Source organism: Bidens hawaiensis, unplaced genomic scaffold (genome assembly GCF_021521415.1).
Source record: "Bidens hawaiensis isolate Kalapana, Puna unplaced genomic scaffold, B.hawaiensis_p1.1 tig00001842_1, whole genome shotgun sequence".
NCBI classification, from domain to species: Eukaryota; Viridiplantae; Streptophyta; class Magnoliopsida; order Asterales; family Asteraceae; genus Bidens; species Bidens hawaiensis.
Window position 1 is genome coordinate 1,808,704 of NW_027491102.1, and position 72,089 is coordinate 1,880,792.

General features: G+C 39.6%; 2 protein-coding genes across 2 annotated transcripts in view; both read right to left on the minus strand.

Moving 5' to 3' along the window:
* Nucleotides 1–1,883, minus strand: part of LOC143597999 (BOI-related E3 ubiquitin-protein ligase 1-like) — a 7,067-nt gene extending 5,184 nt beyond the window's left edge. The window contains exon 1 of the mRNA XM_077076339.1: nucleotides 1,601–1,883. Coding sequence (XP_076932454.1) covers nucleotides 1,601–1,883 — 283 coding nt within the window. The remainder of the gene's footprint in view (nucleotides 1–1,600) is intronic.
* A 2,991-nt stretch (nucleotides 1,884–4,874) lies between these two features.
* On the minus strand, nucleotides 4,875–18,312 carry LOC143598008 (putative BOI-related E3 ubiquitin-protein ligase 3). The gene is made up of 3 exons (XM_077076347.1): nucleotides 18,292–18,312; nucleotides 5,429–5,473; nucleotides 4,875–5,361 (listed from the first exon to the last, which is right to left on the minus strand). Exons 1-3 carry the CDS (start codon nucleotides 18,310–18,312, stop codon nucleotides 4,888–4,890), a joined length of 540 nt encoding a protein of 179 aa, XP_076932462.1. The 3' UTR covers nucleotides 4,875–4,887.
* Nucleotides 18,313–72,089: the final 53,777 nt, after the last annotated feature.

Below are 72,089 nucleotides of genomic sequence, written 5' to 3' on the forward strand. Positions count from 1 at the left end.
CATATATACTAATATAGAAATAACCTCCATGAGTTATACGTCCATGTACATGGAATCACCATGGGATATACGCACTCGATAACCCTTTCTATTGGAATACGTGTAGCACTGATTTTAAATAAGAGATGCATTAAACATAACCCTTATTTATTTTTTTTGACAGATGTACTTTCATTCCTACTAAATTACTCATATCGTCTCTCTAATTTACTTGATAGATATACTTTTAATATATATAATACATATTACCAATTCGTTAATTAATTTTTTTTTGAATGACGGAGATTTAATAAGAAACCACACTAGCAGAGCTAGAAACAAAGGAAAAAAACAACAAAGAGAAGGAAATAGAATAGGTATAAGAAAAGTTGAAATTACACCAATTGCTTCACTCTAAATCCTGAACCTTTGCCATATTTTTCACTCTATCCAATAGACTTTTATCTCTTCAATTACTGTAAAGACTAGTTTTTCTTGTTTGTGAAGACCCTTGGCTTTCATTCCCCGTCTTCCAAATAACTCAACATGATAATATGACCACGGGATGAATCGTTTTTTTCAGTAAAATTGTTTTACCCGAACATGTGTATGCATAACCAAAAGATCTTTAAACAAGAATGCAAAGATGGGTGGGTGTTGACTTACACCAACTGCTCACCATGTGCTATATATGCGTTGCTGCAATGATGCAAGGAGTGAAAATATGATCTACTGTCTTCTCTGCATCCCCACCAAGGGGGGGATGTTAAAGTTCCTAAATTGATATTCCTTTTTTACAATCACACCAACTCCTTTTAATTAATTATCAGTCCCAACTATACCAGAGATACTAATCATTTAATTAACTAATTATAAGACAACCTCTGATGTTTCCTAGTGCTGATCTCGTGATCACCAGACAAATAATATAATCAATGCTCACCCATTTCATCACCTTTGCAGTAAATTTATTTCTTTTATGGTACTTGTAAGATTCTATTTTGCATAGTTCAATTATATAGACTTCCTTCACATAAACTATAAAAAACTTGACACGTTATTAAAAGATAAAATCATAAAATTGTATTAAAGTTTTAATATCAAGTTAGCTAAATACAGCATGATTCTATTAGGAAGGTCTAGGTAATGCGAAAAAATATAAATGGAAAAAATTACAGAATTTTATTATATTAGAGCATTCTCAACCCGGTTTCCATTCCTATCTCTAAAATTACACTAAAAAACACTACATTTCTCATGTTCAATTAAATAATATTTTTTATACCTTTATCTTTACAGTTTTCTCTCTCCTCTACTCACAACCAATCCAACAAATATTAAAAAATAAATAGGGGAAACAATATTTCCCCAAATTTACAAAAAAATAACTACATTTCTCTCTCCACCCTATAATTTACACTCACAATCCTGTAATTTGCAAACCTCTCTCACATAAATATAGGGAATGAGATGAGAATGCTCTTAGAAGGATTCTGTTTGAACACTCTTCATCTGATTTTTTTTCACAGTTCCATTAGACCATGAGTAGTCATAAAGCCCCACTACCAGACGTTATGGGTCACGTGACGCTCAGTCAAAGTTATGGTTTTTTTACAAAAACTGGGTGTAGTCATAATGGCCCACCCCCAGGCGTTATGCGCCACGTAACACCCAGTCACATTCACTTTTTGCACCCACCACCGGATCCAATTATTCCGGCCACCACGAAACCCACCGGATCCAATTATTCCGGCCAACATGAAAACCCACCACCGAATCCAATCATCCGAATAATTAGAAAACTCTGAATCATTACCATCATCTTCTCTCACAATCGAATCAGTATTATCTTCATCCTCATCACTCTCAATGTAAAACACTTGCTCTGACTCCGAATTCCTCATATTATCTCAAAACCTTCTTTTCAAACACAAAAAGATGATGATAAATGTCACAATTAAACCTACACGAGTTTTAAATCAAATTAATTATTGTGTGTAATTACGTAAATTAAGCCGTACACAAACACAATCAAACACATGAAACCCACCACCGGATCCATTCATTTCGGCCACAATGAAACCCATAGGATCCAATTATTCCGGCCACCATGAAACCCACTGGATCCATTATTCCGACCACCATGAAAACCCACCACTGGATTCCATCATTCCGACCACCTTGAAATCCACTGGCCACCATGAAACCCACCATGAAAATCAACGGATCTTACTGGATTAACGAAGAAGAATTTGTTTTTCTTAATTCTCGTGCCTTCACCCGCGTTATATATAAAACGCCGGAAAAAAAAAGGAAACCCAACACGCCGGGGGGGGGGGGGGGGCGGTGTGCCCCTGACGTTATTGCTCAAAACGCCGTAAAAATGGGCCGACTACGGATGGTCTTAGTAGAGATTAATTTATTGGAAAAGTATTTAGGGTTTTAGTGTCGAGTCCACTCGTCCAGCTTATCCCTATACATTGTAACTTTCTCAAATGGAATAAAATCAATTCGGTCTTTACCATAAAGGAATAAAAATAATTCAACAAGATTCAGTTTACCCTATAAAGAATTAACTTTCCGGATTAAACAAGGATTACTCTATAGTTCTAAGAGAATGTATCGTGAACATAGTTGAATTGTTGCCCAAATCATTGTCTTCACATAAAAAAATAGAATAAAAAGAGAGATGGTTGTATGGCATCTATGAAAGCATTGACTACATTTCTCCTTCGATATCGCGAAGGCAAAACACTCTATTGGCGTAGGTTTATCCGGTACTCCTGTTCTACATGGGAAGAAGTTTGATTGACTCTTAATTATTTGGTATATGAAATGCGGAGAAAGTAGAACTCATTCATGAACTTACATTATATAAAAATCTTAATTAAGAACTCAACCTATAACTATAGCAACCCCCCCCCCCATTGAGAATTGTTGCATTTATTCGAGCGACCCACAAACGATGAAAACACTAAGAGAACCGAAAAAGCAAAGAAACCATAGAAAGAGATCCATGGTCAGAGGAGAATCCAAATATCACCACAATGGCTAAACTCCTGAATCTCTAGATCACACCAATTATCAATATAAAAGAACCTTGAAACAATAAAATCAATCCAAAGAAAGTTCAAGAAGCTGTAATCTTTGAAGAGAAATAGGAGATCTTTATAGAAGATGGAAGCTTCACAAAGTTGCTAGACTAAACCACTTGATGTCAAGATTAAAAGAACTATAAGAACTACTTCTATAGTGTAATGTATGATGTATTTGTTGATATATAGGCAAGAAATGTCTTCAAGTATAACCAAAAGCTCTATTACCTAAAGCTTTGATAATACACAAGACTTTTGCACCTTTTCTCACTCTTAGAGAGCAATATTGTATCCCCCCTTCTATATCAATGCCTTTAGCGTGTCAAATCATGGTCTTGGATTGTCAACATGTCACTTAATCAACCAATGGGAGGGTTATATTTTATCAATCTTTGACTAAGTTGAATGTAGCTTTCCAAAGTGTTCACAACCACAATCTCATGGATGTCTCCGGAAACATAAACTTTGCCTTGCAAAATGCAAATGGATAAATTTCTTGGTTGTCTCCCTTGATACCATCCTTCAACAACCTCTTCAAAGTTCAAATGATCTTTCACCGAATCATAAGTAAGGCTTTTTTGTATCAACTGATTATTGATGGCCAAGAGTCTTATCTTCTTGTTTGGAACTTAATTGTTAATAACCTTTTATCTATTCTTGTCATGCCTCGCAATTGTCTACGTGGTTTTGGTTCCACTGCTTTCAATCATGTTCGATTTGTCAGTCACAAGTATTATGTCACTAACCCTAGAAATTAATGTTACAAATTTGAAGTTGTAACATAAAATGGTAATCAAGTTTCTTAGATATTGAAAACGGTATTATATCACTGAATTAATTGTTTCATTAAATAGTAATCAAGAGTTTTAAATATAATAAACATCATAATGAGAAATGACAAAGAAACTTATACTATTAGGTGACATACATGTCACAACTCACAATCACAACCAACGAGATCAAAAGACCTAACATTCAAATCCAATTTGTTTTCATCTTTGTTAAACATGAATGACACGATATCAAACTGAATAACTATGCCTTGTTTGTCTCCAACCACACATGCTTCCCTTATTAATAAAATTTCAGATTAATAAAACCTAAAAACAAAACAAGTAGAGAATAGAATTTATATCAAAATATTTAATCTTTTTAGATCACTGAATCGCTTACTCTCTTTGTCATCCCTTCTCATAGAGCTTCCCATCATCCTACTTGGACGAGTTACATAGATAAACCTCGATCCTAAATGATCTCCCTCTATTTCGAATTGTCGCCTCTCTATTACACCTCAACGCATTACCATTAGAGAGTTAATTTCTAAGAGCATTGAGACCTAAGTTCACAAACATGTTAGTATGTCACAAAACCAACGTGCTCACATATCTCTCACGAACCCACCTCTCCTATATCACGACACGGCCCGCTTCCTCCACGGATTCCCACACCCCTCTACCCTACACCTCATCCTACATGTGATCTTAACATATCTCCACGATATGTGCACATCCATCCAATAAAAAAACGTACAAATCATATAATATAATATAATATACCCACTCAACTAACAACTAACGTGCTCTCATTCCCCTAACTTTTTTCCTCATAGTAAAACACCATAAAAAAGAGAGACACACAAACACTCCGTGCGAGATACGTAATAAAGCCACAAAATACGCTCCTGTCTTGATTCATTAAAAGCCGTGACTATTGACCAAAAATAAATAAATAAACAATTAATTCTTCCTTTTTTTTTTAAGATATAATTACATTTGTTTTCTCCATAAGATATTAATTAATGAGCTGTCAAAAACTAAGTCATGTTAACCTGTACGCCGGCAGACTTTGTAGAGTTGCAGACTGGACAAGTGCTAATGGCGGACACACACAGCCTACACACGCATAGATGCCTGCACGGAAGCAACAACACGCTTGACTCCTCCTTCCCACATCTCCGGCAACACCTCTCTCCTCCGCAGTGTGACTCAGCGTCATCAGCCATATCCACACGCTGCTGCTGTTGAAGGTGAGCCTGTTCTAGCACTTGTTGCAGATTGTTACGTAACGCGTTGGCTGTTGCCTCATTAGTTTGAGCCAATTCTCGCCATATTTGATTCTCTATCGTCATTGATTTCACTTTTTCCTCTAGCGATTGGTTCACTAGTCTGACTTTCATGATCTCGTCTTCTTTTGTTTTTAATCTGTTCATTAATCCTTCGTATAATGATAATAATCTCATCGAGTTTTGCTTTCGTATCTCTTCCATCTCTGTTTTCACCTTCTCATTCTATAGTTTGTAAAAAAAACTTAATATACAGAACACATTTAAAATGGTATAGAAGAATGTTACTTACAAGATTAGTAATGAACCGATCGATCTCGAACTGCTGTTGATAAATCTGCGAACCGACAATGAAGAGGTATGTACCCGCCTTAACATCGAGCGGGGCGGGTCAACCCACAAGATATAGACAAGAGGCTTGAAATCAAGATATCATGAAGGCACAAAGCCAAAACCTATGCGCATGGCGCATATCACATATGCTCACGCATATCACATATGCTCACGCATCACATATGCTCACGCGTATCACATGCTCACGCACCATATATGCTCACGCATATCACATCTGCGCGTGGCGCATATCACATGCTCACGCATCATATATGCTCACGCATATCACATCTGCGCGTGGCGCATATTACATATGCTTGCGCATATCACATCTGCGCATGAAACATCTGCGCGTGAGAATAAAGAGAAGACCTCGCGCATCCTCAGGATAGGCGCATATCACACATGCACATAATCAACCTCGTCCTTATCCAAATCAGGATAAGGACAACCTTGATTGTGCTCGTCAGACAACCTTCCAGAAGTTATCCTTTAAGGAATAAGAATATGCTGATGTTGACAGCTGCCAATGAAAGGTGGACAACTCAGCAAAACCTATGTGCTACCACGTGATTGCACATGGGTCAGGTGAAATACCTGGGTCAGAGAATAATCAATGAAAAAGCACCAGGTGTCCTAAGGACACGTGGCACAAAGCAATAGGAGGAGGCCAAAAAGGCCCTAATGGGATCTGAGCCCAATCATTGGAAACCCTAACACTATAAATACCACACCACCTCCACAAGGGGAGGTAAGCAAGAAAATACATTCCAATTCCTTACTCACTCTCAGATTATTATTATTTTCTCCTACAATCTCTTATTCTCACACCGGAGGGTTACCCCAAAGAGGACCCCTCTGTCCCTTTCTGAGGGGTAAGTTCACGGTGCTGCTCGTTTTGTAGGTGGAAGAATTCATACTCCGGAGAACCATCGGTGAAATAGCATACTCATACCCGAGGAAAGTTGATCGTCTACCAGTGAGTCGATCCACGTTTCTTCATTGGCGCCATCACCTGTTACAACGGCAACAAAATCACCATCTCATCAGTTCTCTCTGAAAAACTTCACCATGGTTTCTGGTGTTCGAAACAGCGATCAAGTTCTGGAGGATATTGAGTTTGAGGATGTTAATGAGGGACAGCAGTTTCTGAGGGTGCCGCGTGATTCTGCGCGCACCACCAGTAACCATCCCTTCACAACTCCTCATAGCCAGACTGAAACTCCTCCAGACGATCTCACGTTCCAAAATCTGACTGGCGCGAAACAAAAAGGACCAATGGGTCCAGAAGTTGAAACCAATGACCCTAAAGAATGGCTCATAAACGAACAACGACGTTTAATGGACAAATACAATGAGCTGGTCAAACACAAAAAGTTAGCCGACTTAACACAAAGGCTCGCGTTTGATAAGCAAACCATTCAAGGAACAACAAAAAGGGCGCGCGCGCCGGAAGATAGTCACTCTGTTCACACTGAACACGCTGATTTTAGTGATGAAGAAGTGCACAGCATGAGGAAGACGCGAGATACTCATGCAGGAGGCTCACAGCTCCGCGCGCATATGAACATAGCGCCTGGAGCCAAAGCCGATATGGATCTGTACACACCGTACAACCCACCAGCGAGAGGGCAAGTGGACGTAACCACACCATACAGGCCAGCCATCTTGGTGAAGCATTCAAAATTCACTGAGCGCATCGCGAAGGCTCCCATTCAGCACAAAACCAAGATGCCAAGTGGTTTGGGCAAGTACGACGGCACAACAGATCTAGACGATTTCTTACAAGGTTTTTACAACACTGGAAACCTAGAAAGCTGGACGATGCCAACATGGTGTCACATGTTTGCTCGCTGCCTCACGGGCGCAGCGCGTGTCTGGTTCGAAAGCTTGCCGACTGGACAAATCGATGGGTTCGAAGAGCTATTGGAGAAGTTCCAGGCTCACTTCGTACAGCAGCGCAGACACACGCGCGACCCCGATGACATCATGCACTGCGTGCGCAGGAATGATGAAACCATTGAAGACTACATAACCCGTTTCAATCAGGAATCTCTTGCAATTGGAGGTATCACTGAGCAACTCTTGCGCGTGGCCTTTATACAAGGTGCGCGCAGTGATCAACTCCGCAGAGCTCTCGTGAGCAGAGATGGCATGCCAACCACTTGGGCCAAGCTAATGGAAGCATCGCGAGTCTTCGCGCGAAATGAAAAACAAATTGCCCAAGATAGAGCAAGAGATAGAGGGCATCAAACAGAAGCACCGCGCAACAATGAAAGGAGGGGCAAACAGAACTCCGTATGGTCCAGGTTGCAACAAACCAGTTTTTCTCCCGCAGAAAAGCAGGCGCAACCAAGCTCACCCCAGCCGCAAAAAGACATTCGTAATCGCGGAGAAAGTGACAAGAGGGAAGGCGGCAGAGAGCCTAACAGACCCCTACCAAGAATATGGACTCCCCTCACTAAAACGCCTTCACAAGTGTTAAGCACAGAGAATGTCCAGTTTAAAAGCCCCAAGCCATTACTCCACAAGGGACCATCAAACAGTGGCAAGTATTGTGAGTTTCATAAGTCCACAGGGCACAACACCGATGCATGCCACCATTTGAAGGATGCGATTGAAAGAGATGTGAAATCAGGCAAGTTGGCTCACCTGGTGAAAAACCCAAGACCAGAGAATGAACAACCAGATGGAGCCTCAGCCAGCAAAAAGTTCAAAAGAATCTGTGTAGCCGAGGGAGGAAGGCAAGGGCAAAGATCGAGAAAGAGAAGCGCGCAAGTCCAAGGAGATTGGCGCGAGCAACAAGTAATCTTCCCAAGAATCAGGGGAGGCCCGTCTATCAGCAGTCCTCTAGTCATCACTACACACATTGCTCATTATGAAGTGTCAAAAGTCCTGGCGGACACTGGCAGTGAATCAGACATCATGTATGAGCAATGTTTCAGGAAGTTGGATCCAGCAGACCAAGCAAGGCTCGAAATTGTGAATGCACCAATCTCGGGTGTTTCAAATGAAATCATTCACCCCCTAGGTCAGATACAATTTGAACTAACTATGGGGGATGAGAAACACAAGCGAGCCGAAATTGTCAACTTCTTGGTCTTGCCCACCACTTCATGCCACAATATGATCTTGGGTAGAGGAACGATTGCTCAATTCAACGCCATACCGTCACCAGCGCACAGCGCGCTGGGGTTCCCAACACCAACAGGTGTAACATTTGTATACCGAGATCATTTGTGCGCAGTGACAAGTATACCGAGGGAAGGGAGAATGAAACTTCCAATGGCAAACAACGCGCCAGAGGAATGGATTCTCAACCCAAAATTCCCAGAGCAAACAATCACAATTGGAGCTACGATATCAGACGACACAAGGTTGAGAATGAAAAGATTGCTCACAACGTATATGTCGGTCTTCGCGTGGCAACATTCTGATATGACTGGGGTTCCGCGAGACCTGGCGCAACATTCTCTCAACACCTTCAAGTCTGTAGAGCCAATTGCTCAAAAGAAGAGAGTCATAGGGGATGAGAAGGCAAAGGCCATGAATGAGCAAGTAGAAGATCTACTGCGCGCAAATATCATCTGCCCAATACGATACCAAACATGGGTAGCCAATCCTGTGATGGTAAAGAAGAGCAACGGGTCATGGAGGATGTGCATTGATTTCAAGGACCTCAACAAAGCATGTCCAAAAGATTGTTACCCCCTCCCAAACATTGACGCGAAGGTGGACTCTGTGGCGCCATTTAAGCTCAAATGTTTCCTGGACGCCTACAAGGGCTATCACCAAATTCAAATGGCACCACAAGACGAGGACAAGACTGCCTTCAGAACTGACAAGGGTGTTTTTTGTTACACAAAAATGCCCTTTAGTTTGAAGAATGCAGGAGCCACCTACCAAAGACTCATGGATGCGGTTTTCAACGAGCAAATTGGAAGAAACCTAGAAGTCTACGTGGATGATTTGGTGATTAAAAGCAGGGAGGAAAAACAAATGCTCAAAGACATCGAAGAAACCCTTTGGCGCCTAAAGGAAGTAAACATGAAGCTCAACCCGAGCAAATGCACATTCGGCGTAGAAGAAGGGAAATTTCTAGGTGTAATGGTCACCAAGGATGGTTTCAAGGTGAACCCAGAGAAGGTGGAGGCTATCCTTGACATGCCCTCACCATCCACCATGAAGGAAGTTCAAAAGTTGAATGGTAGATTGGTATCAATTAACAGGTTCCTAGCGAACCATGCAAGCAAATCTACCCCATTTGTTAACACATTGAGAAATTGCCTAAAGAAAAGCCAATTCAAGTGGACGCCTGAGGCCGAGCAAGCTTTCAGTGAGATAAAAGAATGTCTGATAAATCTCCCTGCGCTCACAGCTCCACTTCCTGGCGAAACTCTAACATTGTACCTGTCAGCAGGAAAGCGCGCCATCGGCGCAGTGTTGTTGGTGGATCGCAAGGGAATCCAAACACCAATCTATTATGTGAGTCGGGTGCTGACAGATCCTGAGACGCGCTACTCCATCATGGAAAAGTTAGTTTTGTCACTAACACACGCGTCGCGCAAGCTTCATAGATATTTCAATGGTCATCCTATTGAAGTTCTGACTGGTTACAACATCCAGCAAGTCTTGCGGCGTCCCGCGCTCTCAGGAAGGCTGACAAAATGGGCGCTGGAATTAGGAGAGCACACGATCGCCTATAAGCCCCGTCCAGCAATAAAGGGACAAGTCTTAGCTGATTTCATCGCAGAAATCCCTGAAGGAAAAATTGAAGAGGCTCAGCGCGAGGTAGACCCTCCGCAAGCCAATAATGAAAAAAATGTTTGGAGATTATTCACTGATGGAGCTTCAAACAATGAAGGGTCCGGCGCAGGCCTCAAGCTGGTGGATCCAGAAAGTCATGAGTATACTTACGCAATCAGGTTGGATTTCAAGAGCACCAACAATGAAGCTGAGTATGAAGCCCTGCTGGCTGGTCTGCGCATCGCGCACAAGTTCGGAGTTAAAAAGCTAGAGGCCCATGTTGATTCATACTTGGTAGCAGCACAGGTCAATGGCCTTTATGATGCCAAGGAGAACACCATGCCTCTGTATCTAGAGCAGGCGAGAAAACTCATCGAGCAATTTGACTTCTTCAGAATCATACATATTCCGCGCAGTGAAAACAAGTCTGCCGACGCGCTGAGTAAGATGGCATCAACCAGCTTCGATCACTTTGGCAAAGATGTCAGGGTGGAAGTAATGAGCAACCCGTCGGTGGGAGCGAAGTCTGTCCTTGTAATTCATACAACACCTTCATCATGGATAAATCCATTAATGGAATTCTTGAAAGAGGGAAAGATACCGGACGATCGCGCACAGGCGAGGAAGATAAGACACAAGTCGCAGAACTACGAACTGCTTGATGGTACGTTATATCGACGCTCTTATCTTGGACCGCTCATAAAATGCCTAGATGCTGAGGAAGCAAGCTATGTGATCAGAGAGATACACGAAGGAATCTGTGGAATACATGCTGGCCCGCGCATGGTGGTTGCCAAGGCAATGAGCGCAGGTTACTATTGGCCAGGCATGTACTTGGACGCGTTAAAAGAGATCCAAAAATGCAAAGCGTGTCAGAGCTATGCGCCAAACACCATGCGGCCAAAGAACAACTTGATTCCGGTGACCTCCGCATGGCCTTTCCACAAATGGGCAATCGATATTGTGGGTCCCCTACCGCAAGCGCAAGGGCGAGTAAAATTTTTGGTAGTGGCAGTAGACTATTTCACAAAATGGGTTGAAGCCAAGCCACTAGCAAAAATCACAGCCGAGGCGATGAAGCAATTTATTTGGAGCCACACCATATGCCGTTTTAGCCTGCCCATGGAAATTGTGAGCGACAATGGCAAACAATTCACCGACAGGAAGATATCCAGTTGGCTCAAGGAATTGCGCATCAACCAAATCTTCACTTCAGTATACCACCCTCAGGGGAATGGCCAAGTGGAGCGCGCGAACCAAAGCTTGCTGAATGGGCTGAAGAAAAGGTTGGAGGGATAATCCCATTCATGGGTCGAGGAGCTACCTAATGTCCTGTGGGCGCACAGGACATTAAGCAAAACCAGCAATGGCGAATCCCCGTTCAGCCTAACCTATGGAACGGAGGCTATGATTCCAGCAGAAATTGGATGCCCATCCCATAGAGTGCTCATGATGAGTAAGATTGATAACGAGCGCGAAAGGAGGTTGGATCTCAACTTACTTGAAGGGCGCAGAGAGGCGGCTATCATCAGTGAAGCCAAATACAAGAAAAAACTAGAAAAATATTACAATCAACGCGTGAAAGAATGCCACTTCAAGAAGAACGATTTTGTCCTTCGGAACAATGAAGCTAGCCGCGCAATACCTCCGGGAAAAATGTCCCCCAACTGGGAGGGACCTTTTCAAGTCTTGGAAGAATTGGGAAAAGGCGCATACACTTTAAAAGATTTGAATGGAAAGAAGATCCCGCGCGCATGGAACGCAGCACAGCTTAGAAAATGTTTCATGTAAAAATTGTCAAGTTTGTAATCAAGGCTTTTTAAGCCATTATGAATAATGATAAGCGCTATTTTCTCTTAATGTGTGTTCTATTACCTTTTGCATACATGTTTCACACTTCCCTTTATTAATTTTGAGCAATATGACAACATTGTATTGACATCAAAACAAAAAATAAAACGAAGTAAAACATACATGCGCGAGCTTCAAGCTCAAACGCGTTAACGAGTTTTAACTCTAAAACGTCAGGGCCTTAGCCCAATAATATGAGCCTTAGCTCAGGGCCTTAGCCCAATAATACGAGCCTTAGCTCAAATCGCTCACAAGATCCATCCTACATGCTGCGCAGCTAGACCATAAAAATACCTAAGCACAACTAAGGCAAAGCACATGCCAAAACATAGTTGTTAAGGTCTCAGGTCGAGGTCGCGCATGGAATTGTAATGGATATCAGAGTAACACATACTGACACGTAAAGGCTAAAAAACTCATAATTCCCTATAATAAATGCGCGATAACGTCGCGCAAAAGAGAAATAATGAAACGCCAAGGCACGTGTCAGCATAGTCAGGATATTGCAAAATCACTTAAAATATGACAAGGATTAAGTAAAATAATTTCCTTACAACCTTGTTCAAATTTCAACGTGCAAGCATATCTTATATTCAACAAGCAAACATGCAATATAAAGAGATGAATGGGGAATGCGCAAGATGCGAATAAGGGAAAAACAAAATTTCATTCCAAAACATAGAAGTTTACAAATTTACAAAATGATGAGATACAAACTGCAAATAAAAAAAAAAACATGAAGGGCTTCTCAAGTCTCTATATCAACGTCAGCCTCTTCATCGCCCTCATCATTACCTCCCTCAGCATCTGGCGCAGCCCGCTCCTCGTCATCTCCAAACTTGCCATAGTCAAGCTGTTCGTCTTGAATGGAGTCGTCTTCTATCACAATAGTGTTAGGAGCGGGTCCTTTGGTCACGCCAGAGCCGCTAGCAGAGGCAGCATTGCCCGCGCCATCATCGCCGCCACCAGCCCCTTCACACTCGTCAAGTAATTTCTTTAGAGCGCCGAGATCGGGCTGATCAGCAAGCGAGGCTATCTGCAAATCATAAGGAAAAGTATGAGTACAAAAAGACTAGGAAAATAAGTCAAGGTAAACTCATTAAGGTTAAAATACCTGCTCAAGGATGGGAATGGGAGTATTCAAATACTTCTCCCTCACCTCGGCCATGTCAGCGCAGACAACGTCGAGCTGATAAGGGTAGTCGGATGGGTTCTTCTTCAGCATGCTATATTCACAGCCATCCTTAAACCCTTCAGCTCGGCCCACCAAGCGCGAGGCAGCGTTGCAATCCATCACAAGGGTCTGAAACTCGTCTGAGTATTTCATCGCATAAGCGCAACGAGTCATACCCTGTGAGACTAGCCATTGGCGATCCTGCGCGAGGGAAGAAACAGACGTCTCAAGAGCAGGAATCTGAGAATTTAACAACTCAACAGTTTCCTTGGTCTGTTTTAGCTCTTCTCTGTCGGACGCTGCTGCCACCAAGGCCTCATTCCTTTCCGCTCGCGCAGCATCGAGCTCTTCTTGGCCAGACGCTGCCGTCGCCAGGGCTTCATCCTTCTCTGCCCGCGCGGCCTCAAGCTCTTTCTTCAGGCGTGCAACCTCACTCTCTAATAAAGATTTGTCAGTGATAGCCTGCACAAGAGTTTGATCACGCGCCTCTGCATCTAGCTCCAAATCGCGCACTCGCCGCGCGTACTTGGTTGCATCCGCCTCTGCTGCCTGCAGCTTCTCCCGCGCAGCCTGCAGCTCATGCCCGCGCTTCACGAAGGCAGCGTTGGCACTTGCTCGGTTCTCGCTGAGTTCTGCTTGGAGTTTCTCAGCTCTCTCTCGAGCGTCAGAAAGATTCCAAGCAGATACCTTAGCCTCTTGCTTGGCCTCCGCAAGAGCATCACGCACCTTCACATAATCATAGCGAAGCTCTTGGGAGGCAGCAAAGAACGCAGACCCAGCAAAAAGATGGTCATTGAGCAAGTCCACGCGAGCGCGGTCCTCCTGAAACCTCCTTTCAGCGGGAGGCACAGAGTGAGCCCAGAAGTCTTCACACACACCCATGGACTGAAATGAGCTATCCTCAGTAATATTCCATCTCGGGCGGTATATGTGATCGGCTTCCTGCAAACACAAAGCAACGTTCTAGTCATCTAAACACTAATATGGAAGTCCGCGCAGCGGAGCAAAACGAACTTATACCTGCGGAGAGCAAGCAGAAAAGTCAGCGCCAGCCCCACGAGAAGGCTGCGCCACGAAATCTCGTGGCGCTACAGGGCTTGCGCGGCCACCATCGGAGTCTTCAAAATTGACCTCCTCATCATCCTCTGTAACAGGTCTTTTCTCCTGCGACTTGGAAAAATCAAAACCAGTCTCGCGAGGGCTGCGCGCAGGAGAAGGTGAGGGAGGTCTCGACGCCGCTAGATCAGCGCGTAAAACAGTCTCCTGCTCCTTAGTAATCCCAATGAGAGGAGATTCAGTGCTTGCAGGAGCAGGAGCAGAACCAACGGCGCTGGCGCCGGCGCCAGCAGTGCCGCCAGCAGCTTGTGTGCCAGCTATAATTCCTATGAAAAAACCAACAAAGAGAAATGATTCATGACTTGATCTAAAAGAAAAAAGTCAGAAAATAAAAGCGCAATATATACCTTGGCGCACCGCCGTTTGCGAGTTAAACATCGCCATGAAGTCCATTTTCCCCCTTTTCGAGGGTAAAACAGGGGACTTCAAAGCAACCTTCGGCGCGGCCTCGGTACCTTGTTGCGCCTGAGGTTGATCCACCAAGGTCGCCGGCTCTACAAACATTTGAGTGAGCAAAGATTCATTAATAACTCTATCGGAATCACGCTCATAAAACCAAAAAGTATAAACAAAGTATACCTGTTGGAGAAGAGGAAACAGCAGGCGCAGCGCCGCTTCCCTTTTCCGCCGCGCGAAGGGAGGAGGTGGCGGCACCATACCTTGAGGCAAAGAAGACAAGGAAAACTTGGAGGTAAACCCCTTGGTTTTCTCAAGTCCCTTCGCTTGAGTAGGAGGATCCTGAGCAACAGGGGCATCATTTTTCTTCTGTTTTTTACTGGCCCCTGCGCCAGTTTTCCCTTTAGCTTTACGCTTGAGTTGTGGCACCTCAGCTTCCTCCTCCACCTCCTCTTCCGCAAGCTCTAGCTCATAATTCTCGAGCGCATCTACAATACGTGCAACAGAAATGTTAACCAAATTTGGTATTCTAAAGGCATAAGCATAAGTACAAAGGCCTACCAGGCGCATCGCTGTCAAAGCAAAATCCCAAATCAACAGGGATGAACATATCATCGAAGCGATCGGGGAAACCAACTTCCCCAGCGCCTAGCGCGACAGAGCCACCCTCCATATGCTCATCATAGGCGGCGTGGACGTACTCCTTGCTTACTGCATAAAACAAGACAAATGATATCAGCAAAACGAATTATATTCGCGCAGAAATAATGCAATGAGCTAATAACTCACATAAGCCATCAACTTGGATAACAGGCTCAGTCGCGCTGTCGGTCCACCTCCTGCTCATACCAACCCCCACCAGCGCCTCCTCGCAAATATTCTTGGCGGGGGATGGTTCAGCAGTCAACTTATTAACCCATGCGCCAGTTGGGTTCTTAAGAACATTCACATCCGCGGGCGCAGAAGTGATCGCGCGCATGGTCATGCGGATGGGAATCACACCAGCCTTAATATAAAAAAATTTCTCAGACCAGTCATGAAGGCTTTTGAAGGAACCAGTGCAGCACTTGACCTTCTGACTGCGAGGAACGAATGAGAACCAAGAATCTTGGATTTTTGGCTTATAAAAATATTAAAAGCGCCGAGGGGTGGGCTCCTCGCGCTGAGCTTTGCACATGAACTCAAAATGAGTCATGCGCACAAGTCCAAAAGGATGGACTTGGGATATGTGAATCCCATGAAATTGAAGCAGCGCACCCATAAACCTTGTCATCGGGAGACGAAGGTTGCAGTGAGTGAAAAAATGGCAGTATAAGGAGATATAGCCGGTGGGCGGATCTGCCGCCGTTTGCCCGGCCGCCGGGAGCAGACAGCCGTACTCAGGGAGAAAACCCTGAGAGGCGATGAGACTGTCGAAATCAGACTGTCTCAATTTGCAGGGAATCTCATCCCACCTCTTCACTGTCTTGCCCTTCCCCACCTCCTCCGACGAGGCCTCGGCAGCCCGTTTTCCCTTGCCGGTCTTCTTCAAAGTGGACATGACTAATGATTTTACACGGCGTTTGCTGGGGGAGATTGTGGTGTCTGGGTTATCAGACATACAACTGTGAATCAAACAGAGGTTACTTCAAGAATGGAAATCTGGAAGCGAAAGACAGGCCCTTAATCGGAATAAAAATGGAAGGAAAGAAAAAGCTCTGAAATAACAATGAAGATAAAGAATAATAACTCAAAAGGCTTGCTTTTATAGGCCCATGAGAGAGAGAAACAGGTACTGATCAGAGTTCACGCGCCCCCACTCGCAGGTGCAGGCCAACGCGAGCGCGACACGTGTTCCTGACACTGTGTGAGGGGACATGAAAGGGAACGAAACAGGTACTGATCAGAGTTCACGCGCCCCCACTCGCAGGTGCAGGCCAACACGAGCGCGACACGTGTTCCTGACACTGTGTGAGGGGACATGAAAGGCAACTGTAGCACCTCGAGCACACGAAAAGTTTGACACATGTCTCCATCTCTGACGCATGTCAGCACCAACCAACCACGTACATGGACGATTCATTTCAACCAAAATGATAGAATTTCGCGCAACGATGAGAAATAAAAAAGGAAAAGACAAACCCGATTAAAAGAGAAAACTATTAAGTATAATATCTATCTTACCTCGCTCGCGCGAGACAAGACACACATTAGACTGGGGGGGCTTGAAGAGGTATGTACCCGCCTTAACATCGAGCGGGGCGGGTCAACCCACAAGATATAGACAAGAGGCTTGAAATCAAGATATCATGAAGGCACAAAGCCAAAACCTATGCGCATGGCGCATATCACATATGCTCACGCATATCACATATGCTCACGCATCACATATGCTCACGCATATCACATATGCTCACGCATCACATATGCTCACGCGTATCACATGCTCACGCACCATATATGCTCACGCATATCACATCTGCGCGTGGCGCATCTGCGCGTGGCGCATATCACATGCTCACGCATCATATATGCTCACGCATATCACATCTGCGCGTGGCGCATATTACATATGCTTGCGCATATCACATCTGCGCATGAAACATCTGCGCGTGAGAATAAAGAGAAGACCTCGCGCATCCTCAGGATAGGCGCATATCACACATGCACATAATCAACCTCGTCCTTATCCAAATCAGGATAAGGACAACCTTGATTGTGCTCGTCAGACAACCTTCCAGAAGTTATCCTTTAAGGAATAAGAATATGCTGATGTTGACAGCTGCCAATGAAAGGTGGACAACTCAGCAAAACCCATGTGCTACCACGTGATTGCACATGGGTCAAGTGAAATACCTGGGTCAGAGAATAATCAATGAAAAAGCACCAGGTGTCCTAAGGACATGTGGCGCAAAGCAATAGGAGGAGGCCAAAAAGGCCCTAATGGGATCTGAGGCCAATCATTGGAAACCCTAACACTATAAATACCACACCACCTCCACAAGGGGAGGTAAGCAAGAAAATACATTCCAATTCCTTACTCACTCTCAGATTATTATTATTTTCTCCTACAATCTCTTATTCTCACACCGGAGGGTTACCCCAAAGAGGACCCCTCTGTCCCTTTCTGAGGGGTAAGTTCACGGTGCTGCTCGTTTTGTAGGTGGAAGAATTCATACTCCGGAGAACCATCGGTGAAATAGCATACTCATACCCGAGGAAAGTTGATCGTCTACCAGTGAGTCGATCCACGTTTCTTTAGACAATATCTTCGTTGAGAGACCCGAACGCTTTCGGATTCATAACCGGAGCGTTTGACGGATTAAACGAGAGCGAAGAATCACGTGATCGTTTTCTGGAATTGAAAGCATTCGCCGGAAACAAGTCCGTCATGGCGGATCCGTACAACGGAATATTTTCATCTGTTTTATTTCCGTACGCCGTTTGAAGTCTGATTTCATCGCCTTGATACATCATTTTTTTGCATAATCATTATTAATATTATTACGGTAGAAATGTAGAACGAATTGGGGATTAGATAATAGATGGTGAAAATGTACCTGTGAAGCTTCAATCGCCATTGAGAGTAAAATCATGCAAAATGGTGACTTATTTGTCTAGGTTTTGATACATGTAGGTGTAGGTAGTGTGTGTGAGGGTGGTTGGATAATGAAAAAGGACTCCCGAATCCGATTGTGTGACTTGATTTTATACCAATCTCACCACCGACCGAAACAATGGGGAAGTCCGTGATATTACCTAAATACTAGTATACGTGTTTATTATTTGGTATACCCAATAAACTGGGTGGGGTTGGGCATGGCCGCCTTTAAAAATCGTGAAAAAATTTTGAATTGAATGTGAAATATTTGGTAAAGAACTGGGTATTAATATTAAAAATACATATATATTTTTTTAAAAAATTATATATAATTTTTTTAAAAAAATAATAATTCGGGTCTGTCAAGGTGTCGGTCAACTGCCCAACCCTACCTCATAGCCGGCCTTGGAACAGGGTAACATGGCAAAATATTAATTCCAACTCCTCATAATACGGTGACTGTTAGACAAATGCTTGACTATGAACACGACTACACTGGAAACTTGGGAAAAAAATAAGATGATTACCGTTGCGGTTATGGTGACGATGAGGAATTTATGGAAAAAGATAAATAAAGCTATTTATTTATTTATTTATTTTTTTTTATGAGGAAATCTTTCTTTATATAATTTACTATAAAACGATTACAATAAAGTGGCAGGCAAACGGGCAACAAGCTGCGCCGCAACCCCCTTTTGAACAGCAAAGCCAATCCTGTTAAAAACGAAGCTTTGGGACCTAGAAGCTGAAGAGGTTCCGTGTACGACGCGCTGAACCCTACTCAAAAATTTCACAGCCTCTGGAGCCAGAAAACCAAATGTATCAACGGCAAATGGTAGAAAGACATGTTGATTATCTAAACAAGCTTTCTCGTGTTTAACAACTTTGCCCGATTCAGCCTTCAACGCAGCCTGACCCACAACAAACCCACGGTCCCTGAGCCCAACAAGAGGAGACACTCCTGTAAGATCCACACAGGCGTGTTTCCCCCCTGCCCACCCGAACACAAGAATATCAGCTGGTCGTAAAGTAGACCTCCCTTCAATAGGATCCGTGAGAAAGTTAACAGGGGCCTCCTTTTTAGCAGAAATCCCTGCCCGTTTAAGAACATCACACAGAACATCCCTAACCAGATCATGTCTGTATTTAAAGCCAGGCAATTCTTTGCAATGCACCGCATGGTCACCAAAAGAATCCAAACAGACCTTACGACAAATTGGGCAAGGTTCATCCGTCGGGAACATAGGGATCATTAACCGGTACTTAAGGATAGCCCGATACTCCAAACCCGACATACGTTGGCCTAATCCTTCAATGGGGATGGCCGTTAGAAAATCCTGAGCCCGAGGAGCCCGAAGGCATTCAAACACCGCCTTTTGGCTAGGGGATAGATCAAACTTCACTTCTAAACTCTTGACGATTCCACTAAATAAGGCACTCGCCACAACATGTTGGGCTTTAGGGGGGGCGGTGTCCTTATTAGAGAACCCGCTAAGATCAAAATCTGGAAGTGAAGTACGTAAACGATCCATCGCACACCCATAATCAGAGTCCAACCCATAAATATCACAACCCATTTATTTTTGATAACTTTAAAGTTAGTGAGCTAATTAAGGAGGACGTCTTATTTTGGTTACAACATAGAGCCAATTCTCTTAATTTATGTAAGTAAACTGAAAGGCTCAAAAATCGAAATGATAAATATATCCCTAAGGCTGAGGGGTGTGGGGCTTCAACGGGGGCGCTAGAGCCCCTCCGCTCGCGCCCCCAGGCGCTAACACCACACCACCGGGGCGCTAACCGGGGCGCTAACGGGGCGCTAGCGCGGAAAAACATGCAGGCGCAAGCTGGTTAGCGGGAGAAGAGAGAGAGAGGCTTGTTGAATTTTAGAAAAAGAGCCGTTGGGCTCTTATTAAATTAAAAAATAAAAATTTTCCTATATAATACCCCAATTTCATCCCATTTTTATACCACAACTTCAAACCTTCACCCAAAATCAATTCATCTTCTCAACTTTTTAAAAAAAAAATGTCGTGGTACTCGTCTGATTCCGACTCCTCCGAAGAGGATGATTTGCTTCTTCATGTAGGGGGAGTTTTGACCGCAACCGTGGTGGATCTCTTGCAAAATCAAGCCCATCAACCTCGAGTCCCGAGAGTTAGAGCACCACCTCGTGATCGTGATCGATCGGGTGCTAACGATACTTTGATTAGGCATTATTTTAGCCCTCAACCGGTATACGAGGAGTCGGATTTTCGAACTCGTTTCCGAATGAGCAGACAATTGTTCATGCGTATAGCAAGTGATTTAGAGGCACGGTATCCCTTTTTTCAACAAAGGGAGGATGCTAGGGGTCTCCCCGGTTTTACCCCTCTTCAAAAATGCATGGCTGCTATCCGTCAATTAGCGTACGGCATCTCGTCGGACGTTTTGGATGAGTATTTACAGATGTCGAAAAGGGTTGCACGTGAATCCCTTCATTTTTTCTCCCAAGGTAAAAAACATTAATTTTAGTTTTTATTAAATATTTAATACATTTTGTAATATATATTATATGTTTATAGATTATTTTATATACGTAGGATTCATATCGATTTACTCTCGGAGATATCTGCGTAAACCTACAATGTATGACATCCAATGCATATATGAGGTGCACGCAGAAAAACATGGTTTTCCTGGGATGCTAGGTAGCATCGATTGTACGCATGTTGGATGGGCTATGTGTCCAACGGCCTGGCGAGGTCAGTTCCACCGTGGTGATCATGAAGGGCCGACCCTTATACTTGAGGCGGCGGTGTCACAGGATCTTTGGTTTTGGCATGCTTTTTTTGGTGTTGCTGGGTCAAATAACGACCTTAATGTTATCGATCAGTCACATTTGATCAACGACCTTATCGACGGGGTTGAACCACCTCAATCTTTTGTTGCAAATGGAGAACTCTTCAAGTACGGGTACTATCTGGTCGATGGTATTTACAACGAATGGGCTTTGTTAGTTCAAGCTTTTACAGATCCAATCGTCGACAAACGGAAGTATTTTACGAAGAAGCAAGAGTCTGCTAGAAAAGATATTGAAAGAGCTTTTGGAGCTCTGAAAAAACAATATTATGTACTGGCGAACCCGATACGTTATTGGACTTGGGAGAGGATAACGGACGTCGTCTACACATGTCTGATCCTACACAACATGACGTTAGAAGACGAGGGCAAAGCTATCTGCCAAAACTACCAAGGTGACATTCCGCCACAACCGTCCATAATCAGTGATCAACAAAGACTTCATAACATAGCAAATATCAAGAGCCGTGAGATACAAGGGAATCTTCGACATGAGTTGGTTGAACATTTGTGGGCGAGGCGACCTGTAAGGCCCCGAACCCGGTGGCCCTACTTTCGCGTCGGATTTACTCATAAACACAGTTCTTCAAATCAGAGTTTATTAAAACTTTTCGCGGAATATAAAACATCAATCATTTGTTACAAAACATTAAATCTTTTCTTTGATACCATAACACAAAACTTTATATTTAAAACATCTTTACTTCTTTCTTCAGATGCCAGCCGTTCAATCCATGCCGTGTGTCATCCTCATGCTAACTCTATAATCAGCTCACCTGCGTGCATACTAAAAGTCAGCTACGCTGAGTGAGTTCTAGTTAATCGAACGCCATACAATACATACACATACATACATATCTGTAGATACATATCCATACTTCACTAGTTACCCTTCTGTTCTACATACATACTTGCTACCATACATACATACATATCTACAATCACTAACCTCAGTCTACCGAGAGTACGTTCATAGTTCACCGTCTATACCTGTACTCAAGGTCGTGAACACGTACAAGGTTCGCAGTCCTTACCTATGTTCACCATTTATGGTACGTACAAGGATCGCGGTCCTTCCCTATACCATAGTACATCCACAACACGTACAAGGTTCGCAGTCCTTCCCTATGTTGCAACCTAATTCATAGCACGTACGAGGTTCGCAGTCCTCACCTATGCTACAAAATCAGCACGTATAAGGTTCACAGTCCTTTCCTATGCTGAAATACATCCACAACACGTACAAGGTTCGCAGTCCTTCCCTATGTTGCAACCTAATTCATAGCACGTACGAGGTTCGCAGTCCTCCCCTATGCTACAAATACAGCACGTATAAGGTTCACAGTCCTTTCCTATGCTGAAATACATCCACAACACGTACAAGGTTCGCAGTCCTTCGCTATGTTGCAACCTAATTCATAGCACGTACGAGGTTCGCAGTCCTCCCCTATGCTACAAATACAGCACGTATAAGGTTCACAGTCCTTTCCTATGCTGACGCCTATCTACATTACGTATAAGGTTCGCAGTCCTTATCTACGTTTACATATATCATCTACTTCACGTATAAGGCTCGCAGTCCTTAACTACGCCATCACCAGCCGAGTCTATGTCCGACAGAAGCTAGAGGGATTTGCCATCCTAACTTACTATGTCGAACGTAGAACTCACATGCCATTCGTGTACCTATATACACATACTTACATTATAACATAAGAACACTCTAGGCATTCTTTACCTCATTCAGTTAACAACCATACCCCTTGTCGTTACGTGCAATATCCGAAGATCGTTCACGCCCCGACAAGTATTCATTTGAAATATTCATACATCTTTGATATATAATATTCGTACCTTTATTTTTAACCTGACAGTACGCGCAATATCCGAAGATCGTTCGCGTACCGACAAACAATCATTCATATCTATCACACATATCACATATGACATACACTTATCACTTAGGATAAATGTATTAACAACACATCGAGTATACACACAGCCCCGAAAACATAACAAGGAATGGGGCTAGAAACTCACCTGAACACGGTTACGTTCACCGTTAATCGTAATCCCTTTCTTCAGTTGTGCACGGCTGACTGTATAACAAGTACACGTATCAAACAACTATCACTACTCATATCATCTTTCCAGTATTAACTACTACCCACAACGAACGGGGGTCCGGGGGCAGCGCCCCTGGCAGCGGGGTCTAGGGGCGGCAGCCCCTAGCAGGGTCCAAGGGGCAGAGCCCCTGGCTGGGGTCGAGCTGCCAGGTCAGCTTGGAAAAATTTTATTTCCATTAACTGTCTTAACACATTTTTCTTTAGATTTTTAATCTATTTTCTAAACGAACTTGACTTTAGGCGAAGTTAACCCTCGGGCGAACTTAGCTCTAGGCGAAGTTAACCTTAGGCGAACTTAGCTTTAGGCGAAGTTACCAGCTAGGCGAACTTAGCTTTACAGCGAAGTTGCCATCAGGCGAACTTGGCCTCAGGCGAAGTTACCAGTTAGGCGAACTTAATTTTACAGCGAAGTTGCCATCAGGCGAACTTAGCTTGCAGGCGAAGTTCATCAGGCGAACTTAGCTTGCAGGCGAAGTTCATCGCTTTGAAGGCGAAGTTGCCCAGTTGCAGGCGAAGTTGTCCAGATCAGCCGCTGTTCGGTTTCTGTCCAGCATTTTGAGCGATTTTAACACCCTTGCTATGGTTCAATATCACCCACTACGCTTCCCGACCATTTTCGGTCGCTTATACACTAAAAAGCTTGGATCTTTAAACTTCAAAGATCAAGAATCATACCTTTTTGAGCTTGTTTGGATCTCGTTTAACTTGTTAACACACTAATCGCTCTCTCTCTCTCTCGGATCTGCCCGTTCCTCTCCTCGGCCCGGCGGCGGTGTAGATGGTGTGTATGTTTTTGGAGTGTGTGTGTAGAAAGTAAGGAAATGAAGATATTTTTGGGTTTAGGGGATATTTATATCCCTGAAATCCCATGGACCTAAGGCTCATTCTCATTTAACCCGTCTCTATTAATCCAACACTAGCCCGACTCATACCAACTCCTACTCTATTATTTATTTCCCGATAACCCGAGTAAACTTTCCCTCTATTATTAAGTAATATAATTAATATTATTTTGAAAATTTCGGGATGTTACACGACCCGATGATCTTGTATTAGATTAGTGTTATTATTAAGTATTATTGTTTGTTTAATTTTTAGTATGTTTTTTTGTAATTTGAATTTTAGATATTAATGTGTTTTTTTTATTAATGTGTGTTTTTTTAATAATTTATGAGTTTTTTTAATAATACGTTGTTTGAATATATTTATAAAAAAATAAAAAAAAAATTTTCGCTGGAGCCCCTCCACACCAGGGGCCAGGGCTCCAACAACCCCCTTATCCAGTTTCTCTCTCTGCCACACGTCATAATATTATTGGTTGGAGCCCCCACTAAAGCCCCCATTAGAGTCCCCCCACCCCTCAGCCTAAGTACGAGGCGTTTTGTTTGATGTTTTGAATTGACTCTATTTATAAGGAATCATGATGATTTATGACTAGTCCATCCACCACGTTGGAATCGCCAGGTGGGCCCCTTGTTTGTCATAAAGCAGGGATTGTTACTGGGCCAGACCCAAATGATACGGCCCATTAAACATGTGTCTCTCTACAGCCACTGTAACGAGCGTCATTAGTCGGAGTGAACGTAATGTCAAAATGACTGAGAAAGAAAGCGTGTGTCAAATTCACCCGAAATAGAGAAAGAGTTTCCATGCAAATCCCTCAGAAAGTTAAAAAAGAAGTGCAAACAATAATTCAGATGTATAATAAATAAAGTGCAGACGTGACGTATCCGCACAAACGAAAAAAGTTTCAGAAAATGCGTAACCGGGATAAAATTCAGGTTAAGTCGTTTATATAATAATAAAAAAAATACTTGTTTCGTTCGTTTTGTTAGGGTACATACTAGTAGAGAAATACATGTTTCATATATTTGAAAAGTTATAAACACTATCACACAAATACGTGTCATGAGAAAATTGTGAACAAAAGAAATTTTGATGTGGAAAAGTAAAAACTAGGAAAAGATAGTTATAGTTATTTAACTAAAGAAATGTAACTTTAATTTTAATGCATGATTATTTAATATTTAGTGTCTATGTGCGTCAGAGCATCATACAACAGGACGTTGAGTCCAAAGATGCTTAGCTAGAAGAGAAATAAATTAAGGAAATGGTCATAAAGATCATTTGTCATGCAGACATATACGATGGGTATGAGACTGATTAATAGATAAATGTGTTAAAAATTGACTAGGAATGGTTGGGTGGGTCACAACTCCATAACTTCATGGAAATTGGAATTGTGGTGTGCCTCGTTCCTTCCACCAATTTCATCTTTTCCTTTTATTTTTCCTATTAATGTTTTTTTAATAATAATAATAATTATTATTTATATAAACAATGCCAAACCGTGTTTTTAATAAATTATACCACGCGTTTCCATTGTGAATAAACTTTTCAACTCCGGTGGATTTTAGTAGTTGGATCAATTGTTTGTTTTCCATGTAGTTGTACAAACATTTGGTTAAGTAGACTGGCGAAAGTTGACGAAACCCTGGGCCACCTTACAAGATTCACCCTTGGTTAAATATATTTTGTATATGAAAGCTTCTTTTATAAACCTTTGAATGATCCACCAAGTCTTAAGGGTTGTTTAGCAATGTTTTACTAATTATTAAGAGGCAGCTCATTAATCATTCAACATGTCCTTAAACTTAATTATTAAGAGACTTTATAAACTATTAAAATATGTTTTTCCAATGAATCAAACACACTTTACTTTGAATGATTCGTAAGTAGCCTCGTAACCAAACAATCTCTTAGTCTAGGCATAGTTAGATATCTGTGATAAAAGTCAGGGGGCGTATCTATCTAAAACGGGTGGTTCACCGGAACCACCCGAGTTTCGAAATAATAGTGTATTGATATTAGGGTTGTCACTTTTACCCGAAACCCGAAACTAAACCTGAAATAACTGGTACCCGAACCCAAGAAAAGACTAAACCGAACCAAGTAATTCAGGTTGGTTTTGGGGTTTGATTTATAAGTTTATGGTCAACCCGAAAAACCCGAATAAACTTTTAGTTTTGAATTATTAAAATATTTTTAGGTATAATAGGGTTAGTCTTAGCCACTAAAGTTATCAGTTGCTAACCCTAATCGATTGTTATCATTTCAACTATTATGGATCAATTTTTTATTGTTAATTTATATTTTCCTTTTATTACTAATAGAAACCGTAATCGAACAACCAAATCACGTACGGCTGAAGAAGATTATGGTTCGCGTTACTTAGTTTTATTCTTCTTTTCAGTTGTTTTATCAAGTTATATTGGTTTATTATTTGATTATTTGCGTTACGAGCAAAGAAGAATATATTGTTTTTATTTTAGCTTTAAAGTTTTTTAATTTTTTTTTGTTTTCTAGAATACTCGAAACCCGATTAACCCAACCCGAACAAACCCGAACCCGAAAAACCCATGAGAGATTTGGGTTGGGTTTCGGGTTAATAAAACTTTGAAACCCGAAGAACTCAACCGGAAAACCCGAAATCCGAAAAACGAACCCGAAAAACACCCCTAATTGATATATAAAAAATATTTTAGTAAACTACCTTGTAAATTAGGAATGAACCATATAACTTTCAATACAAGCGGCTGGTCTGATGGATATGTTATTGTTTTGTTAAATTGAAGGTCACGAGTTTCATTTTGTGGAGCACTACTATTTTTAAAACTTTTTTTTTTCTAATACAACCTTTTTAGAGTTTTAGCAATTTAGGGTTTTATAAAACAATTATACAAACATAAACGTCGCTCTCTGCCTCTCTCTCTTCTCCACACTCCACAACGGCACACCACACTCAGCAGACCACCGTTGCTGATTTTCCGGACAACCACAGATCATCGTTGTCCTTCCTCCAGCCTTGCTACTCTTCCTAGAATCCTTCCACCTGACGGTAAGTTTAGATTCATTTGTTAATTATTCTTTATATTGTTAATTGTAAGTTATTTGTTAAATTTTAATTTATAGTAACAAATAAACCTATGGTAAAGCATTATTATGTGGAGGAACATATATAGCAATTCTATGCGTGCAAATAGTGGAAATCCCTTGTCTTGGTCTATTAAAGTTAGTATAATTCAACATATTAAGTTTAACTCGAAATCTGACATTCAATCATCTCAACTAATTACCTAAATAATTTTAAAATTTGTTAGTTCGTTAAACTGTTGAATCGACCAAAAATTTTTATATCCGACTCAGTGAAATTGAATCATCTAAAAGCAATGTATCACCTGAAAAAAAATTCTTGAATCCGCCGCCAATGAAAGTGACATAATATTGTAAATAAGTAGGTTAGAGCCCGTGTTCCACACGAGTGGAAAATATAATAAAAATAACAAATTATTATATGTAATACTTAAATTCAGTTATTTCGTATGAAAATTTTTATTTATGACTTTTTAATAAGTTTTTAATATAGTATGTACTATAATTTTAAGTTGAAAACCAAACGTTGATGTTTGATTTATTTAAAAAATAAAACATTCATACCGATATTGTTAACGCGTGTATAAAAATGATATTTATAATGAAATGTTGTTAAAGACTTAAAAATAAATTTACAAAGATTAAGGTTTAGTTGTAAAATAAAATAATATTATATTTTAAAATAAAACGTGAAATGATGAACAATTTTAGATGGTTATGTTAAAGAGAGTAGACGATATAATATTGTGAATTATGAAAATATTAAGAATTGAATATCATTTTGGTTTTATATTTTGGATAATTACATTTATACATGTTAAATAAAAAAATCTAAAACAACTACCACTTTAATAGAGTTGGTAAACACATGTTGTTTGAAACATGAGGTCTCCCGTATGGGTCAAGATATATAATATAATCGGAAATAGTTAGATACAATTCGATAACACAATAAATATGTAGAACTTGAGTAACTGTTAATTTGTAACTACAAATAAAATAAATAAAAGTTAGAATAAAAGAAGGAATATAGATATGAGTCCTTTCGAAAAGATTTCATCTTTAATAAGAGCATCTGATGGACCCCAATTCAGTAAACGACTACTAGCCGGAGGAGATGGGTCGGGTCTAACCCGGAGCTGGTCTTCAACACATGAAAATGGGTGATGGATCAAGTTTCACCCACGTTAGCTATTTATTTTACATGTGTTTCTTTGCATTTTAATTACCTAGATTAATCTACTTGTACTTTAAGCTTCTTAGGTAGTAAGCAGTTTTATTTTTCCTGTTATTTAGGATCATGGGCAGTTATCTATTTTCTAGTTTATTTATGTACTCAATTATCAATGAATGATGGGTGGTGGTTTATGTTTAATTTTCTTCTACTCGGTTCTTTCCTTCGTGAGTGACCAGTAAAGACCATTGAGCACAAGTTGGTTCCTTGTGTGGTGATCTTTGGACTCTACTCAGACCTAAGGTGGTGTTTCTGTATCCTTAGGGTTGACTAGATTTGCCCTATCGAATCCTCGTGTGGTGAATTTATGTATCACGAGTATCCGTTAGTAGTCGATTTTTTTGTCAGTATCAAATTATTCTCATTTACCGGACTGATTGCTATCAGTATCTGCTAGAATAAACTCGTGAGTTTGAAATTCCACCTGAAACTACTTGTATATTTCATGTTTTCAGTAAGCATTTTAAAAGAAATCTATTAAATCATTTAAGTATATGCTGACTGTGAAAATGTGAGGTTAACAAATAGTATTAAGTTTGAATTTTCCTTGAATCAAAATTCTATTTTCTATAGAAAGAATGGAACAAGAAAAGGACCTCACTAGCTAAAAAGTCTACATCGTAATCAAGTTATGATTTTTATTTTTCAAAAGGTAATAAATGGAATATTATTTACAAATTATATCCATTATAATGTCAACAAATATACACAGAACATATATTACGTCCAATGAGCTAGGGGCCCGGCCTATAGATACATATCTATCATAAGTTTGTCTTCTTTCTCTACGTAACTTCAATGAAAGATCATCCATATTTACCTTTCGATTTAATGATTATATGTTTGTAAGAGAAATGAATGTCTAAAACTGTAGTGATGGGGCATATGCTCCTGTTATGAATTAATCTATGTGTTAACATTTCTGTTGTAGCCCAAACCAGATTGTCGTACACGAAAACGAAAAGTTTAGTCATATTATGATTTTGATGATAAAACATTTTATAGTTGATATACATGGAAAAAGTTTGGCAGAATTGAAGCATCGTGTTCGTGTGCGTTTCAACTAGAATACCCAACAAACTTAGAAACTCCAAGAGGGGTTGTTCCAAAAGTTAAGTGTTTTGAGCCCCGTTTGAAAAAATCTCGTTTGAAGTTGGATGGGTTTAAAAACAACTAAGCCGAGCCCTAGCTAAGATAAGCTTTGCTCGTTGACTCACGTGTTTGATTCCTTTGAATTAAAACCCAAAACTATAGCATTTTACTACACCCCAATATTATTTTAGCAATATTGTTTATCATATTTATATAATCATTATACGTGAAAGAAGGGTACACAACTGAAAAAAACTAAACGACCTGGATAAATCTTTTTTACTAAATGAGCTAAAGCTCTTCATTTTAGCTCGTCAAAACAAACGAAAGGTGACAGCGGGTGGCGGCGGTAGGGTGATGACGGGGAGCGGTTTGAGATTCAGTTACTATCTACAAAGATGGTACAAATTATAAGAAAATAACTGCATTCATCTAACACGGCATATCAAGACGAACTCACCAGCTTTTGTTAAATTTCATACGCTCACGAGACCACTGTGGCCTCACATCTCTGGATTTGATACAAGTCCTTTTGTAAACATATTGTTTGATAAAAAGATATTTAATTACGCTTAAACTTAAGTACATCAACATCATTTCCTATAGTTATCTTTCCTAGTAGATCGACTAAATCTATAGCATGTCACGCGTGGTGAATGCTTATGCACAGCTGAAAAGTGTGAGACACGGGTAGAGCTGGTAATGTGAGTGGGTTGGGTTGGATTTGGGTGATGGGTCAGGATGGGTATGGAGTCAGGATGGATTTTTAAAATAAAGGGTTAGAATGGATATGGGTCAAGATGGGTAAAGCTAACCCATCTTGACCCAAGTTAAGGTTGACATACAAAGGGTTTTAAAAACCCCTCAAAAAAATATTCAAAAAAACTATTAAAAAAATAATAACTCAGAAATTAAATAAAAAACACAAAATGTAAAATAACTAAAATGTCCCCCCCCCCCGTCATCCTCGTTCATTAAAAAAAAAAACGTTTTGTACAGGTTCAGGTTCGAATTTTTCGGGTTTTTTTCGGTTCGGTTCGGTTTTGTTTTTTTTTTCATTTCGGTTGGTTTCGGTATTTGCTCGGTTTCAATGTTTTGTTCGGTTGCGTTTCAGTTTTTTTGTTTCGTTTTGGTAAACTTTTTTATTACATTTCGCTTTTCTTTGTTTCGTTTTAGTCAGTTTTTCGGTGTCATATCGGTTTTTTTTGTATCGTTTTGGCCGTTTTTCTATTTCGGTTGAGTTTCGTTTTAGTTTTTCTGTTTCGTTTTGGTCGGTTCGGTGTTTTTGATTCGTTTTGATCCGGTTTTTAAATTGCATTTAGTGTTTTTTATGTTTTCTTTTGGTCAGTTTTTCAGTTTCAGTTCAGTTCAGTTTTTTTGTTTCGTTTCGGTCGCTTTTCTATTTCAGTTCGGTTTCATTTCGGTCGTTTTTCTATTTCAGTTCAGTTTCGCTTCGGTTTTTTTGTTTCGTTTTGGACGGTTCAATGTTTTTGTTTTGTTTTGGTCAGCTTTTCAGTTGCATTTCGTTTTTTTTTGTTTTGTTTTGGTCGTTTTTCTATTTCGGTTCAGTTTCGTTTGGGTTTTTTTGTTTTGTTTTGGTCGTTTTTCTATTTCAGTTCAGTTTCGTTTCGGGTTTTTTGTTTCGTTTTGCTCGGTTCAGTGTTTTTGTTTTGTTTTGGTCAGCTTTTTATTTGCATTTTGCTTTTTTTTTTTGTTTCATTTTGGTCAAATTTTCGGTTTCATATCGTTTTTTTTGTTTCGTTTTTCTATTTCGATTCGGTTTTGTTTCGGTTTGGTCGATTTGGTGTTTTTGTGTAGTTTTGGTTAGCTTTTCGGTTGCATTTCGCTTTTTTGTTTCGTTTTGGTCAGTTTTTTGGTTTCATTCCGGTTTTTTGTGTTTCGTTTTGGTCGTTTTTCTAGTTGGTTTTTGGTTTTTGTTTCGTTTTAGTCGGTTCGGAGTTTTTGTTTCGTTTTGATCGTTTTTTGGGTTTCGGATGAGTTTTGTTTCGCACGTGATATTTTGGGTATTTTGAATTAGATAAATTTTTGGATAACTTGGATATTTTGTTTTGACCCATTTTAACTTATAAATGAAACTCACTTGTATATTTCCAACCCATCCTAACCCACTTGAATAATTTTTATGATCCATCCTAACCTTTTTAAAGTTTATCAATCTTGACCCAAAACAATCCATTTGGGTTGGGTTTGCCACCCTTAGACACGCGATAATTTATAGAACGAGTTGTGATAAAAAAACACTCTTTGTACGAGCGTTGCTTCCACATCTTTGGCTTCTATCCACACAAATAACCAATCATTTTGCCAAGTGTACGTATAACCACAAATTGTGGATGAGTAGTTCAACTTAGGCACCGTGTCGATCAAAATGTGGACAACAAACATGTTTTTGGAAACATTTAATAAACATCGACTTGCTTATGCGCGTTAGTAATGACTGCTTAAACAAACATTAATTTTTGGTACAATTAAGATGAACACGAATAGACACTTGTATACACATCAAATTGTTAAGTAAGATTAGCATACTACATAGTACATACTAAGCCCCCAACTTCAATTCACTCCACTCAAACACTTGGTGACAAAGGTTCAGACTTGCTTCTCTTGGGCTCAACGGAAGTCCAAACCCAAGATCCTCATCAGGTCACTCAGACACCGCCCTACACCGCTTCTCAGTTCTACTGAACAACGAATTCTCGTTGAAGCTTGGTATAAACTGATGCTTGAATTTGTGTTTTTATGATGTATAAAAAATTTGATAGTTTGCATTACTAACCTGGGTCATCACTGATTGTTTGTGCCCGAAGCATCACCTGCTAATTTCAGCAGAACCAAAAGGATGTTTTATTCCTTCAAAATGGAAAACCAAAAAGATAAGTACTTCAATTCCAGGTCATGATATACTTGTGAAGATAAATAGCGCAATATCAGTAATAACATCTCTTCCATTACTAGCCCTGGTCGTCTAAAGGATCTGCCATACGGATTGCATCACTACCATGAATGACGGCAGTCTCATCTATTTCTACGACAACTGATTCCGTCTCGTCAACTGGCATACAATTGTGTTTTGGTCTTATTCAACGCTGAGAATCAAAGTAAAATAGAAATGCATGTTTACTTGTGAAAGAAGAAAACAAAACATTTGTTTAATTATATTCTTATTTTCCCTGAAAATATTCCAAACACCACGCCTCAATAATGAGCAAAGAACAAAGCAGCCCCTATTCTTTTCTTGAGGTCAATGAAAAGTTAACGGATGGTTTCTATTATTACATAATAATAATCTAGTAACTGCTAAAATAAGGCCTTTCGTCTATCTGTATTGTTGGATATTCAATTTAAATAGAAAGATTCCCTCTTCTCTCTAGCTTATTTCTCAATTCGTTGGATCGAATCATATTTTAACCACCAGGTCATGCTAACTAGATTTGATATGTAGGTTTTAAACTTGATTTTCAGATGTTCATTGATGTGTAATAAATGAGTATTACTAGAATAAAGACTAGTCTGTTATTAGTCTATAGTTGAGGGTCAGTTGTTATTAGTTACGAGTTCAGGGGTCAGTTCGTTACTTGTTCCTTTTGTTTGTTATATTCCGTTTGAGTCTGTAATTTCGGGATTGTCCAATTGAATAGAAAGTTTCTCTTCTCGATCCCCTAGCTTCTTCTCTCTTTACTCGTTTGGATCTTATCAGTGGTATCAAAGCTATCGGTTCTCGGATCTTGATTTTGATTATGTCGACTCGGAATCAGGAAGTTGATTCCACACTGAAGGCTCATGACAAGGCAATCGTAGATCTGAAATCTATGATGGAAGCAATGATGAAGCAGCAAGTGGAATTGACTGCTGCGATTACAGCAATGGCCTCGCAACAGACTAATCCAAACAACGCCTCATCGAGCAGAGTTAATCAATCGTTTGACGCAGAACGAACGAATTTCAGATCTATGAGGCTCGGTAAGATCGATTTCCCTAGTTTCAATGGTACCGATGTTGAAGGATGGATCTATCGTTGCGAACACTTCTTCGCAATTGATGAAACACTTGCTGTAATCCATCTGGAAGGAGATGCGTTACAATGGCATCAGTCGCACTTGAGATCGACCGGTAGGACAGTGGTAGATTACCCGTGGCCGGAGTATGTAAGACTTGTAACCAGTAGGTTCTCAAACGCCATGTTTGAGGATGCTATTGAGAATTTAGCTTAACTTTTCCAGGATGATCAGTTGGAAGATTACCGTACAAAATTTGATAGATTGCTTAACAAGGTAACAATTCCTGAAGAGTATGCTATTAGTTTGTTCATTAAAGGTTTAAAGCCAGAAATTAAATGTTCGGTTAAGATGTTTAAGTCTAAGACCTTACACGAAGCATTCGGTTTAGCTAGAATTCAAAACATGAATATGATTGCTTTGTTTGATAAGCTTGGTAGTTTTGATGCTAAGAGCTGGTCAAATAAACCTAGCTATACTAATAGTAACAAGTGGAATGATTCTAAGGCATTAGGACCTAAGAATGCTAGCAAATTACCTCTGTTACCTGCTCCTATGCCATTGAAGGCTATAGGTCCTGTTACACCTATTTCTAGTAGCTCTAATAGTAACACTCGAAGGTAATCTAGTAAGGAGTTGGAACAGAAAAGAGAGAAGGGTGAATGTTTCTGGTGCACTGAAAAATTTGTGCTAGGACATAGATGTAAGAAGAAACAGTTGTTTATAGTCGAGGTGGATGAGGATGGTAGTTATGTAGATGAAGATGTTGGAAAGGAGAATCAAGAGCCTGTGATATCTTTGAATGCTATTATGGGCATTCCTTCATTTGCCACAATGAGAGTGCAAGGATCAATGGGAACAAGGCAGTTATGTTACACCCCAACCTACGACGGAAATGCTGGGGCGTAACTGATTGCTCACAGCTTTTCAAAGGTTACTATCATGCATTATTAAAATGAAAATATCTATCAATTAAATTAAGTTTTAAAATAAATCAAATACGAACAAATACATAATCCATAATCATACAACATTACAACTTATATCACAAATCCAAGATTTATTGTATAAAACAATTATTTAACATAACTTAATAAAATGTTATTTGTAGTTTTATAAATAAGATTACTTGATTTATATATATTTATTAAAACATTAGTTTTTAAATTATCATATCCTTTACACACACACACACCCACCCCTTTATGTATACGAAAACGTGAATTAAACGGGTATTACAAACCGGTTTTTATTAAAATAATATTTATTGGTTATTAATATTATTAATTCATTAAATCCGTTTAAAAGTGTATTATATTATTTTATTATAAAAATATTATTTAACTAAAATAAATCTTTAAAAATATTTATTAGTTTGTTAAAACATTTAATATTGTATAACCAAAACATTAGTATAAGCGGTATTATATATACATGTATATACATATATGTATATCCAAATATACGTAAACATACATACACGGACAAAAGACGTGAGAAACAAGTATTATAGGATCGGTTTTTAACGAAATAATTTTATTTAATCATTAGTATTATTATTATTATACTAGTAAAGGTTCTTAAAAAAATAAATATAAAAAATAATAGAAAATCGGGGTGGCAAACCCGCGACCTGCCCCCTGCACCCTTAAGAACTAACCAGTTGGGCTTCACCAGCTCATGCAACAAAACTCATAAACGCTATAATATAAATCATAGCGACAAAAATCAGAAAATAGATATAAACCCTAACATATCAATCCGATCAATCCGTTGAAATCAATCAAAGTGATGTTGGGGCTTTTGATAAGCATCTTAACGCGATCTCAAACATGTATAATAATTACCTGTTATCTCGTCGTGTGATGGTGTAATTGGCCGAGGCAATGACGGCTAAAGAGGGTGATGAACGGGCGGTTAAACAACAAAACTAATACCATTATTTATAGGGTTAATGTCGGCCGCATAATAAGGAACGAATTCATGCAATTAATTGAAATAATATCAATGATATTGTGTTCATCAAAGATTTGAGTTGTCGGCTAGGTTAAAGATAGAAACACGAATCAAAAGATGCGATTTACATATAATGGTTTTCGGTTAAGCCGAGTTTGATAAGGATAAACGATTCTCAGATCACAATATTGATTATAAAATGATTTACTAGCCTAATTTGATTGTTATTAGATTAGGGCACAAGAAAACCTGATAGACAATGATATGGGTAATGGATAATCCAAGTAAAGAAATGGGTTATATCATAAAATTATAATTCGGTCCTTGGAGTTTGAGGTTGGATGTATATGAGGTAAGAATATATATTTTGGGCTAAAAGTGTACAAACTTTAAAGATTTAATTACAAATAATTATATATTAGTAAAATAATCAATTTTGCTCGATAAATGCCAATTATATTTAAAAATAACCCGAACATTGAACGAGTCGGGTATTTATACAAATTCGAAAACCCGAGTTGTTACAAGCTATACATCCTCATTGATTCGGGCTCTACTCGTAACTTTATTGATATTGATTTGGGAAAGAAATTGTCAGATTCAAGAGGTTAAGTGTATGAAGGTTACTGTTGCTGATGGTAAATAGTTGAATTGCAACCAGAAATGCCCTGATTTTCAATGGAGCATGCAAGGTAAGTGGTATACAGCTGAGGTATTACTCATTCCCTTGAAAAACTATGACATGATTTTGGGAATTCAATGGTTGCTGTTGCTCAATGATATCATATGGGATTTTCATGAAATGACTATGAAGTTTAGTTTAGTGGTCAACTCTATGAGCTTAAGGGTTTGGAAAACAATAAGTTGTCATTTTGTACTGCTGAAGTTATGGGGAAAATATTGCATAGGCCTGCTTAGTTATCTCTGGCTCAACTATTCAGTATGCAGTTAATACATGACCCTAATGACCATTCTGCTCCTAGTTCTATGGTAATCCAAACAAATCAGTTACACTTGTTTGATTATCTTCTTAATGAATATGAGGATGTGTTTGCTATATCTGTTACCTTGCCACCTTCTAGGCCTTTTGATCACAAGATTCCCTTGAAAGAGGGTAGCCACAGATCCTTATGTCAAAGGCCTTATCGATACCCTGCTATACAAAAAGATAATATAGAGAAGATGACCTTGGAATTGAAAGAGGCAGGGGTGATTAGAGATAGTTGCAGTTTGCAGCCCCTGTAGTCTTAGTCAAGGATAAATTTCCAATACCTCTGATAGAGGAGTTGTTAGATGAATTGGGTGGTTCCTCTGTTTTCTCAAAGTTGGATTTGAGGTCCGGTTATCATCAAGTAAGAATGTGTGAGGATGATATGCATAAGACTGCATTTCGAACATACGAAGGGCACTAGGAATTCTTAGTAATGCCCATTGGTCTTAAAAACGCCCTAGCTACCTTCCAGTTCCTAATGAATCATATGTTTAAACCGTTTTTAAGGAAGTCTGTATTGGTTTTCTTTGACGACATCCTTGTTTATAGCAAGGATGTGGAGCAACACAAGAAGGATTTAGGCCAAGTTCTCTAGATATTAAGAGAAAATCAATTGTTTGCTAAGATTTCTAAGTGTACGTTTGGAGGGCAAGCATCGGAGTATTTAGGCCATATAATTTCTTGTGTAGGGGTGAGTACAGATCCTAAAAATATTGATGCAATTGTGAACTAGCCACCACCTCAGAATCTGAAACAACTCAGAGGGTTTTTGGGCCTTGCAGGATATTATAGGAGGTTCATAAAGGCTTTCGGAACCATAGCTAGGCCTGAAGTTTGCTCTATCGTCAGCACCTTTCCATGGTCTTCCAAATTTTGACAAAACTTTTGTCATTGAAACTGATGCTTGTGCTAAGGGAATTGGGGCTGTTCTAATGCAAGATTCACATCCTTTGGCTTATATCAGCAAATCACTTTCACCCAAGCAACAAACCTTATCAGTCTATGAATAAGGAGTTGTTAGCTATTCTGTTTGGTGTCAAACAATGGCATTATTACCTTATTGTTGGCCATTTCATTATTAAAACCGATCAACAAAGTTTGAAGTGTTTGATGGATCAGAAAGTCACCACTCCCTTACAACACATTTGGTTGGCCAAATTGATGTGTTATGATTATGAGATCATATAAAAACAAGGAAAAGAGAATTTGGTAGCTGATGCCTTATCTAGGGTCCAAGGATCAACCTTGTTTAACATTACTATTTCTGCATTTGAGCCCTTATTGTTGCAGAAGTTACAAAATAGTTTGCTAGCAGATGTGGATATGCAAGCTATTATTGATAAGCTTACAAAGGGTGAAAAGGTTAAAACTTTACTTGGGATGGTCATTTACTCAAAAGGAAGTCGAAACTAGTTGTGGGGAATCAAGAAGATTTGAGGGTGGAAATCGTCCAGTTGTATCATGCATCTTCTATGGGGGACATTCAGGTATGCATGCAACTTATCAAAGGGTTAAATAAATTTTTTATTGGAAAAGTCTAGCGAAAATTGTGAGAGCAGTGGTAAGGGATTGTGATGGTTGTAAACAGGCCAAACCTGAAAATGTGGCTTATCCGGTTCTGTTACAACCGTTGCCTATTCCTAACTGGGTATTTTCTGATATTTCTATGGACTTTATGGGAGGGTTACCAAAATCTCATGGTAAGGATACCATATTTGTGGTTGTGGATAGGCTGACTAAGTACTGTCATTTGGCTGCTTTGAGTCATCCCTATTTAGCTAAGGATGTCGCCCAGACCTTCTTAGATACCATTTATAAATTACATGGTTTTCCGGTGAGTATAGTTTCAGATAGAGATCCTATCTTTGTGAGTGGGTTTTGGAAAGAGTTTATGGCTTTGCAAGGAGTTGATGTTGTAATTTCTACTGCCTTCCACCCTCAAACAGATGGGCAAACGGAAGTTGTCAACCGATGTATTGAAGGGTATCTACAGTGTATGGTTATGGACAGACCTACTATTGGGCTAAATGGTTAGCGTTGGCGAAACGGTGGTATAATACCTCCTTCCATTCTTCACTAAAGATAACTCCATTCCAGGCTTTGTATGGGCATCCACCTCCCTTACATGTTCCCTATGTTCTAAAAGATTCATTAGTGGCTGCTGTTGATGATCTTATGATTGATCGAGAAGAAACTATTAAATTGTTAAAGACTACATTGTTTAAAGCTCAAAATTGCATGAAGCAGCAGGCTGATAAACACAGAAGTGAAAGAGAGTTATTGGTTGGTTCAGGGGCTTATTTGAAATTGCATATTTATATGCAGAACATAGGTCGTCTATGCAAGCAATCTAAACTAACTCCTAAGTATTTTGGTCCTTACTTAATTCTTGAAAAGATTGGGAAGGTTACTTACAAGTTGGATCTGCCTTTTGACGTGAAGATTCATCCTGTGTTACATGTTTCACTTCTCAAACCAACAGTTGGGCCTCCTACTACCGTGGTTCCGATTCCTGGAGATTCAAGGTTCCACTTGTTACCTGAAGCAATCATTGATCGTAGAATGGTGCAACGTGGTCATCGTGCTACTTTAAGTGTGTTGGTTAAATGGCAAGGTAAGGATTCGGAAGATGCCACTTGGATGTTCATGGATGATTTGCAGTTGAGGTTCCCAGATTTTACTCCTCGATGTCAAGTCGCTGCTTAAGGTGGGAGTATTGATGTGTAATAAATGAGTATTACTAGAATAAGGACTGTCATTAGTCTATAGTTGAGGGTCAGTTGCTATTAGTTAAGAGTTCAGGGGTCGGTTCGTTACTTGTTACTTTCGTGTGTTATATTCTGTTTGAGTCTGTAATTTAGGGATTATTCCTCTCCCCTAGCTTCTTCTCTCTCTACTCGTTTAGATCGTATCATTCATGGGTCGAAATCCCTCATTGTTCTTTTCACCACTGCGATAACCGAAGTATTTCATCATGGTGTTTGGAAAAATTTTCACGCTAAATAATAATACAATTAAACAGATATTTTGTTTTCTTCACTCAGAAGTAACATGCATTTCTTTTTTTTACTTGATTGTCAGGGTCGTTTGAATACGCCTAAACCCAAGTCTGTACCAGATGACGATATCCCAACCCGGCTTTCATCAAACTCGATGAGACTGGAGCCATCATTCATGGTGGTAGAAATGGGGTGCAAATTACACTTAAGAAGAATAGTTTTTGATGGAAAATCTGAGAATCAATTCAACAACTAAATTCTCGAAGTTACTCATTTCTTTGAGTATGCACATCGATTGCAAATAAATATTGGGATTAGTATCATACATAGTCATTGTAAGTTTCAATCTCTAGCGTATTAATACCGTTAGGCATATCTGGGTTTGATTTGATTGATTTATTACTAATAATAATAATAATTATTATTATCAAGAGCATTGTAAGTACCAATTTGTGATATTTATTTATGTTTAGATTTGCTGCCATAATAATAATAATAATAATAACATGAAAGATTAAGAAGAAGTGATGTTGAGATTGAGAATAAGTAGATATCTGGACTTAACTGGAAACGGCTTCGAGTCTGATGGATCCACAAGTTCTCTGCTGACTATGGATTAAGATTAAGAGAAGAAGATGTTTTGAGAAAGATAATGAATGAAATGAATGAGTGAAGATGAAACTGAAATGAAAATAAAATCATGAGTATTGGAGGTAAAGTATGGGGTTGGAACTAGTAGTCTAGTCTGCACAGTACCATTTCACTTTTTATAAGTAATTTTAGATTTTAAATATTTATTAAATTATTTATACGTTTTATTAACTGTTTGATTTTTAAATTCAACTGTTATTTCACTTATTTATTAATCTTTAGTTTTTCCAACAAGAATCTAGAATTTTTTTTCTTAACGACCGAAGTAAAGGAATATATTATCACAACAACATTACAAAGAGAAAAAACAAACTGTAACAAGCAAGATACTAGTTACAAAGTCAAACGAAACTAAAACAAGCCCCCTAAAAACAAGTACCTCAACCCGCTTACACCTTAAAACCACACCAATTATCCCACAATATAATCATTCCACCGAATCTATTCTTGACCCAAAGATAGCTAAGAACTTTAATGTCTCCCACTAAATTTACCATTGAGACCATCTTGCCGTTAAGACCATATCGTTTCTTGCTTTCCATAAGCACCAAAATGAAACGAGACATATAGCATGAAACATCTTTGTCTTCTTTCTCGGAAACTTTACGTATTTATAAATGGCCACAAGAACTCTAATAGAAAATGCGAAAATACTTGGGATCTTACACCATAGAGATATCGCTTGCCAAATAGATTGAGCTAACCCACATGTAACGAAACAATGTTCCATCGTTTCCTCCGAATCCCCACAAACCGGGCACAAAACGGAGTTCGAGCCAATATTTCTTTTAGCCAACTCAGTCATACGGGCAATCTTTCTTACTCAGATCTCCAAGCCAAAATACACACCTTATTTGGAACCCAATTATTCCAACCGAACTTGTAACTAGGAGGGAAATAAGTCAACTCGATTAACTTATTCTTAAGACTAGCAACTGAAAATTCCCCTAAAGCATCTAAAGTCCAGCAAGTTTTGTCAATTCCAACCTCCAAAAAAACATTTTGGCAGAATTGACGCAACAACGTGAAAATATCGGGTCAAAAGTGCCAAGTTTTCAAAGTCTAAGGACTAAAAATAAAATTCTGTTTCTCGGTCCGATCGCGATACGCGATCACTTTTGAGCCAACGTCATCGCGTATCGCGATGACGTGGTTTGACACGAGACACGTGTCCCGCCACGTTTCCACACGTGGCACTTCAAGCGCCACGTGTCACCACGTGTTACCGCGTCTGCCACGTGGCAAAGCTAAGGGTGACACAACAGAGCTACGTCGCGATACATGATGGCTTTGCTCTTGGACCATCGCGTATCGCGATGGGTCCTCGGATCAGTCTATAAATAGATGGCTCCAACCCTCTCACTCATCACCCAAACTTGTTATATCACTTTCTCTCTCTAGAAAACCTCCCTATCACTCTACTTAGTAAAGCGTGCCGACATTATCTCGTTTTTCTTGCCCTAAACCGACAATATATCGAAACAAGTGCAGTACACCGACGATAATATCTTGAAGAACTTTCCATCCCGAGACGACCCCGAAGCCCCGCCTCGAAGTGCGTGCCGACGAGTTTTAAAGATTGGTGTGCCTCGATTCGCGTGCCAAGAAAGGTGTTGATCAAGGGAAGATCGAGAAACGACAAGGCGTCGAAATGCTGCCCAAGTGTCTGGGGTTTGATAAGCCAACCAAGGTAGGGATAATGCCCGAATAAAATATTAATATAATAATAAAAGGCTTAAAACCCTAAGTTGAGGATATACTCGGTACCTCGAGAATAAAAGAAAATAAAACAAAGAAAATATAAAGATAAAAGATAAGAATATAATTCTTTGTTATAAATGAAGTATAATTATTATTTAAATAATTTAGATAATAATAAAGAAATAAAGTATAAGTTTCTTCAAGGAGAAGAAACGTAGTATATAAGAAAAGTAAACAATTAAACTAAATGTTTAACTTGTATAAGAAAGAAAAGTAATTTGAACTAAAGCTTCATAAAGAAAATATAATCGAGGTAAAGATTATACAAAAGAGACTAAAGATCTTAAGCCAGATCAAAGATCTGGTAATAACAAAATGTTATACTTGTACTGTAGGTCCGAGATAGCTAAAGAAAGACAAACTCGATCAGTGAAATGAAGCTGATATTTGAAAAGGTGAATACGCTAACTTAATTAATCGAGTCAAAATAAATTGGTTGCATGAGATTACGTATCTCTAAAACATTATAAAAAAAAGTAATCGCTGGCCCTTACGCTATCGTGTACGTTTGTTTGGATCCTTACATATGTGGTAAGTCGGTTGGGCACACCGCGCCACACCTAGTTATATGCCTCCGCCACGATGGCCTGGACCTATGTTACGTCCGAAAGAGGGTGATCATGTGTATACTGATGGTAGCTAAGTAATCTCGAACACTGCGGTGTTTGCGAGCGGTTTCGAGTAGAGCTTAAGTTTGTAATTGTGTTTTGTTTTTAACTTGATTATTCCTAAGCCACGATGGGCCGGACCTAAGTTATGTCTCGAGGGGTAGTTAAGTAAAGAAAATATTTTATGCGTCAGCTTATTCACCAGCATGTGTTGCTGACGTATTTTCAAATTGTTTTACAGGTAACGAAGGTTAACCTCTTGAAGAATCGAAGTGGATGGTAGATGATCAGATGGCTTGGATATTTTTGTTAAACTTTAAAATATGTAAATGGTGGTTTGATAAAAAAGTAATCATTTTGTAAACATTAAATAGTTTTTAATCCCGTGTTTTGATTATGTAAATATAATAGTTTAATCCACGCTAATATTTCCGCACAAACCCGTAACTTTGATTTATTAACAAAAACAGATACCAACATTTGGGTCACACACCTAGGACGTGGTTTGGGGTGTGACAAGTGTTGGCATCAGAGCCATCGATCTTAGCGAATTAGGTATTAATTAATACCTAAGCTTCGATCCAAGTGAATAAGAATTACTGTTATTACTTGTTTATTTTAATAGGGATAAGATAGGCTGGTAAACCTTTTCTATCCCTCCTTAATCTAAACCACCCTTAGATGTCTTTCAAGAAAATAATCGACGGCTTCATGTGAGACGCAAGGAGAGATGGAAACCTTGAACTAATTCCGAAAGACAACATGAGGGAAGATTACTATGAGGACTTCTTCAACCAGGACCACCCGATCGAACGACCCACACCAGTGTATTTCTCTGGAACACAACTACCAATCAACTCACCTGATGATCCACCAATGCAAGGGTATGATCCCCCAAGAATCTCAAGTTACTATCCAACCAACATTCCGGAGTACCATCCATCAAGCATTCCAAAGTATCACCCGTCTGACATTCCGATGTATCAACCACCCAATCCCCATCCGTCTTATGCATTTTTATCCAACAAACAAATCAAGGTGGAACCCGAGTCTGATTCTTCCGACTGGATGAAATGCCACTCCGATCAAAGACGATGGCACACTGGAACCTCCGCTTATAATTCTGTTGATTCTCACCCCAATAAACCTTCTCAAAAGCCAAAGACGAGAGTTATCCAACCGTATGAGAGTTATCACTTGCACCCGTTGGTGGCTGATACGGCAAAAGCCATGGAAGAAGAAGATCCAGAAGAGGAAGATCCGAAAGAAGAGGAAGACCCTGAGGAAGATTCAGATGAAGAAATCTCAAAGGCAGTAACAACTCCAAGGGAGGAACCATCAAACTATGACTGTCAACCAGATCAAGGATGTGTGCAATCATTCTTCCACAAGAAATTAAGCCATGGTTCAGTAGACCCTTATATGCAATACATTCAAGAAATCAAAAACAATTTGCCACCAAACTTCCCACCATATCAAGGAAAAATCCCGTCAATTGAAGAACAAGCAGATGAGATTCGTAAGCAAGAGGCAGCAGCTGAACCCTTTTACCACTACCCGTCTGATGTTACGTTGTCACCATATCCGAAGACTCACTATGACATTGTTATGATGGGATACCATGACCCTCCGCCCCAGTATGGTTATCCATTCCGCAATCTCAAGAGGAGCATCTAGACCAAGAACTACATGAAACAGACGAGTTAAGAAAAAAGGTGGCTGTAGAAGGAATCAAAAAGAAGAAGATAGGAGATAAGCTTTTGCACTAGTGCAACAAGATGACGAAGTTGGTCAAGAAGTATATGAAGAACTAAGAACTGATGATGAAGTAGAAAGTTGTTGTAATCTTGTAATCATGAATGTGTGTCTAAAATGTTTGAATAAAGATAGGAAGATATATATATATATATATATATATATATATATATATCAAGTAATGATATATATACTTATGTGTGTAATAATATATATATGTCTTATTGACACACATATATAATTAAATAAATAAAAATATGTGCTATTAAGAAAAGAATGTAAAATATTTTAGAATGTCGAATAAAGAACAAAGCAATGCGAAAGCTCCTAGAAAAGAGGAAGATAACCGCGTGCAAAATGAACAAGAACAAATACCCGAAAAATATATGAATCAAATTCAAGATATGATAAAGAATGCTATGAGAGCAGAATTTCACATTAGAACTCAAACTAGGCAAACTCACTCTGTTGAAAATTCTCGAAAATCTGTTAAATCCCGTCCTAACCCATCTCATCCTGAAGAGAGCGTTCGTGAATCTAATGCTGGTGGCGATTTCAATCGCAAATTTAAAAAGTTAAATCGAAAGATGTTCATTTAAGAACTTCAAGAACTCTGGTCCTAAGGAATTCTATGGCGATAAAGGCATTATTGTGACGTTAAGGTGGCAAGAGGAGATGGACTCTATCGTAATCATAAATAAGTGTGCCGAACAAGAAAAGATCCAATATACGGTGCACATGTTCAACGGTGAAGCTCTGGAGTGATGGAACACATTGATCATGAGCAAAGGAAGAGAAGTATTGTACAACTTGATGTGGGAATAATTTAAGGAGATGGTACTGGCAAAATTCTGCCCAATGCACCAAACCGATCAAATTCAATCGAAATTTCTTTGTCACAAAGTCATAGGAACCAATCTCCGTGAGTACAACACCAAGTTTCACGAGTATTGTCGACTCGTGCCCCAACTGGCAACACTTGAGTCCAGCAAAGTCACACGATACATAGGGGGACTTCCGTGGGAAGTACGCGACATGGTGAGGTCTCACTTACCTCAAACCGCTGATTCCGCCATGGAATTGGCTGGTTATCTAATGAATGGTCTGATCCGTAACAAAGAAGACGATAAGAAGGTGGCCCCGACAAATGACCACAAGAAGACTGGAGGTGCCCGATTCAAGGGCAAAGGTGTAGATCAACGCAAATCCAGAATCAATTCCAACTACACTTAATGCAAAATTTGCAAGAAGTACCACAAAGGCCAATGCCATTTCGCAACGTCTGCGACAACCGTGTGTGATTTATGTCACAAACCCAGTCATGGAATGGCCGACTGCTGAAAGAAAACGATGAAATGTTATAACTGTCAGGAGATGGGACATCTCAGTTTCGAGTGCCTAATTAACAAACCCTCTGTTGGAGGTGCGGGTGGTAGTGGTCAAAAGAAAAAGCTGAAGAAGGGGAAAGTTCGAGTTTTCATTCTAGATACCAAGAAAGAGGTCGACATGCCGGGAACCATCACCGGTGCGTTCTTAGTTAACGACACGTATGCTAGAGTTTTGTTCGATTCAGGAGCTAACTTAAGTTTTATAGATTATAGCTTTTGTAGTCTATTAAACGAACCTCTAAAAAATTAAATAAAACTATAAGCGTTGAGACCGCTAGTGGTGAAATCGTTAAAATCTCCGAAGCTTTAGAAAACGGAAAAAATTTATTAGCTGGTTATGTTCTACCTATCCAATTGTTACCTATGACTCTTGCTGGTTTTGATATCGTACTTGGTATGGACTAGTTATCCAATAATCATGCTCGTATCATTTGCAATAGCAAAACCGTTGAACTTCGAGCCCCTGATAAACGAACCATTCGAATTGAAGGGGACAAAGACGCTGGTCAAGTTAGCATAATCTCCATGATTAGGGCTAATAAATGTTTAAATCAGGGATGCTTAGCATTCATGCCCTACATCACCCAAGAATCCAAACCAAAGGAGATAAAGGACGTACTTATTGTCTCCGAATTCTCTGATGTCTTTCCCAATGAACTTCCTGGTATTCCTCCTGATCGGGAAGGTGAATTTAGAATAGATTTCATGCCCGGAACTGCACCGATCGCCAAGGCTCCATACCTATTAGCACCAACCGAGATGAAAGAGTTGAAGAAACAACTACATGAACTACCAAGAAAGGTTTCATCCGTCCAAGTTCTTCACTGTGGGGGAGCGCCAATTCTCTGCGTCAAAAAGAAGGATGGTTTAATGCGAATGTGTATCGACTACTGAGCTCTAAACAAAGTAACCATCAAGAATCGATACCCACTACCCCGAATCGACGATCTATTCGACCAACTGAAAGGAGCAAGCTATTTCTCAAAAATCGATATGCGTTCTGGTTATCACAAACTCAAAGTTCAATCCGAAGATATCCCGAAAACCGCGTTCCGAACAAGGTATGGACACTATGAGTTCACGGTTATGCCATTTGGTCTCACTAATTCCCCAGCCGCATTCATGGATATGATGAATCGTATTTGTAAACCTTACTTGGATAAATTTGTTATGTATTCATCGATGACATACTTATTTATTCTAAGATCATGAAGCGCATCTCTGAATCTTACTTGAATTACTAAGAACCGGAGAAGTTGTACACCAAGTTCTCAAAATGCGAATTTTGGCTTCACGAAGTACAATTTCTTGGTCACATCATTAACGTGAAAGGAATTCAAGTCGATCCCGCTAAGATTGAAGCTATCTCAAAGTGGGAGATTCCGAAGTCGCCAACCGAGATATGATGGTTGGTTAATTTGTATTTGTTTTAGTTCGTTTATATATTAGTTTTAATCGTTTATTGTAGGAACTTCGATACTTCATACATGTATTATTGTAGTTCAGGTCACAGGATTTAAAGTACTTAATTTGGACCTGCCGATGCATGTATTGAAGACCCGGGACGTCCAACACGCATAACGAGAAGACAAAAGACATTTGATGGTGACGTGTCCCATCGCGATACGCGATGAGCATGCTTAGAGACCCATCGCGTATCGCGATGGGTGTTTAATGATGAGTTGACCAAAGGGTCCATCGCGATACGCGATGGACCAATGAAGCCCCCATCGCGTATCGCGATGGGGTGTTCAGACGGGCAGCTAGGGTTTATATCAGTTTCCATCATTCACGACCCTGACTCGTTTTTTTTATCATCCAAGGCGATTTCCAGAGCTTCCAAGGGACGATTCCATCATTCCAGCTTGTATCAAGATCACCTACATGCTCCATATCATCCATATCGAAGATCTCACGATGTCGAGGCTCGGCTAATCTCCTAGAATATCACCCGGGAATTTATAGTTTGTAACACTTTCGGTTTTTCTCATGTGACTAAGAACACTTATGTATAATAGTTTATGATTGAGATATGATTATTGATGTTTGGTATTTCTGTGTGTTCAATCGGTTTAGGTTTACGTTGATCTAAATGATTCGTTACCAGTTGCTATAATAATCGATCATATGATTGTTTGATTAGATTGAACATGACAAAACATATGATTCCCTAAACTGAGTCACACTGGCAGGGACTGTTTGATAACCAGTGCCGTGTGTAAAGCGATTGTTAATTTTTAAGGTTTTGTCTGATTGATCAGTCTGTAGTTAATAATTAATCTGTTAGGTTGCATGAGATAACTGTAGATTGCTTACTTGAAGTCCTGGGTGTGATTTGCTTTTGTTAATTGATTGAAACTTGTTTACTTGTTCATTGCTTAATTCTAAACTCAACTTATTTGCTTGTTTGATCAGCACTACAATTTGTCACTTCATAATATTAGAAATCTGTTACACGATTACATTGACCACATACTCCTGGTGGATACGATACCTTATTTACCCTATCTAATTAGGTTATTTAGGATTTTGCATGACTTAAACGACGGTCATTAAGATCCGAAGTTTCTTAGGTTTGGCTGGCTCCTATCGTAGATTCATTGGAAACTTCTCTCGAATAGCTGTTCCTCTAAATTTGTTAACTCGTAAAAATATCAAGTATGAATGGGGAACCAAACAATAAGAGGCGTTCGATATACTCAAACAAAAACTCACCCAAGCACCTATACTGGCCTTGCCAAAAGGTACCGAGGACTTTGTTGTCTTGTGTGACACATCTCATTCCGGTTTGGGATGTGTACTAATGAAACGGAAGAAAGTAATCGCTTACGCCTCTTGACAAATCAAGGCGCACGAAAAGAATTATACAACTCATGATCTAGAGTTAGGCGCCATAATCTTTGCCTTAAAGATATGGAGGCACTATCTCTATGAAGTCAAGTTTATCGTGTATACCGTCCACAAAACATGCATCAACGAAGCTGGATGGAAACATTGAATGACTACGATTGTGAAATCGTCTATCACGAAGGTAAAGCCAACGTTGTGGCTGACGCCTTGAGTCGTAAGGAACATGAGAAACCAAAAAGAGTTCGAGCGCTACGATTAGAACTCCAAGTAGATCTGATCGAGCATATCAAATCAACCCAAATTCAAATGATCAATGAAAACAAGATCTCTAACGAAAAACATAATGGCACCATTGACTCGCTAGTCAAAGGTGACGATGGTATACTTAGACTTGAAACAGGATTTTGTTACCAATCGTTGGAGACTTGCGTGAAAATATAATGAGCGAAGCACACAAGTCCAGATACATGATGCACCCCGGTAGTGACAAAATTTATTAAAATCTTAAGCCGAATGTTTAACATGTCTGAAAGTCAAGGCTGAACATCAAAAGACCTCGGGATTGCTTCAGCAACCCGAACTCCCTGTTTGGAAATGAGAAATGATAACAATGGACTTCATCACGAAACTCCCGAAAACCACTCGTCAACACAATGCAATTTGGGTTATCGTCGATAGGTTAACAAAATACGAACACTTCATACCCATCAACGAGACATACTCAATGGATAGAATAGCGTGAATCTATGTTACAACATTGTTGCTTTGCATGGAGTGCTTTTGTCCATCATCTCTGATCGAGACAGTCGCTTTACGTCTCATTTCTGGAAAAGCTTCCAACAAGCGTTAGGAACCAAGTTAAACCTTAGCACTGCCTATCATCCCCAAACCGATGGACAAAGTGAATGGACAATTCAAACGCTTGAAGACATGCTCCGCGCTTTTGTGTTTGACTTAGGCGGAAGTTGGGACGACCATATTCCCCTAATGGAATTCTCGTACAATAATAGTTATCACACAAGTATTCAAGCTGCACCGTTCGAAGCGTTATACGGTTGAAAATGTAGAATGCTGGTATGCTGGTCTGAAACCGGAGATAATCAATTTTCTGGTCCTGAAATAGTCCAAGAACCCACTGACAAGGTGTTACAAATCCGTGAACGAATTAAGACGGCGTGAGACCGCCAAAAGAGTTATGACGATGTCCATCGTAAGCCGTTTGAATTCAATGTAAGTGATATAGTCTTATTGAAAGTTTCACCATGGAAGGGTGTTGTTTGCTTCGGTAAGAAAGGAAAATTAAGTCCACGCTTCGTTGGACCATTTGAAATACTCGACCGAATCGATACTGTCGCATACCGTTTGCGACTACCCGAGGAAATGAAAGGGATACACGCTGTATTCCAGTCTCTAATCTACGAAAATGTCTAGCTGATGAATCTTTGTCAATGCCTTTAAAAGATGTTGAAATAAATGAAAATCTTATATTCGTAGAACGACCAATACAAATCGAAGATTCTAAAACTAAGAAACTTAAGAGACGAACATTAAAATTGGTTAAAGTAAAGTGGGACTCACGAAGAGGCCCCGAGTATACTTGGGAACTAGAATCCGAAATGAAGAAAAAGTAACCCCACTTGTTCTAAGAAGCGAATCTCGCGGACGAGATTCATTCCAAGGTGGGGAGGATGTAACATCGTGAAAATATTGGGTCAAAAGTGCCAAGCTTTCAAAGTCTAAGGACTAAAAATAAAACTATGTTTCTCGGTACGATCCCGATACGCGATCACCCTTGAGCCAACGTCATTGCGTATCGCGATGACGTGGAATGACACCAGACAAGTGTCCCGCCACGTGTCCACACGTGGCACTGCAACCGCCACGTGTCACCACGTGGCACCGCGTACGTCACGTGGCAAAGCTAGAGGTGACACAGTAGAGCTACGCCGCGATACGTGATGGCTTTGCTCTTGGACCATCGCGTATCACGATGGGTCTTTGGATCAGTTTATAAATAGTAGGCTCCAGCCCTCTCATTGATCACCCAAACCTGTTATATCACTTTCAATCTCTAGAAAACCTCCCTATCACTCTACCTCGTAAAGCATGCCGACGTTACCTCGTTTTCCGTGCCCTAAACCGACGATATCTCGAAACAAGTGCAATACACCGACGATAATATCTTGAAGAACGTGCCATCCTGAGATGACCCCGACGCCCTGCCTCGAAGTGCGTGCTGACGTGTTGAAAAGATTGGTGTGTCTCGATTCGCATGCCAAGGAAAGTAAACAAGTAAAACTAAAGGTTTAACTTGTAAAAGAAAGAAAAGTATTTTGAACTAAAGGTTCATAAAGAAAATATAATCGAGGTAAAGATTATACAAAAGAGACTAAAGGTCTTAAGCCAGATTAAATGTGACATTTGTGACAAAACGATGTATACCTTATTATTTACGTAGCGAGTAAACGATAAATCGGTTAATTCGTAGCGACTAAACGAATAACCGATCGATACTGATTATGGCCTGTATATATACTAAGGGGTCATATACAAGTTGTATATATATATATATTATAGTGGCAAACATATTGAAATTTAGGCCCCAGTACGTTTAAAAACCATTTAAACAAAAAAGGTTTCGTTTATTGATACGCTATGAGTTTAAACGCAATCGTTAACATCAAAACGAGCATTGTAGCATCCATCAAGCCGAAAAAGATTTATAAAAAACTTATATGACATGTTCCAAGCAATCCGTGAAAATCTTTTGGGTTTTTACAACCTTTTAATATATTTTTATTATTTTGCAAAAAGGAGTAAAAAAATGAACGTTTTCGCGCTATTTCTCACACCCGATTTAATTTTCTTGCGAAAAACCGAACCCGAACTAAATTTTGGACCGAGATTAAACTTGGAATGAAAACCAAGAAAAATTGGAATAGAGAGGAGGCCCAAATGGGGCCCAAGACTTGCGTACGGCAAGTTGGAAAACCCCCCTTTGTTTCTAGCATCATGTATATAGTTAAATACTTAGATATTTGTTGGTGCATGATGCTAGTAGTTCATTTATCTTGTGTTTATTTGTTTATGTAATCGTCATACTGTTCTGATTGTGTTGAACTTGTTAGTTTGTATTTGTGTTTAAGCGAACTTGAGAAGGAAGCGAAGTTAGGACAACTTCGCCTAGTCTGTTAGGCGAAGTTGTCGTGCTATATATTATCTAACTTCGGCTCACTCCAAAAAACTTTGACGGCTGTGTTTTGGTGACTCTCTGTGTCACGTGTTTGGTCTTTGGTTATTACCTTTGCAATATAACAAGTATTCCTTTATACTCGTGTGTTTATGTGTGATTTACGTGTTCATCGTCATAGCACTTGTATCGTATATGTAGGGGATTCTGCACCCTCGTGTTACGAGACACTCCTGTGTAGATCCGACTGGGAACCTATAATTGGTATCAGAGCATTTGCTCGTGATTGTGTGATTCAGGATTATCACACGAGTGTTAAAATTGTTCCGTTAGACTATTCACGGAACTATTTTACGTTGAGATACCCCTCCTTTGTCAGTTTCTCAACAATACTCATCAATTGCACCTTCCCATCACCCTCGCAACCTTCAAAATCAGCCGTGTCAAACCTGCAAAAACCATCCGTTCATTTGGCGAAGTTGTCGACCTCCGAACTAGGGTTTTTAGCGAAGATATAGGTTTTTGGCGTACTTATAAGGCCTGCGAAGTTGGTGGATAAGCGAAGTTGGTGGCTAAGCGAAGTTGGTGGCTAAGCGAAGTTGTAATAACTTCACTGATTCACTGTTCATAGAATATTGTTTTTGATTTTTAAGTCTCGTTTCGTTCAAGTATGACTTCGGTAAACATCACAGAACTGGTAAAGATGGAAGTTGAAGCTGGTTCAGCAACTAAAGCTCCAAAACTTTTGAAAGGAACTGAGTTTGTTGCATGGAAAGATAGGTTTGAACAATATGTGAAGTATCAAGATGCAAAAATGTGGGTGTGCATTCAAGATGGGTACATCCCTCTAACAGCCATGTTTGAAGGTCGAGAGCAGCTTAAGAAGTATAATAAAATGGAAGTATGGCAGTTAGTTGAAAAACCAGAAGATGTGAATGCTATCGGTACTAAGTGGGTATTCAAGTGTAAAAGAGATGAGAAGGGAGTAATCATTCGCAACAAGGTAAGATTGGTAGTCAAAGGGTCTAATCAACAAAAAGGAATTGATTACAACGAAGTGTTTGCTCCTGTGGCAAGATTGGAGGCAATTCGACTGTTCCTGGCATTTGCTGCACACAAAGAGATGAAAGTGTTCCAGCTGGATGTTAAAAGTGTGTTTCTTAATGGAAAAGTCGATGAGGAGGTATATGTAGAACAACCTCCGGGTTTCCCTGACCCAGATTTTCCTGATCATGTGTACAAACTCAGCAAAGTGTTATATGGCCTACATCAGGCACCTCGAGCCTGGTATGCAACTCCGTCAGATTACTTGCTAGAGAATGGGTTTGAGAGAGAGAAGATCGACAGTACTTTGTTTGTAAAAAGAAAAGGGGGTGATTTTCTTCTCGTCCAGGTCTATGTGGACGACATTATCTTTGCTGCCTCACGAGTTTCTATGTGTCAGGAGTTTGAAGCAGTCATGAAGAAGAGGTTTGAGATGAGCGCCATGGGAGAATTAACTTTCTTTTTGGGACTGCAGGTTGATCAGAAGAAGTATGGCATGTTCATTCATCAAACTAAGTATGTTCACGATGTGCTTAAGCGCTTTAAGATGGACGATAGTACCCCGTTTGACACTCCATTCTGCGTCAACCACAAACTGGATGCTGATTCCGACAGTGATGAAGATGTGGATCCCACTCAGTATCGGGCAATTATAGGTTCTTTGATGTATCTAACTGCTTCTAGACCTGACATTATGTTAGCAGTTTGTCTTTGTGCTCGTTTTCAGGCCAACCCGAAGGAATCGCACATGAAGGGAGTGAAGAGGATCTTGCGATACCTTAAAGGAAAGCCTAAGTTGGGTCTCTGGTACTCTAAAGGAGGCGAACTGGATCTGGTAGCATACACCGACTCTGACTATGGAGGATGCAATCAGAACAGGAAGTTAACCACCGGTGGATGTCAGTTTCTTGGAGGAAGATTGGTGTCGTGGCAGTGAAAGAAGCAGACCTTAGTAGCCATATCCACCTGCGAAGCAGAATACATGGCAGCATCGAACTGCTGCTTCCAGGTTTTAGGGATACAACAAAAAATGCGTGATTATGGTATGAATTTCACTCAAACTCCTATTTGCATTGATAACACTGCTGCTATCTCAGTAACTAACAATCCCGTTAAACACAGTAAAACTAAACATATTGACATTCGTCATCATTTTATACGGGATTGTGCTGAGAAGAAATTAATTGTGCTTGAAAAGGTTGATTCACTGAATAATTTTGCTGATCTTTTTACAAAAGCGTTTGACCGATCCCGTCTTCAAAACCTTGTTGAGCTTAATGGGATGATCAATCCCGAGTAACCTTGTTTTTCGTTTGGTTTCTTAAAAAAAAAATCACTATCGCTGAAAACTATGTCGGTAGCTTAAGTTTGAAGGACATATTCCTAAATATGTTTGGTCCTTACATCTACTTGTAGACTATAAGGATAGCCATTAACCTAATAACTGAAAGTGACCGGGGCGGTTATGATGAGTTTTGTTCTTTCGCTAAAAATTAGTCGATCATACTTAGTCGGAGGGACACATATTTATATGTGGTTGGTCCTGCTGATCCACTGGATCTTCGGGATAGCCGTTTACCTGAAGACTTTGAATTGATTGGGGCGTCTGAATTTAAATTTTTTTGGGAAATGATATTTTTTTTTCAGTCTATAACTTCGTAAGAAGTTTCAATATTGGTGTTAAATGTGAAAATTGATCCAAACTTGGAAAATGATAGATAAACTGTTTTTATGTGCCTAACCGGTGAAGTTATTAGGCCTAAAAGACTCTAGAACAACCATTGTATGGTATGGTAGCTTTCAATGGTGCGTAAAAGTGGAAGTGATACAAACTAAAACTACTCGATTTACTGTGGAGAGTCATTTTGAAATGTGCATGTCTCCACATATATCTCTCCGAATGATAGGCAGAAAAGTGACTACCCAGTCATACACGAGCCCGTGAGTGTCCTGATCCCCGCGAAGATTATGTTAGTTTTCTGCAGTGATCCAGATTCGGGACTTGCAGGCATTCGTTATACTTAAAAAAAATCTCTTATTATCGTTAAGTCTTACAAAGATTATTTGTTTTCGCATATCAAAGACATAGCATCAACTGAGTCTTGTGACAACAATTTGAAAGTATTGAAGAGACGACTCGTGCATAATGATTGATCAGACACTACGGGTCGAAGTCAAATTGGGGTGATCTGGGGAAAGCCAAATACGCTTTGAGAATAGATAGGAGGCATCACAATTTCTCAAGTGATGTCCATCTAAATTTTGAGCTTAATTGAACTTAATCAGTATCACAGAAACAATGAAAACCATACTAAGTCATATACCTGCCTACAACCTGTTTCTCTATGTCATAATAACGCTGAACATGGATCTATGTGACAGCCTCTTAATCAGTATGATTCCTGTTCGGATCTTTTCTAAAAACATGCTGGGATTCTACAAGACTGAAATTTGATCCCGTTTATTTATTTAACTTTTGTTATGTATTTTTTCTTACGGGTTAACATCCTTAAACACTTGGTTACTTGTATTTTGTCTTATGTGCGAAGTTGACTAAACGGCGAAGTTGACTAAAGAGGCGAAGTTGACTAAAGGGGCGAAGTTGACTAAAGGGTGAAGTTGATCTAACTTCGCCTGTGGGGTTTTCCAAAACTATATAAGTGACAACGGTGGTCAATTCTGGTCAAACTTTTATACTCTAAACCCTCGGCGAACTTACCATCTGAATCAAACCCCTTGTTAATCCATTTTTGGTTTGCTATCGAGGTTCGTTGGCCTTTATTGAGTCATAATTCATATATTTTGTGTGTTAATCTGGTCCTAAATGTCTATGTTAATCCGGTTTGTTTTGAAAACCCTTGAAGCTTTGGTCATGATAGATTGGAATTTACGTTGATGTTAATTGGTTATTTAAACTCTTAATCGCACTATCATAAATAGATTATCAACCTCTGATTGTTCATCCTTCCACCTTTCTGGGTGTACTTGATGCGCCGTTTATGCGGCGAAGTTAGGCTTTTGGCGAAGTTACTGCAACTTCGCCAAATCAAGAACTTCGCCAACATTGGAACTTCGTTGCATAAACGTTGGATTACGTAAATTTTTTAATTATCAAGCAAACTTTTCTTTCCAAAAGATGTTGCCATCTTCGATTAATGTTTCAACTTCGCTTATGAACTATTAGCACTTTCGTCTAACTTAGCCTGTTTGTTTTGCAGATATGGCTGCTGTGGCAGGTGTTGGTGGCACTGGTGGTGATGAAGGCGGGGATGATAAGAGACAATTTTTCCCAGGTCACAACATGTATCTCACCCTGGATCCGGATGGTCGTGGAACTGATGACTTTCGTGAGATCATTTCGTTTCTCATTCGCTCACGCATCTTTCATGCTATTACAACTACTTTACTGATATCACTACCGAATATAGAAGACTTCTGGAGGACAGTTGAATATGATTGTTGGGTTGAACCTCCAGTGATGCGTGCTACTTTGAATAATCAAGTGATACAGTTCTCGGCGAATCAGATCAGGGAAGCGTTACTGTTTGGGGTTGAGACGACTGAGGACCCTACTGAGTTTTTGGCTACTTTTAGAAATGGTGCGTTTGTTCGTATGGGTTATTCAAGTTCGTAGGACGATTCTCAAAAGTGTAAGGGGTTTCTATTGGATCAGTGGAGGTTTTTGATGCCAGTGATGATTGTGTGCATGTCTGGTCGCAAGGCTGATACAGATGGTATGGGTGCGACGATGCAATCTGCAATGGCTGTACTGACATACAATAAGCCTTATAGTTTCAGTCAGATGGTATTTTACGAGATCGATCGTCAGCGACGAGCATTGGCACGGGAACGGTTCTTAATGTACCCAAGGTTCTTACAGATGATTCTCAATCATGTTGCACCTAATCTGCCACAACGTCGTCCTATTTCCTATGTTGAAAGTGTAAATAAGAGAATCTTTGCAAAGTGTAGGTCCTCTAATGCTCGTAGCAAGCCTGAACTTCGTCCAAGGCACACTGCGTTGTTTGGTTATTTGGTGAATCCTGCTTATGTTGCTCCGCCGGAGGATGAGTTTAATGATCCGGCTCTACAACAAGCTGTTGTTCCTCAACCTCCTCCTGTGATGCAACCACCACCCGTGGTACAACAAGCACCCGTGGTTGATCCAGTTGCAGCTCCTGCAGAACAGGTTGATCTTGAAGTTGCCTTTGGAGGGCAAGGTTTCTTTGATATGGGTACGGTAGATCCTGCTGAACTTCAAGCTTCTATTGCTGCAGTTTCTGGTGTGAATGTGGGTCCGTCTGTAGCCTCTGTGGGGGATTCTGAGGAGACTTTGTCTGATTCCTCCACTGATGACGTTGTTGAAGCACAATTGCCAGAAAAGAACGTATCCATGGCAAACGAAAGAAAGACTCAGATGATAGTGAATCAGATTTTGAGGAAGACTTGTATCGTTTGGTACGAAGATCAAAAAGGCAAACGTTGGTGAAAGTTCAAGGGTTGTTCATTTTTCTCCACCATCGTTATCTGGTATGTCTATGTTGTCTGCTTCTTCGGCAGTTCCATTGCCGGTGACCTCGAGTGTACCTTTGGTGCCCGTATCTTCATCATTTGGTATTGCTCCGTCTACTGTCCAGTTATCAACACCGGAGATTGTTTCTTTGCCACCTCCTACTCTTACTCCATCAGAGGTAGTTGCTAGATTTGTTGAGTCCACACTGGTAGCGACTGCTGGGTTATCTGTCTCTATGCCACCCCCAGTTACTACTCAATCTACATCTGCTATTCCTGTAAGCTTGGAAATTCCACCACCGTATGCTCAGGATACCTCTCACATGAACTTTGATTTTGATACAAATTTGTCTGATTCTGAGAGGATTGCGGCTCTTGAAAGGGTGGTTGCTGAACAGTCGAGGGTAAACGTTATTCAGACACAAGCTATTAATCGAATGGTGGCAGAGAATCAACTTCAGACTGCACTGCTTGTTGAGCATGGTAAACTGTTTGATCAGTTGAAACAGTTCTTTGCATCTCAGGGGGAGACTAGTTGCAAAGGTGATGAGCTGAGAACAAAGAAAAGACAAGACAGAGACGATGATCCCAATGCATCGAAAGATGCAGGTGGTGAGTTGCCAAGAACTGAACAAAATCTTGGGACTTCCACATCTCAGGGGGAGTCTGCTGGACCGTCAGGCAGTACAGGTGGTGAGACAATGGTTGTTGTAGATGAGGAGGATGAATTGGCTGATGATGTGTTGATGGTTAGTGAGATTGAGAGAATTGGTGAACAGATAGAGATTGAAAGTGAGTTAGAGGAAGGAGAGATAGTTGATGATTGTGTTGAGCACGACATTCCAGGTGTTGATCAAGAAAACGTGGTTCAAGATGAAAAAGAGTCGGGTGATACTGAATGGGAAGAGCAGCCAAGATGGAAAGAAGGTTGTGCTCAGTGGTTCTTCAAGACAAAGAAGCCAGTGGTACCCACAATGTTCAAGAAAAGCTACAATATCAAAGGTTATGATGAGTTGAAGAAAGGTATCATTTGTGAGTTATATGATGAACAGTTGAAGTTGTTTGTGATAAAGCGAGATGATTGGGTTCAGTATTTTAATAAGGCATTGAGATCGCTCAACACCTTGCCTGAGTGCGAGGTAAAAAATTTGGCTCGGTTGAGATTAATAAATAGAAGTGATGATAATTTTGCAAGATGGGTTGGAAAGATTGTGTGGAAGGAGATTGTTCAGGAGAAAAAGTTTGAGTTACTAATGCCTCAAAAGGGGAAGCTGATTGAAGATAAGGAACGTGGAATGCGAGCTGATGGCAAGCCCTGGATGATAATGAAGTACAAGCCAATTCGGTGTTTGAAAGAGGTTCCTATGAAGCTTATTCCCAAGGATGTATTGAAGGATCTCAAGTGGTGGTATGTTGATTACCAAACTGCTGAAGCAGTGATGGAAGATGAAGACGAGCAGGAGATTCTGAGAGTGTATGATCCAATGCACTTGGTTAATTTGTCTCAAGCTGACTTGCAGGTACTCAATGATAAGAAGATTTTCTATATTCCTGCGTGGAAAGATGAAGCAAAGAAGTACCAGAAGGTGGTCTCTGTCTGTGTGAGACAGGGAGTTCATGCTTGAAGACGGTGGGTACGTGATTTTTGGATTACAAGACACGAGAAAGATGTTAGAGATATGACGCTACTGCCAAGGGGGAGTCTGTTGGTGCATGATGCCAGTAGTTCATTTATCTTGTGTTTATTTGTGTCTATAATCGTCATACTGTTCTGATTGTGTTGAACTTGTTAGTTTGTATTTGTGTTTAAGCGAACTTGAGAAGGAAGCGAAGTTAGGACAACTTCGCCTAGTCTGTTAGGCGAAGTTGTCATGCTATATATTATCTAACTTCGGCTCACTCTAAATAACTTTTCCGGCTGTGTTTTGGTGACTCTCTGTGTCACGTGATTGGTCTTTGGTTATTACCTTTGCAATATAACAAGTATTCCTTTATACTCGTGTGTTTACGTGTTCATCGTCATAGCACTCGTATCGTATACGCAGGGGATTCCGCACCCTCGTGTTAAGAGATACTCCTGTGTAGATCCGGATGGGAACCTACAATATTTATTCATACCAACTCAAACAAGATCAAGATCAGCTGAATATCTTTCTCCAGCAACCAAAACCCTCAAGGTAAACATCTATTTTATGTGATTTCAAGCTTGATTAACATGGTTTAAACTTAGAAACTAAGGTCTTGATTACTTTTAAACATGTTTAACTATCCAAAAACAATAAAAATCAACTAGAATCATGTTTTTATGTTAAACATGTATAAAAAGCAGAAACATATAGATTTTTGACCAAAAACACGGATTGGAACATAAATACGACGTTTTTACGGTTCAAAAGTTCGGTTTGGAACCAAAACTGAAACCCTAAATAACAAGGCTATTCTATGGATGATTTATGTTTGGTTTGATGTTATATAATATTTAGATACACTGAGTTTGTGACCCAAGACCTGTAGAGTCGTTAAAACCTTCAAAATCTACCGAAAACCGACAAGGTATTACCGGTTAACTCCTTTAGGGGCTGTTTGTGCTTCAATTGTGACGTGCTTGTTTTTAGGTTATGAAAATTTTAAGGGACATTAGAGATCACATAAGTGAGTCCCTGTTCAAATTTGGTAATTTTCTGATAAATGGAGAATATTTGGCGAATTTATTACCGTTTAATGGCGTTTATTTGAGAAAAATAGTTAAAACTCTTGAAAACGTATGAAACTTGCCTTGGAAACCAAATGTTATGGTTGGTTCACTGGCAAAGTTTAGGATGATTTGGAGATGTCTAAGTATTTTTTGTGCAATTATGTTTAAATCGAGTTTTAACAGCCGAAAAACACACAAAGAGGCATTTTGGCCAAAGAGTTAGATTCTGGAGATTTTTCAGGACCTATTTCATGGTATTGTGACCACTTGAAAAAATTATCGGATTTTTCGGATGTCGTTTGGTGTAAACGGACCATTTATTACTTAATTATATAACATTAAACGAATTTTTATAAATACATATTTAATCATAAAAATTCTGAAATTATTTTCAAAAAAATATCCGTATTTTAATTTATTTTTACAAAAAGTTTCATAATTTATATAAGTGCATAATTAGTTATGATTAATCAAAAATTTAAATTATATTTGTTTTAAAGAAAGCGACAGTTTTGTGTTTAACGAACTGACTGGTATGTCAAAATATCAAAAGTGGTCAAATATCATAATTTTGGATGAATTTGATAATAACGTACCTTTTACGAGATTTCCGGACAATTCGGGTGTATTGTACGCGTTTTGTATAATCAAACCCGTATGAAAACGGAAATGAACCCTGCGATCAATCCAGATACCGAAACTTCAAAATTCTCTCATAAATCGAATCATTTTATCAATCAATATGTTTAATTAAGTTTGTGTGATCTTATCTAATCCCTAAACGCATAAACGATCAACTTAGCTAGGCTCGGAAAACGGTAAAACTGAGCCAAATCTGGTTTTGAACATTTCATAGTAGAAAACGTCACAATCTAAGACTATGGTCATGTTCTGGGCCTAACAACTATACCCAGACTAGTTATATAGCCCAATTTAGCTTAAACACTGTACTAGTATTAACAGTACGACACCGGTTATAGGATTCAAGCTATAATCGAGACACATTACTTACTGACACGTATTACCAGCTTGAACTACGCTAAGGTGAGTTTCACGACCCCACTTTCTAAACTATTTTACGAAATTTTGGAGTAGAAAGCATGTTTACATATACTTAAATACTTGAAAACGTGTGATGATGTGAATTATCTAAGTGCTAACACTTGAAAGGCCTCCCACACAAGTGATTAACTACGAGCCGAAGGCGTGTGAATAGTACTATTGGTTTGACAAACCCAATTGACAGGGCCGGAGGGGTATGCCGGAACATGTTTATTATCAATTGCACATGACCATGCGAACTTTTGTAACATGCTATATGGTGTTAGACATAGTACATACTTGAGGCAAATAGAGCTAATGTGGGCATAGGAAGTGCGTGGGTAGGAGAGGCCACGTAATGGGAACTGGTCGAATATTCACTCGTGGCTTAGTATAATTTCATCACATATTTACAAAACATGAATACTATGATTTCGTATACTGGTTTTCGTTCGTACTTGTGAAACTTGAAACTTACCAACTAGACGTAGTTGACCCGTATTAACATGCTTTTCAGGTGAACCCAAGTTGGAATGATTGCTACGTGCTCGGTGCTAAAATCTGAAGTTGAATCGCTGTAGATAGATACGAGTATAAATTAAAGAATAAGCATCCAAGAGAACTGGTTATGTGTTTTCGCCTAGTTTGTAAACTTAGTACTTACTTATGTAATATGATGTAAATTAGTTTGTTGAATTTCTTTATAAACAATGTGGTTGATACCAGTATTATCCGTTACATTCCCGTATTACGCTTCCACAACTACCTAGTCGGGGAGTGACAGAAGTTGGTATCAGATCCAGGTTATAAAGAATTAGATGTCCATTCGGATACCCTAATATAACCTTAGGCTCAATTAGCTCTGGGAATAAAATAATATTAAATAATATTTACCGATGATTCTCGAGATGAACTCGAATGGGCAAGTGGGTTATTATGGTCCGGAACGTAATAACGGACTTGCTTATACGTGGGAATTCGAGAAGGGATCGATAAACAATCCAATAGGTGAAAACAGCAACATATGTGTATAAAATATAATAATAAATAAATATATATGTATATAAATGATTATTTGTGCTTATGTGTATAATACATGCATGTATTTTATTATTATTATTAATTAAATATATTATTCTTATTACTAACCATTGTGTAGGAACATGTCGAGGTCTACCGATCGGTTATCTATTGCGGTACCAGCATTACGTGAAGAGGAGGGGGACCCAGAAGAAGAAACTGGGGAGGAACCGGAGGAGGAGATGAGTGAGATCTTAGGAGACGCTGTAGTGCCACACGAAGTGCCGACCGACCAACCTGATTTATCGGGCTATAGGTGCTATAGTTACCCTCCTAGGGAATCAGCTAGGCATGAGGTTGGAGCCACTAGTGCCTACAGGACCCCAGTGAGAGCCCCTACACCTCTAGTACCCCATTTTTCACCACCCACTCTTACACAACAGAACCCACCAGATCGCTCGTATTTCCGTACACCCACCTGAGCGCAACGTATACCCACCCCGTTCCACTTACCATAGGGGGAGACGTCGTGGGTACCTGGTCACCCAGATATATGTCCCTACCTGGGGTGTACCAATGTCAACCCAGGAACCACCTCTCATGACTGACCCTGAGTGGTTAAGGGTGTTAACTGACCAAGTATTGGAACAAGCAATATCAATAAATAACCTTAATCAATTTAAACAAGAAACCCAGGAAGATGTTTGGTACCTACACCAAAATATGATGGATGTGAGGAGAATGAACGCTGGCAACCGATGGCGAATGGAGCAGGTGGAATCTCAGTTATGGATTGATAAGACGATCATTGTAGCATTATTAGCGGTCGTTTCATGGTTGGTGTATCTAGTACGTATGGATAAGTAGAACATAGTAGAATAGTTGGTTGTATATAGTCTTTTGATATCCCATGCAGCATTTTGTAGCGGCATGCTGAGCTGACTTGGGAGTTGTTTGCGGTTTAGTACTATTACAAGCACTGGCCCTTATCGGGTTAAGTCTATATGTCACTTAGTGACAAATTTTGATATGCATATTCAAGCGCTGGCCTATACTAGGTTAAGCCTATTCGCTAAATTTTGAGATGCATATGTACAGTAATGATTATGGCTAATACAAATGTGTTCATATTTTGGCATAGTTGCGTGTTTGTGAATTATAATATCGTGATATTGTGCTTATTATGGTGAAACGGTATTAATTATTATATGTAATTGATTATTTTATAGAATGGCCTCGAAGAAAGAAAACCCTTTATCTGAGGCGGAAGTGGCCGCAATGATTGCTCGTCAACTACAAGTAGTGATACTGATGGTCGGGCAAAAGTCGTGTATATTATTATATTATTTGTTTAATTTTAATTTAAATAGTATGTGAACTTTGGTACTTCAAGCGTGTTTATGTTTTTCAGGATACTTGACGTTAAGGACGCTTATCGGGATGAATTACAGGCTTGGAACGAAGATATAGAAGACTCATGATGATTGGCACGCTTTCCTATGCAAAATAAATGAAGAAAATAAAGAAAATTCCGTCAGACGCCTTTAGCGCGGTGCTAAAGGGTCTTGATGGTAATGTCAGCGTATCTCCAAGATCATCAAAATTTTGAGTCTGTAGCGCGGCGCGAAAATCACACCCCTGGGATGTTAGCGACGCGCTAAGATCCTCCTGACGGGAAAAATAACCCTAACTTTATATAATCAATTTTTCAGCCCCCATTCGAGATATCCTTCATTGCTTCAACCAAGTACAAGCCCTAGGACGATTTTCCACCATCCCGAAGCCTCGGGTTCCTCCGTTTATCGCATGCTTTCATCCTCTCATTAGATAAGAGAATCCTTCGTGATGCCGATGTCAGGCTAAAACCATTGTATTCACTTTAGGCTAGGGTTTTGTGTAAACTAACTTTGACCGGATTCTATGTTTTGAATGAGTATGAACTTGATTGATTGTTTTTAATCTTGTTTTACATTATGAATTGATTGTTTAAACAGTTTATGATTTTGATTATCAAACTTTGCATCACTTATTTGGTTGTGCTCATCACATGTAGGGTTAGCTCTTATGTCATTGAACCATTAATCGTTAGTTATTGCTTAAAATTGGTTTTCATACATTTAACTGGTAATTGGGTAAACCGGAGTTCAGTTGTGTCAACAATTCGGTTAGAGTATCGTTTGTCCTCACAACCCAACTGTTAGGTTTAGTAATTACTGCGCAATTAATATTAAAGAATCTGTGATTAGTCGGTTATCACTTTACCTGAACCTGAAGTGAATCTTTCTCTCCTAATTGTTTACAGCTTTAAAAGTAATCGTGTGTTCTTATAATCATCTTTACAAACTGCTTGACATCGACTACCCGCTTTAGTTAATTAAATAATAATCATGAACTTTACTTGCACTTTCCACTGATTCCCTGTGGAGACGACCTTACTTACCCTTACTAGTTATAGGTATCTAAGTTTTATAAATACTTGTTTTTGATTAGAGCACGACATCTACATCAAAATGGCCTTTACAAGAGGTTGACACCACCTTGGTGTTAGCTGATTTCACTCGAAGGCGACCACGTGGTAAGCTGGTTGGTGTTGCGGTAAAGGGTGGTGATTTTTACTATCTAGAAGACTTTCTTGTTCTTGATTATGCACCAGCTGAGAAGGAAGAAGAACCACATGTGATATTGGGGAGACCGTTTTTGGCTACTTCAAATGCTCAGATTAACTGCCGAGATGGAACAATTTGCATGACCTTTGGTAACCGTAAGTTAATTTTAAGTATATTTTCAAATTCATATGATTATTCTTTTGAAAATAAATATTCTAGGTCATGTGCTACTAATGGGTGTTTTCCTCGTACATGTGAGGATGACACCAAAAAGGAAAGAAGTGTTGTTTTTGACAGGTCGAAGCGTGAACGAGAGAAGGAAGAGTTAAATGCAGTAGATGTAAAAAGTGGAGCAACAGTAAGTTCAACAAACAAAACTAAGACGGTGATGGAAGTGGTGGTAAATGAGGAGAAGGGTGGAACAAGAAAGAAGAAACCACCAAATAAGGAGAAGGTAAAGAAACCACCCGGATTCGAAAATGAACAAAGGAGGTTGGCGTGTTTTGGGCCTAGGTGGGAGGCATTAGAGCTACCATTGTGCTGGAGAAGTACACGAAGTGAGATGGAGGAAGGTAAGTACTCCATTCGACCACCATAACCGCCAAATCAGGTACTGGTCCGGCTGAAGACCTTAACAAAAACTTAGCGCTAACCGGGAGGCAACCCGGATTTTAGTTTTTGGTTTGTATTTTTTTTTTCTAGTTTTGTATATTTTTAATCTCTTGTCTCGAGTGTTTAGTGTATTGCAAAGATCGAGTGTGGGGAAGACGCAATGCACAGTGTTTCTCGGGTGTGTTGGTAAGAAAAACATTAAGTAAACAGAGTGCCAGGTAAGTAATTTAAGTTAAAAGGTTGAAAAATGGCTAAGGAATTCAAGAAAATGAAAAATTTTGAAAGATAGAAAATTTTGTCAACATAAAAAAAACGGCCAAACTTTCTGTTAAAAGTGTGTTTAGCGCGGTGCTAACATCACTGGGTGAAGCCCTTAGCGCCGCGCTAAGATCTTCTCATTTGTGTGCTTTTCGCGCGGCGCTAAAGTCTCTTAGGAGATGTTAGTGCCACGCTAAGGTCTACCTGAAAAAAAAAAATATTTTTAATTTTTTTTATTATAATGGGCTGCACGTGGGGCTTACCACTGAGTTTATTATCTCCTTTATCATCTTCTCCATTCATTCCACCCAAACACCATCCATCACAAACGCCGTACACCGCCACACCCCACCACCACATTACTCCCTACCGCTGTATTTTGTGTTGTATTTGAACTTTGTGGGTGTTGTTCACTACAAACCCTCACGAGACCTCACTCGTCAACCCGGTAGCCCGGGGGGTTTAAAGGGCTTGTTGCATACGCTAAATGCAATCGTGATTCCTATGAAAGTGAGTTAGGTCTTTTAACAATTTTACTAGTTTAACAAATTTAATTATGAAATTTATATAACTTGGCTTGGTAATTAAAATTAACGGTTTTGCAAACGGTTTAAAAGACCTATCCTAATGGTTGCGAGAAGCGTGCTTCTACACGTGTGAGAGTTTGCAGATACTGTTGAGTGAATTGAGGAGCTGGGTTTGTTGAGCGCAACCAAGAGTATATTTGAGTGGCTTATTTTTCTTATCAGGTGATTTTGTTTTCATAGTTCTTTTTGTTTTATTAGTTTTATTGTTAAATGTGTAATTGTATAGTTGTATAATTTTTAGGACCATCACATTAAGCCCGTTTTTAAATTTATAATCAGTCAATATTAACCCCATCCTCGTTAATGTTCTTTTAAATGCTAAATTTTAAACATTTAGGACAATGTCAACCTCAAGTGTGGGGATGGGGGAAAAATTAAAATTTTTGCCATAGAGTGCCTTGATTGTGCGCAAAAGCCGGAATTGTAAATAATTTATTGCTATTATTAATGCCAAGTAGAGGTCTTTGGTCATGGTCAGTTTTTAAGCTTCTCGAAAGTCTTCCCATGCAAATGCTTTTCAAAAAGAAAAATAAAATGGACCGTTTAGATGGGGATAACGAGTCATGGGACAGGTACACATGTTTATATCGGCAACCTTATTCCTCCGGTACGTGTGTGAGTTTACCACATATATATAATACACATATAATACATAGTATATACACATGTCATACGAGTGCCATTATAGAGAGTAACCAGTATGTCCATGATATCTAGAACTTGGTTGTCTCATGCATTTCGAGATCTTAATACCATCACCTGTATGGAGAAATAGGACTGTAGAAACCCACATATAATGACCTTTACATGAAAAAAAAATAAATAAATACTCCCAACCCTACATTATCCCTTAGGAGCCAAGTTTGTGCCTTTTCCCTTTCGTTTGTTTAACCACATTACAAGCGTGTTTGCCTTGGCCTTTATTATTTTTAACCCTATGGATGAAATTCGGTATGTCAAGAGTTGTATATTGTTTGTCGATCATAGTACAAAATGTACGTATGTCTCGATTCAGTGGTTTGTATATATTGATGTTAGTATTTGTCAAAAAATAAAAAAGTTGGAAAATCAAAGAAAAGCTCAAAAAGAGTCATGTTTGAGTTAATGTCGTTTGTAAATAATAGTGAGTGAGTTGTTTGTTTGTTTGAATAAATTGGGTCTCATCCACTATAAGTTACTAAATAAAATCCGCTTCCACACCCTAACCTAAGCCACAGCAAAACCCTTAGTTCTATTCTCTATGCAACCGGTGGGTAATGGGTGGAGATATGACTTGCTTCCAAGCTTATTACATTGTGTTCATACTTGGTATAGAGGGCAGAGAGATATTAGCACATTTTTTGCTGGTCCAGATATTAAACCGAGAGGAGAGATATTATATTATGAGGGGTATGACCATGTGTGCCTTAACCAGAAACAAAGTACACTTGTTTGGGCGGTTCCGTAGTTTTAAATTGTAACATTAAATTATTTGGTGGGTTATCAACCTTCACAGTGTCAGTTCTTGGGAATTGGGTATGACCTTATACCTCACTAGTATTAATCGTGGCAATTTATGAATCATCGATCGAGGTGTATGTGTTGCATGAGAGTTTGCTTGAGGGCAAGCAAAAGATAAGTGTGGGGATGTGATGGTCGGGCAAAAGTCGTGTATATTATTATATTATTTGTTTAATTTTAGTTTAAATATTATGTGAACTTTGGTACTTCAAGCGTGTTTATGTGTTTCAGGATACTTGACGTTAAGGACGCTTATCGGGATGAATTACGGGCTTGGAACGGAGATATAAAAGACTCATGATGATTGGCACGCTTTCCTATGCAAAATAAATGAAGAAAATAAAGAAAATTCTGTCAGACGCCTTTAGAGCGGTGCTAAAGGGTCCTGATGGTGATGTCAGCGTATCTCTAAGATCATCAGAATTTTGAGTCTTTAGTGCGGCGCGAAAATCACATCCCTGGGATGTTAGCGACGCGCTAAGATCCTCCTGATGGGAAAAATAACCCTAACTTTGATATGATCAGTTTTTCAGCCCCCATTCGAGATATCCTTCATTCCTTCAACCAAGTACAAGCCCTAGGACGATTTTCCACCATCCCGAAGCCTCGGGTTCCTCCGTTTATCGCATGCTTTCATCCTCTCATTAGATAAGAGAATCCTTCGTGATGCCGATGTCAGGCTAAAACCATTGTATTCACTTTAGGCTAGGGTTTTGTGTAAACTAACTTTGACCGGATTCTATGTTTTGAATGAGTATGAACTTGATTGATTGTTTTTAATCTTGTTTTACATTATGAATTGATTGTTTAAACAGTTTATGATTTTGATTATCAAACTTTGCATCACTTATTTGGTTGTGTTCATCACATGTAGGGTTAGCTCTTATGTCATTGAACCAGTAATCGTTAGTTATTGCTTAAAATTGGTTTTCATACATTAAACTGGTAATTGGGTAAACCGGAGTTCAGTTGTGTCAACAATTCGGTTAGGGTATCCTTTGTCCTCACAACCCAACTGTTAGGTTTAGTAATTACTGCGCAATTAATATTAAAGAATCTGTGATTAGTCGGTTATCACTTTACCTGAACCTGAAGTGAATCTTTCTCTCCTAATTGTTTACAGCTTTAAAAGTAATCGTGTGTTCTTATAATCATCTTTACAAACTGCTTGACATCGACTACCCGCTTTAGTTAATTAAATAATAATCATGAACTTTACTTGCACTTTCCACTGATTCCCTGTGGAGACGACCTTACTTACCCTTACTAGTTATAGGTATCTAAGTTTTATAAATACTTGTTTTTGATTAGAGCACGACATCTACATCAGATACCGACAATTGTAGCACAAATCATTGCAGGCATACGTGCCAACAATACTGTTAATGAACCTACGAGCACCACTACGGCCACTGCTAATAAACCTTCGCCAGATACTAATGTAGCCCCGGGTGTTACTACCCCGCTGACTACTGATAATACTATAAACACTAATAATACTCTCCCGACTGTTAATGTCATTGGGAACCCTGAACCCATTTTGAACACCGATAATGTCACAAATCCAAACTCCGTACCGGTTATCAACACAACTGCAAATGATAACAATCGACCAAATACCGGTAATAATCACAATAATCCCGAACCCCCACATCAGGATTATGCGTATAAACAATTCAAGTCGTGTAAGCCGACTGAATTCAAAGGTATTGAGTGACCTAACGGATTAGGCAAATGGATTGAAAAGACTGAGTCCGTAATTAATATTAGTGAATGTCCACCAGACCGTATAGTCAAATTCGTTACTAGTTTGTTTCTGGATCATGCTTTGATGTGGTGGAACACAGTGGTTCAAATAAGGGGAAAAGATGCTATAAACCGTATGTCATGGACCGAACTTAAAACCCTTTTGCTAGAGCATTTTTGCCCAAAAAGCGAAATTCAAAGGTTGGAACATGAATTGTGGAATTTGGAAATGAAGGGTGCTGACCATGTGGGATATACAAACCATTTTAATGAATTGTCTCGCTTAGTACCATGGTTAGTTACTCTGGAAGCTAAAAGTATTGAACGCTATATCTGGGAATTAACCCCTGCTGTGAGGAGCATAGTTAATTCAGTATCCCACTCAACATTGGAAAATGCTGTATCTCTAGTGGGTGTTGTTACTTTTGATCTTATGAGAAGTGTTGTGATAAGGATGCTGGGGGAAACATGAGTTTAAAACGATCTGATTATGGGACAAGGATGCAAGGGAACCCTCAAAATAAACGAGCCCATCCGAATACCTGAAATTATGCCATGACGAGTTCTAATGTGAAACAAGAGGCTTATAAAGGGACGTTACCGAAGTGGGGGAAATGTAATTTTCATCATGCGGGTGATTGTAAACCAGTAGTTTGTCACAAGTGTGGAAGAAGTGGACATTATGCCCCCAATTATAGAACCCCCACCAATAATGTAATCCGACCACAACAAACAACCCGACTACCTCGACCTCAACCAACCCGACCACAACTTAATCAACAAACCCCACCTACCATGAACCTACGTACCTGCTATGAATGTGGTAGTACGGAACACTATCGGAGATACTGCCCCAAGCTGAATCAGGGTGCAGTGAGAAGGCAGAACCAAGCACAAGCATCAACATCCAACACAACTAGGGGACACACTTTTGTAATAGGATCGGGTGAAGCACGTCATGATCCGAACGTGGTAACATGTACATTCTTAGTTTCCGGTCAGTATGCTTCAGTTTGTTTGATACGGGCGATGATAGAAGTTTCGTATCTGTTAACTTTTTACCCTTAGAAAATATGCTGGTTAGCGAGCTAACGAAACCATACACTATAGAACTCGCTAACGGTAAGTCGATACTTGTTAACCGAATAGTCCAAAACTGTTCCCTTGTACTGAATTACACCCATTTCTTATTGATTTACTACCAATGGAATTAGGAAGTTTTGATGTTATAGTCGGTATGGACTGGCTATCCAAGTATAAAGCGGAGATTATTTGTAAGAATAAGACTGTTAGGATACACCTTTCGAATGATGAGGCAAAGACTGTTCAAGGTGAGAAATCTGGTACTATACTGCCTCTTGTATCCCAACTTAAGTCATTAAAGTATTTGCGCCAAGGTTGTACGTTATACTTGGCGAGCGTAACAGTCAAGGATCCCAAAGAAAAGAGAATAGAAGACATCCCAGTGGTACACGAGTATTCAGATGTATTTCCTGATGAGTTTCCTGGTTTACCACCGACCTGACATGTTGAATTCCATAGACCAGATACCGGGAGCATCCCCCATTGCTAAGGCACCCTACCGACTTGCACCTTCTTAAATGAAAGAACTGTTCAACCAATTGCAAGAGTTACTAGACATGGGTTTTATCCGACCTAGTTATTCACCATGGGGAGCACCGGTGTTATTTGTGAAAAAGAAAGATGGAAGTTTTCGAATTTATATTGACTACCGGGAATTGAATAAAGTCACTATAAAGAATAGATACCCCTTACCTCGAATTGATGACTTGTTTGATCAGCTCCAGGGTGTGAAGTATTTTTCGAAAATTGATCTCAGATCGGTTTATCATCAAGTAAGAACTCAGGAAGAAGATATCCTAAAAACAGCCTTCCGAACTCGGTATGGTCACTATGAATTTTTAGTTATGCCGTTTGAGTTGACCAATGCGCCTGCAGTATTTATAGATCTCATGAAACAGGTTTGCAAACCTTACCTTGATAAATTCATGATAGTGTTTATCAAAGACATTTTGATATATCCGAAAAGTAAAGAGGAAAACGAACAACATCTGCGGGTAATCTTGGAACTATTGAGGCAAGAAAAGTTATACGCTAAGTTGTCCAAATGTGAATTCGGGTTACAAGAAGTACAATTTTTAGGACACATTGTGAATCAACAAGGAATCCAAGTAGAACCCGGTAAAATTGAGGCCATTAAGAACTGGCAAGTACCTAAATCACCAAAAGAAATTCGCTAAATTTTGGGACTAGCCGGGTATTACCGACGATTTATTGAAAAATTTTCAAGTATTGCCCAACCTTTAACCCTCCTAACCAAAAAAGATCGAATGTATGACTGGGGAGAAGAACAAGAAATGGCCTTTCAAACGTTAAAACAGAAGTTATGTGAAGCTCCAATATTAAGCCTTCCAGATGGAACTGAGGAATTGGTGATCTATTGGGTTTGGGATGCGTACTGATGCAACGAAAGAAAGTAATAGCGTATGCCTCCCGAAAATTAAAAGTACATGAGAAGAATTATACAACCCACGACTTGGAATTGGGAGCAGTTATAATTTGCAATGAAAATTTGGAGACACTACTTGTACGACACCAAATGTACCATCTATACTGATCACAAAAGCCTACAACACATATTTGATCAAAAGGAGATGAATATGAGACAAAGAAGATGGGTATAACTGTTAAATGAGTATGATTGTGAAATTAAATACCATC

Coding starts and splice junctions, on each gene's coding strand:
- LOC143598008 (XM_077076347.1), bottom strand. CDS start 18,312: ATGGCGATTGAAGCTTCACAG. Junction 5,474..18,291: donor TGGCGATTGAAGCTTCACAG/GTACATTTTCAC, acceptor GTCGGTTCGCAG/ATTTATCAACAGCAGTTCGA. Junction 5,362..5,428: donor ATCGGTTCATTACTAATCTT/GTAAGTAACATT, acceptor TACAAACTATAG/AATGAGAAGGTGAAAACAGA.